We start from the raw sequence: 70,708 nt of genomic DNA, 5'->3' as shown, positions 1-70,708 counted from the left end.
GGTGTATGAGTATGAGTGAAAGCTATGGACTTTTATACCCGGGAGTTCGAACCCAGAGCGAGTTCTGAGCCTTCTTTGGACTTGAGTTCGCGCACCCGGACTCGCTGATCAATAAGGGCGGAGAAGAGATCGAAAATACAAGCTCAGACGTCGTCAGGATTTGAACCCAGAAACATCCAGCGCCAAGGACAGAGCTCTGACCTCTACCCCCCCCCCCCCCAACCCCATCGGCTTATTGATCAGTGTGTTCAGGCTGGTCAGAATGGAATCGCAAATCGCAGACGACCTACCCCTCACCATGACTGAATAGGAGCAAGAACACACCCCTGCGAAAAATGGTTATTAATCCTATTGATCCATCTAATCATCCAGGTGGGATTAATCATCCAGGCTGCACACTGGGGGGGGTGGAGGGGATCCCCCTGACCTGTAAAGCGCTTTGAGTGGGGTGTCCAGAAAAGCGCTCTATAAGTGTAAGCAGTTATTATTATTAATTAAAGAATCGAAAACACTTCAGACTGTTTCCGTTCTCGTTGACTCAATCTGAGCGTCCCCTCTACGGAAACAAATCCTCGCAAGTTGAATTTTTTCCATCACAAACATGATATAGCATTTCAAGCGATGTACAGTGCGCTTACAGGTGGTCACAGGTTCGAGGGGAGCGGCTGTGCTCTTTCTCCTAAGGCAGGAAAACCCTGTTTCAGTGAGAAACGAAGCCTGATCCCGCTCAGAACTATTCTCCATATATAATGTGCAATACATGATGTCCAACAGTGACTCTCAAGTCAATTCAAGGTGCTTTATTAGCATGACTGATGGGTACAATAGGTGTTGCCAAAGCCAATAAAAATAATAAAATTCACATGGAACAAAACAAAAAACAAAAGTAAAATAAAATCTACAGACTTATGACAGATATTTACAAGACTCTCTCTCAGCTCCACTGAGCCCTGGCTCTCTGCTGCCCCCTTGTGGGCAGGACAGCTCTGCCCTGAGACTTTCTAACTTCATGGGCCCAGATGGGGAATGTGCTTTGCAGGCAGGTGAAACAGACAACACTCCTTTCACACATGAACCCATTACTGAAGAACAGACATGCCTGTATAACGAGAATGCAAATATATATAAATCTAAAAATATATATCAATAAAATATGTAAATATTCATCCCTCTGCTCTCCCCCCCACTGAGAGCTGCTGTGTGTGAGAGGACTGGAGCATCATGCAGGTGGGGTACACACTGGGGGGGGGCTAGAGGGGATCCCCCTGACCTGGGAAGAGCCCGGAGTGGAGGGTCCAGAGAAGAGCTCTAGACGTGCGAGGAGTGATTATTATTTTTATAACAGAAAATAAATCTACAATCAGTTGTCAAATCAAGCAGGTTAACAGATATAAAATGATTTAGTTCTGGTGCTCGTAGAGTCCAGGCAGCCCCCACCAGCGCTCTGAGGGGACGAGCTGGAAGTCGCTGGTCCTGTTCCCGTCGGTGATGATACTGGTCTCCCGCTGTGTGTGTGTGTGTGTGTCTCCCCTGCTCACAGTCCTGCTCAGGCTGTCTTCAGCGTGCGTGCGTGTCTCCCCTGCTCACAGTCCTGCTCAGGCTGTCTTCAGCGTGCGTGCGTGCATGTCTCCCCTGCTCACAGTCCTGCTCAGGCTGTCTTCAGGGTGTGTGTGTGTGTGTCTCCCCTGCTCACAGTCCTGCTCAGGCTGTCTTCAGGGTGTGTGTGTCTCCCCTGCTCACAGTCCTGCTCAGGCTGTCTTCAGGGTGTGTGTGTGTGTCTCCCCTGCTCACAGTCCTGCTCAGGCTGTCTTCAGCGTGCGTGCGTGTCTCCCCTGCTCACAGTCACGCTCAGGCTGTCTTCAGGGTGTGTGTGTGTGTCTCCCCTGCTCACAGTCCTGCTCAGGCTGTCTTCAGGGTGTGTGTGTGTGTGTCTCCCCTGCTCACAGTCCTGCTCAGGCTGTCTTCAGGGTGTGTGTGTGTGTGTCTCCCCTGCTCACAGTCCTGCTCAGGCTGTCTTCAGGGTGTGTGTGTGTGTGTCTCCCCTGCTCCCAGTCCTGCTCAGGCTGTCTTCAGGGTGTGTGTGTGTGTCTCCCCTGCTCCCAGTCCTGCTCAGGCTGTCTTCAGTGTGTGTGTGTCTCCCCTGCTCACAGTCCTGCTCAGGCTGTCTTCAGGGTGTGTGTGTGTGTGTGTGTGTGTGTGTGGCTCCCCTGCTCACAGTCCTGCTCAGGCTGTCTTCAGGTGTGTGTGTGTGTGTGTGTGTGTGTGTGTGTGGCTCCCCTGCTCCCAGTCCTGCTCAGGATGTCTTCAGGGTGTGAATCCCGGCGCTCGTCATGCGGGGACAGACCCAGGGACCGTCCTGCAGAATCCAGTCATGAGCCGCTCCTTACAGAGGAGGAGAGCAGGGGGGGCCGGGCAGTTCAGCACCGGTAATCGCCACCAGAGGTCCCGCGCTCTCGGCTGCCGAATCTCCGCGGACACACCAGCGGCGCCCCCTGCTGTCGGCCTCTCTCCGCGTCCGCCTCCTCGCCACGGCCGCCGTAGCCACGACAACCAGAAGGACCCCCGCCGCCGCCGCTCCGGCCACGACAGCGATTCCACCACCAGGGGGCTCTGTCGAAGAGGGGCACACGCACAAACACTGTAATCCGTCGTGATGTCAGGGAGGAAACCGCTGTCGGGTCTGTGGCGACGACGGTGCACAGGGCGGACCCCCGAGACCTGCACTCACCCTCCACAGTGACGATCGCAGTGCTGATGGTGTTTCCCTGAAGGTCCCTCACTGTGTAGCTCCCCTGATCAGCTGGTGTGAGGGAGCGCAGTGTCAGAGAGCCGTCCTGCACCCACACTCTCTGCTCGTACCCGGGGCCAGGGAGCCCTGTGCTGTTCAGTAAGACTCTGGGAGACTGGGCAGATCCTGCAGGATCAAACAGCACCTCCACTGGAGCAGCAGTGTGGAGAGGGAGAGTCAGACTGTCTCCAGACTGCAGGGTGAGGACGTTTGAATGAGCTGAAAGATAAGGACAGAAGTCCCCCTGATAAAGACAGTAATGACCTACATGTGTGTGATCAAATGTTTTGTTACACAAACTTCCTGGGACTTTCTGTTTTGGTAGAAAAGAAATTCCCACCACTTACCCGTGATGACGAGATGGACACTTCCCAGAAATTTCAGCCGATCTTTCTCGTGTTCGTACAGACACTCGTAGACGTCTTCGTCAGAGAAGGAGGCGCGATGAAGAGTCAGGGAGAAGTTTCCTCGTCTGATCGTCTCTCTGGACACCTCAACTCTGTTCTCGAACCCGAGGCCAGTGTGGAGTCTCCCATTGTTGTACTCACACACATGTCTGTCCTCTATCTGCCACAGGAGGAAGAGCTGATCTTCTGGGGTCCCTCTGTAGGCTGATCCGTCACAGGGCAGAGAGACTGAACCCCCAAATCTCACCGACACCGAGACAGGGTCTGCAGAGACTGAGAGCAAACAACACAACTAGACACCCCCTAACAGACACACACTGCAAAGAGAGACACAGCAACACAACTAGACACCCCCTGACAGACACACACTGCAAAGAGAGACACAGCAACACAACTAGACACCCCCTCACAGACACACACTGCAAAGAGAGACACAGCAACACAACTAGACACCCCCTCACAGACACACTGGAGAGAGAGAGAGACACAGCGACACAACTAGACACCCCCTCACAGACACACACTGGACAGAGCGAGAGACACAGCAACACAACTAGACACCCCCTCACAGACACACCCTGGAGAGAGAGAGACACAGCAACACAACTAGACACCCCCTCACAGACACACACTGGAGAGAGAGAGACACAGCAACACAACTAGACACCCCCTCACAGACACACACTGGAGAGAGAGAGACACAGCAACACAACTAGACACCCCCTCACAGACACACACTGGAGAGAGACACAGCAACACAACTAGACACCCCCTCACAGACACACACTGGAGAGAGACACAGCAACACAACTAGACACCCCCTCACAGACACACACTCGTGAGACATGGTTGAAGGGGAACTGCAGAGCTATTTTTATATTTCGGGGTTAGAAAGAACCGGCAGGGATGTGCATTTCAAACCACAATGAAATTAAAATGTACACAGTGAATCTCCAATTTAAAAAAATATACAAACTTCCCAGGTCTGAGCAGAGCCCTGTTCTGCGATTCAGAACGAGGCCACAAAACTCCCGATGAGCTGAAACGGCCTTATGACTCTGTAAACGAGCAGGCTTGCGAAAACCCCTCTTTTCCGCCAATAGGAATATCGCTCTCGACTCTGGTATGGTGTTGCCGAGAAATACCACCTGCTTGACGACCCTGCCTGCGTCGCGCTGGAACATTCCTGCAGTGCAGTGTCTGTCGCACACCCTGAAACGAGTCCCTCCTACAGACAGGACAGTCCGTCAGTCAGCACGGTGACTAGTGAGCAGGAAGGGCAGCGTCATGTCGCAGTTGGGGGGGACTCTTGCTCTCAACCAGTGGGGGGGAGACCAGGGGTTTGCGACAACGGGGCGACGTGCAGTACTCTCACAAAACTTCCTCTGATTCTGTGCTTAATTCAAACCTTTTCAGTACGGCCCCTGAACTTTATTGAATTACTGCCATATAATCAGCGGCCCGAGAAACCGGGCCTGCAGGCTCCCCTTTGAGCCGGACAGCAGGAGCAGCGAGGGTGAACCGGGAGTCTGTACCTCCGAGCCGGGTCTGCCAAGTCACAGCGACCCAGAGCGCTGTCGCGACGCGGAGCCGGAGGTTCTGACCCGGACCGCAGCCGGCTGGCCTCCGGGCGGTGACCGCTCCCATCGGCAGCGTCTTCGCCTTTCCTGGAGGGAGACAGGCAGCTGACTGGGGTTCTCGCCCGACTGGGGGACACCCAGGTAAGAGCAGGAGACGGGTCACGAGCAGGAGGAGCTCGTCTGGTTCGCTTGGGTTGGTGGTAGTGAATTGATCTGAGGGTCTCGACCAGCTGTGTCTGCAGAGAAGCAGCCCAAGCTTGTTCCCCACCCCTGCCCCCCTCTGTGTACAGCAGAGCCTCCTGTCCTGACTGGAGGAGCTCACCCAGCTGTGTCTGGAGAGAAGCCAGGGTATCGGCTTCAACCACAAGACTGGGCAGCTTGTTCCCCACCCCCACCCCCCTCTGTGTACAGTAGAGCCCCCTGTCCTGACTGGAGGAGCTCACCCAGCTGTGTCTGGAGAGAAGCCAGGGTATCGGCTTCAACCACAGGGCTGGGCAGCTTGTTCCCCACCCCCACCCCCCTCTGTGTACAGAAGAGTCCCCTGTCCTGACTGGAGGAGCTCACCCAGCTGTGTCTGGGGAGAAGCCCCAGGGTATCGGCTTCAACCACTGGGCCGGGCAGCCTGTTCCCCACCCCCACCCGCCTCTGTGTACAGTAGAGCCTCCTGTCCTGACTGGAGGAGCTCACCCAGCTGTGTCTGGAGAGAAGCCAGGGTATCGGCTTCGACCACAGGGCTGGGTAGCTTGTTCTCACCGCACACACAAACACACACAACAGTTCTGTTTTAGTCTGTGTCCGTTTTAGTCCGTTCAAAACTCGCACCGGAACCCGATTGAAAGCCGTTCCCTACCAGCACAAGCGACAGCGCTAATCATGCACGTTCTCCCGAGCCGTCCGGTTGCTAACGCGTTTGTGTTGGTGGGGTGGGGGGGGGGGGTGCCTTCATAAAATAGCTTTTTTTTTTCCTAGCCCCGATGACGGCGTTTGCACGTCTTCTCGAACCCGTTGCAGGGCGGGACCCGTGCGATTAAAGCAGTTCTAGCAGGGCGGGCTGCGTCAGGAGGCACAGGAACGAGGGAAGGTGTTTATCCCTGTGCTGAAGAGAGGATGTGCAGCCTTATAATGTCATTGCAAGCTGAGCTCTCCGCCGAGAGGCACGCACGCACGCACGCTCGCTCTACCCACCTAGTGCGCTCCTCGTCAGCCCTGGACGCAGATCTCTGCGGGATCTTCCGCTCGGGAGAAAGAGCCGGGAAAAAGTGAGCAAGGTTCAGGAGCGCAAACATTTTCAAACCTTGGCGCCTTGAGCGTCTGTCCCCTCCTCCTACTCCGACGTCAGGCGTGACTGTCCTTTTACTTTCGGTTCAGAGCGGCAGTCTGCGGTCCCTGGGGTCTTGTTGGCCTCTTGTGACATGTGTGGCATCGGTGCGCCGCTCGTTTCTGTCGACGAAAACAAAGTCAAAGTTTTATTCTCCATCCCTCGTAGTTCGTGGAAAATAAAACTTTGACTTTGTTGAGGCGGTGTTCAAGAGACGCGAGTGCGTCTCTCTCTATTATTGAGAGACAGGCTCACTGTCTGCTCCTCAGGCTGGGACAGGAGATCACACACTGTATTATTATTATTGAGAGACAGGCTCACTGTTCCTCAGGCTGGGACAGGAGATCACACACTGTATTATTATTATTGAGAGACAGGCTCACTGTCTGTTCCTCAGGCTGGGACAGGAGATCACACACTGTATTATTATTATTGAGAGACAGGCTCACTGTCTGTTCCTCAGGCTGGGACAGGAGATCACACACTGTATTATTATTATTGAGAGACAGGCTCACTGTCTGTTCCTCAGGCTGGGACAGGAGGTCACACACTGTATTATTATTATTGAGAGACAGGCTCACTGTTCCTCAGGCTGGGACAGGAGATCACACACTGTATTATTATTATTGAGAGACAGGCTCACTGTCTGTTCCTCAGGCTGGGACAGGAGATCACACACTGTATTATTATTATTGAGAGACAGGCTCACTGTTCCTCAGGCTGGGACAGGAGATCACACACTGTATTATTATTATTGAGAGACAGGCTCACTGTCTGTTCCTCAGGCTGGGACAGGAGATCACACACTGTATTATTATTATTAAGAGACAGGCTCACTGTCTGTTCCTCAGGCTGGGACAGGAGATCACACACTGTATTATTATTATTGAGAGACAGGCTCACTGTCTGTTCCTCAGGCTGGGACAGGGGATCACACACTGTATTATTATTATTGGGAGACGGGCTCACTGTCTGTTCCTCAGGCTGGGACAGGAGATCACACACTGTATTATTATTATTGAGAGACAGGCTCACTGTCTGTTCCTCAGGCTGGGACAGGAGATCACACACTGTATTATTATTATTGAGAGACAGGCTCACTGTCTGTTCCTCAGGCTGGGACAGGAGATCACACACTGTATTATTATTATTGAGAGACAGGCTCACTGTCTGTTCCTCAGGCTGGGACAGGAGATCACACACTGTATTATTATTATTATTGAGAGACGGGCTCACTGTCTGTTCCTCAGGCTGGGACAGGAGATCACACACTGTATTATTATTATTGAGAGACAGGCTCACTGTCTGTTCCTCAGGCTGGGACAGGAGATCACACACTGTATTATTATTATTGAGAGACAGGCTCACTGTCTGTTCCTCAGGCTGGGACAGGGGATCACACACTGTATTATTATTATTGGGAGACGGGCTCACTGTCTGTTCCTCAGGCTGGGACAGAAGATCACACACTGTATTATTATTATTGAGAGACAGGCTCACTGTCTGTTCCTCAGGCTGGGACAGGAGATCACACACTGTATTATTATTATTGAGAGACAGGCTCACTGTCTGTTCCTCAGGCTGGGACAGGAGATCACACACTGTATTATTATTATTGAGAGACAGGCTCACTGTCTGTTCCTCAGGCTGGGACAGGAGATCACACACTGTATTATTATTATTGAGAGACAGGCTCACTGTCTGTTCCTCAGGCTGGGACAGGAGATCACACACTGTATTATTATTATTGAGAGACAGGCTCACTGTCTGTTCCTCAGGCTGGGACAGGAGGTCACACACTGTATTATTATTATTGAGAGACAGGCTCACTGTCTGTTCCTCAGGCTGGGACAGGAGATCACACACTGTATTATTATTATTGAGAGACAGGCTCACTGTCTCTTCCTCAGGCTGGGACAGGAGATCACACACTGTATTATTATTATTGAGAGACAGGCTCACTGTCTGTTCCTCAGGCTGGGACAGGAGGTCACACACTGTATTATTATTATTGAGAGACAGGCTCGCTGTCTGCTCCTCAGGCTGGGACAGGAGGTCACACGCTGTATTATTATTATTGAGAGACAGGCTCACTGTCTGTTCCTCAGGCTGGGACAGGAGATCACACACTGTATTATTATTACTGAGAGACGGGCTCACTGTCTGTTCCTCAGGCTGGGACAGGATATCACACACTGTATTATTATTACTGAGAGACAGGCTCACTGTTCCTCAGGCTGGGACAGGAGATCACACACTCTATTATTATTATTGAGAGACAGGCTCACTGTTCCTCAGGCTGGGACAGGAGATCACACTGTATTATTATTATTATTGAGAGACAGGCTCGCTGTCTGTTCCTCAGGCTGGGACAGGAGATCACACACTGTATTATTATTATTGAGAGACAGGCTCTCTGTCTGTTCCTCAGGCTGGGACAGGAGATCACACACTGTATTATTATTATTGAGAGACAGGCTCACTGTCTGTTCCTCAGGCTGGGACAGGAGATCACACACTGTATTATTATTATTGAGAGACAGGCTCACTGTTCCTCAGGCTGGGACAGGAGATCACACACTGTATTATTATTATTGAGAGACAGGCTCACTGTCTGTTCCTCAGGCTGGGACAGGAGATCACACACTGTATTATTATTATTGAGAGACAGGCTCACTGTCTGTTCCTCAGGCTGGGACAGGAGATCACACACTGTATTATTATTATTGAGAGACAGGCTCACTGTTCCTCAGGCTGGGACAGGAGATCACACACTGTATTATTATTATTGAGAGACAGGCTCACTGTCTGTTCCTCAGGCTGGGACAGGAGATCACACACTGTATTATTATTATTGAGAGACAGGCTCACTGTCTGTTCCTCAGGCTGGGACAGGAGATCACACACTGTATTATTATTACTGAGAGACAGGCTCACTGTCTGTCCCTCGGGCTGGGACAGGAGATCACACACTGTATTATTATTATTGAGAGACAGGCTCACTGTCTGTTCCTCAGGCTGGGACAGGAGATCACACACTGGGCTGCCAGTTCAGCTGAGTTCCCTCCTCCGTCTCCCAGTAGGATCGGGACCCGTTGTGATTCTGGCAGGTGTGGGAACTCTGGGACTAGATCTTTCTCTCTCGTCTCCCTTCTCTCCGGCCAGCCCGAAATGTATTTTTAAAAACCCCAACACATTCACCAGCGCGCTACTGTCAGCCAACCCCCCCACCCCCGGACGCGAGTGTATTGCAGGTTTCTGCGGAGGCAGACGACATGATCAATGGAATTACGCCTCTCCCCCCGAAACGAGCAGGTTCTCCTGCGTGCACAACCGCCGAAGTGTTCATGTTGCACAAAGAAACCGTGAAGAGTAGACGCCGGCGAGCCCTTAAAAGAAGGCGCTGAACGAGGCCGATAAACTTGTTGTAACATGAGCACAAGTGGTGTTTCTTAGCGGAGGAAAGACTCGTTTCGCCCCCAGGAGGCGTGCTGTCGCCAGGGGGACCGGTCGATCATTTTAAATAAAAACAACAAGGACATTTTATCTTTTAATCTCGGAGGCCGTTAAACCACACAACCATAACCACCCGCCAGGGCGGGAAGGGCGACACTTCATGAATCGCTATAGGAAGTGCGACCTCCCGTGTGTGTGTGTGTGCGTCTTTTGTTTATAGGGAATATGAACTCAATGCAAGAAAAATAAATAAAAGAAGTCGTTCTGATCCAATTGTCGAGAAACGGCGTTAATCGGAGTACACCTATCGTCACTCCCTCACGGTTTCAATAGTATCTACAGTTTATGTGCAAACAGCAGTGTTGTACAGTAAGACACTCGGTACTGCGGGTTACGCATGCAGTAGACAGTAGTGACAGGTCTGGGCTGAATCTGGTCCACAAGTAAGCAGGCTGCCTAATGTGCTTTCCCTAGAATGAGGTTTCCGATAACTCCTGCAGGCTTGTGTCCGTGCTGCAGAGGGTCTTGAGTCCAGTGGGTCTGCTGTACTCTCTTTATCGAGGAGGAATATCAAAGGAACACTCCACACTGACCAAATTCTTTTATTAGTTATCACAAAACAAGTCAAAGCCGTCATTTGCAGACAAAATCACACACGGTTGTAGTATAAAAACGGTGTATAAAAACATTGTCGTAGATAAAAAAAAACATACAGCAAACCACAGTGCCAAACAGTGCGTTTGGAAACCTCATCAAAACTGAAAATGAACCATAAAAAAGCTGCTACAGGTCAATTAGAAACGCGCTTAATGACCAAACTGTTCTGTCTCAGCTCCTGGAAATTAGTGATTCGAATCGTCCATCCTAGAAGCCGAAAACTAACACTTTAAGGTAACTCCTGGTCGATGATAGTGATCAGATACGAACAGCGGCGGTTTCATAGAAAAGTAGGTAAAAAAATCACTTCCAACTGAAATACAGAACCTAACGCCCAAGGAAATGTAAAACCCCCAATCATTTCCTTGACTCACTCGAGACAGAAATAAAATGATTTACCGTTCTGATTTTGCGATGCCCCACTCGCTCACACATACCGAGTAAAAAAAGTAAATTAGTCAACATTTCTGTACATCACTGTGCACTTGATTGAGTTTCAGTCCCTTTGGGACTGAAGACTGTGAGGCCCAGTGAATACTGGGAAGTGTAGTTCTTCAATTCTACTGACCTCTGCCCCTTTGGGACTGAAGACTTGTGAGGCCCAGTGAATGCTGGGAAGTGTAGTTCTTTAATTCTACTGACCTCTGCCCCTTTGGGACTGAAGACTTGTGAGCCCCAGTGAATACTGGGAAGTGTAGTTCTTTAATGTTATTGTCCTCTGCCCCTTTGGGACTGAAGACTGTGAGGCCCAGTGAATACTGGGAAGTGTAGTTCTTTAATTCTACTGATCTCTGCCCCTTTGCGACTGAAGACTTGTGAGGCCCAGTGAATACTGGGAAGTGTAGTTCTTTAATTCTACTGATCTCTGCCCCTTTGCGACTGAAGACTTGTGATGCCCAGTGTATGCTGGGAAGTGTAGTTCTTTAATGTTATTGTCCTCTGCCCCTTTGGGACTGAAGACTGTGAGGCCCAGTGAATACTGGGAAGTGTAGTTCTTTAATTCTACTGATCTCTGCCCCTTTGGGACTGAAGACTGTGAGGCCCAGTGAATACTGGGAAGTGTAGTTCTTTAATTCTACTGATCTCTGCCCCTTTGCGACTGAAGACTTGTGAGGCCCAGTGTATGCTGGGAAGTGTAGTTCTTTAATGTTATTGTCCTCTGCCCCTTTGGGACTGAAGACTGTGAGGCCCAGTGAATACTGGGAAGTGTAGTTCTTTAATTCTACTGATCTCTGCCCCTTTGGGACTGAAGACTTGAGGCCCAGTGTATGCTGGGAAGTGTAGTTCTTTAATGTTATTGTCCTCTGCCCCTTTGGGACTGAAGACTGTGAGGCCCAGTGAATGCTGGGAATTGTAGTTCTTTAATACTACTAACCTTTGCCCAAATGGGGCTGAAAACTTGATATAGTCGCATTGCTGGCACTGACACTGACAACGTGACGGAGGAATAAGAGCTGCCTGTCGTGGGTTTTTAGAGCTGCCCAGCAGCGCTACGGACCTCTACAATAAATAGTCTTGTATAAAAACATAGTGCACCTGTTTTTAAGAAAGGTAGCCAAAACTAAAATAAAAAAATCCCCAATACAAAACCCCAACCCCATGAGCAACACTCAGTCTCTAGTACGTTAGACATCTGTTCTGAGCAAGAGCACCTTGCGGCAGTTCAGAGCAATTAAACGGTCAAGGTTAAATCAGTTACAAACACAGTAAAAACACATTTCAGGCGGGCAGCTGCGTCAGCAGGCCTAGTCTGCAAAGGAACAAGTGAGAGGTTTCTTCCCTGCCGGAAAGAGGAGAGAGAAAAACCGCAACGTTTCGGCTCTGAAGCCTCCTTCGGGTGTGAAGATCACAGCCGAAACGTTGAGTTTTCTCTCTTCTTTTTCAAGCAGGGAAGAAACCTCTCACTTGTTCCTTTGTTAAAAAACAAACAAACATTTGTTCATTAAAAAAACTCAGTGCAGAACAATACAAAAAAAGAATAAAAAACGCACCTACAGTAGTCTCACCCGATATGTAAAGAGCTGACTACAGTGGTGTGACTACAGTTCCCCTTGAGAAGACCAGACAAGATCCTTGAGTCAGGATGTAGGATCACCGTGTAGAATGACTGGATCTTCACTGGGAACAGCAGGGTGTCCTCTGGGAATGGCTGGATCTTCACTGGGAACAGCAGGGTATCCGCTGGGAATGGATGGATCTTCACTGGGAACAGCAGGGTATCCGCTGGGAATGGCTGGATCTTCACTGGGAACAGCAGGGTATCCGCTGGGAATGGCTGGATCTTCACTGGGAACAGCAGGGTATCCGCTGGGAATGGCTGGATCTTCACTGGGAACAGCAGGGTGTCCGTCTGGAATGGCTGGATCTTCACTGGGAACAGCAGGGTATCCGCTGGGAATGGCTGGATCTTCACTGGGAACAGCAGGGAATGGCTGGATCTTCACTGGGAACAGCAGGGTGTCCGTTGGGAATGGCTGGATCTTCACTGGGAACAGCAGGGAATGGCTGGATCTTCACTGGGAACAGCAGGGTATCCGCTGGGAATGGCTGGATCTTCACTGGGAACAGCAGGGTGTCCATTGGGAATGGCTGGATCTTCACTGGGAACAGCAGGGTGTCCGTCGGGAATGGCTGGATCTCCCTGCACCCCCGCTCTCAGTGGGGCCCCCCGGTGGTCCTGCCAGGCTGTGGGACAGTGCTGGTGAGGAGGGCTGGTCAGCGTCTCGTCCTCCCTCTCCTCTCCAGGCGCCGTACTGCCCACTGCCCCCGAGTCTCCCCCTCTTACCCCAGATCACAGCCGCCAGGGCCAGGACACAGGCGCCAGCGAGGCCAGTGGCCACTGCACTGACCACACGGCTCCGGGTACGAGGGGCTGTTGGCGAGGGAGAGACAGACACAGCGTCACTGGGGCACGACACCTACAATCCTACAGACTGCACCCCGATACCCCTGGGGCCCAACACCTGGAATCCCACAGACCACACCCCAACACCCCTGGGGCACAACACCTGGAATCCTACAGACTGCACCCCAAATACTCCTAGGGCGCAACACCTGGAATCCTACAGACTGCACCCCAACACCCATGAGGTACAATATCTGGCATTCCGGACAGACTGAACCCTAACATCTCTTGGACTCAACATCTTCCACAGGCTGCATTAACACAACCCTGATCAGAGCTGATCAGAAGAACTGAAGATCCTCACCCTCCACAGTGATGATCACAGTGCTGATGGTGTTTCCCTGAAGGTCCCTCACTGTGTAGCTCCCCTGATCAGACGCCCTCAGCTCCTGCAGTCTGAGCTCCTGATTGTCCACTGACACTCTGTCTCTGTACTGGGGGACACAGCTGGCTGTGCTGCTCTGGACAGAACACACTGAGGTCCAGTCTCCTGAGCCTGCAGGGTCAAACAGCACCTCCACCGGCTCTCCAGTGAGCAGGGGGACAGACAGAGAGGCTCCAGCCTGCAGGGTGACATTGTCTCTGTGAGCTGGAAGACAATCAGGACAGAGAGCGACATAAGAACCCCCCTCTGTCAGGAGTGGAGACCCCTCTAGTCCCCCTGCTGTAGACCTGCTCACCCTCCACAGAGACGATCACAGTGCTGATGGTGTTTCCCTGAAGGTCCCTCACTGTGTAGCTCCCCTGATCAGCTGGTGTGAGGGAGCGCAGTGTCAGAGAGCCGTCCTGCACCCACACTCTCTGCTCGTACCCGGGGCCGGGGAGCCCTGTGCTGTTCAGTAAGACTCTGGGAGACTGGGCAGATCCTCCAGGGTCAAACAGCACCTCCACTGGAGCAGCAGTGTGGAGCAGGAGAGTCAGATTGTCTCCAGGCAGCAGGGTGAGGACTTCTGAATGAGCTGAGAGAGAAGGACACAAATCCCTTTGGTTAAAATTCTCTTTTGCTATGCCCTACCATTCAGTTGTCTGATCGTACGTAGCGTGTTCGAAATCTCTCATGACACAAGGAGCACTTCTCCAGATGTGACTCACTCTGGAGAGTTTGTCTGCACACGGATCTGCCCCATCGGCTCCAAGCTCTCTTGCTCTTCTGTCCTGTCTCTGTGTTCCTGAGGCAGACTATCTACAACTTACGGACAGTGAGTTCTCAGCTCTCCGTGCCCAGTGGATTAAACACCAGCCAGGAGAGCAGCCCGTCATAATGTAATTTCCTGTGCCTCTATGACCTTTGACCCCTGTGCATCCTGGGAGCTGAAGGCAGAGACGGTGTTCTTGAAATAACACAGAGGAAACACAGTCATTTGCGTTAGTGCTCTAGGACTGCATTGTTTCACATGACTTTCAATCTCAGTTTTAATCCAGTGCAGGGCCGCAGGTGAGCTGGAGTCTATCCCAGCAAGCAACAGGCAGGGTTCACCCTGGACAGGACACCAGTCCATCACAGGACACACACACACTCACACACCCTGGACAGGACACCAGTCCATCACAGGACACACACACACACACTCACACACCCTGGACAGGACACCAGTCCATCACAGGACACACACACACACACTCACACACTCTGGACAGGACACCAGTCCATCACAGGACACACTCACACACTCACACACCCTGGACAGGACACCAGTCCATCACAGGACACACACACACACACTCACACACTCTGGACAGGACACCAGTCCATCACAGGACACACTCACACACACACACACACTCTGGACAGGACACCAGTCCATCACAGGACACACTCACACACACACACACACACACACACACACACACACACCCTGGACAGGACACCAGTCCATCACAGGACACACACACACACTCACACACCCTGGACAGGACACCAGTCCATCACAGGACACACACACACACTCACACACCCTGGACAGGATGCCAGTCCATCACAGGACACACACACCCTGGACAGGACACCAGTCCGTCACAGGACACACACAGACACACCAGAGCCAGTTTTCCCAGAAGGAAAGTGACCCACCAGCATGTCTTTGGACTGTGGGAGGAAACCCACATGAACACTGGGAGAACATGCAGACTCCACACAGACAGCAGCCCAGTCCGGCACTGAACCCAGGGCCCCATGCTGTGCCACCTTCTGATTGAGCTGAGAGAGAAGGACAGAAGTCCCTCTGATAAAGACAATAATGACCTACATGTGTGTGATCAAATGACTCCCTTTCTTCCTGTTTTGTTTCACAAACTTCCTGGGACTTTCTGTTCTGGTAGAAAAGAAATTCCCACCACTTACCCGTGATGATGAGATGGACACTTCCCAGAAATTTCAGCCGATCTTCCTCGTGTTCGTACTGACACTCGTAGACGTCTTCGTCAGAGAAGGAGGCGCGATGAAGAGTCAGGGAGAAGTTTCCTCGTCTGATCGTCTCTCTGGACACCTCAGCTCTGTTCTCGAACCCGGGGCCGGTGTGGAGTCTCCCATTGTTGTACTCACACACACGTCTGTCCTCTGTCTGCCACAGGAGGAAGAGATGATCTTCTGGGGTCCCTCTGTAGGCTGATCCGTCACAGGGCAGAGAGACTGAACCCCCAAATCTCACCGACACCGAGACAGGATCTGAGCACACTGAGACAGACAGCAACACAACTAAATTACACCCTGGAGAGAGACACAGCAACACAACTGGACACCCCATCACAGACACGCACTGGAGAGAGAGACACAGTGACACAACTAGACACCCCCTCACAGACACACACTGGAGAGAGAGACACAACTAGACACCCCCTCACAGACACACACTGGAGAGAGAGAGACACAGCAACACAACTAGACACCCCCTCACAGACACACACTGGAGAGAGAGACACAACTAGACACCCCCTCACAGACACACACTGGAGAGAGAGAGACACAGCAACACAACTAGACACCCCCTCACAGACACACACTGGAGAGAGAGACACAGCAACACAACTAGACACCCCCTCACAGACATACACTGGAGAGAGAGACACAGCAACACAACTAGACACCCCCTCACAGACACACACTGGAGAGAGAGACACAGCAACACAACTAGACACCCCCTCACAGACACACACTGGAGAGAGAGAGACACAGCAACACAACTAGACACCCCCTCACAGACACCCCCTGGAGAGAGAGAGACACAGCAACACAACTAGACACCCCCTCACAGACACACACTGGAGAGAGAGAGACACAGCAACACAACTAGACACCCCCTCACAGACACACACTGGAGAGAGAGAGACACAGCAACACAACTAGACACCCCATCACAGACACACACTGGAGAGAGACACAGCAACACAACTAGACACCCCCTCACAGAAACACACTGGAGAGAGACAAAGCAACACAACTAGACACCCCCTCACAGACACACACTGGAGAGAGATACAGCAACACAACTAGACACCCCCTCACAGACACACATTGGAGAGAGAGACACAACTAGACACCCCCTCACAGACACACACTGGAGAGAGAGACACAGCAACACAACTAAATTACACCCTCATAAACACAATGGGGAGAGACACAGCAACACAAGAACACAGCTAGACATCACACTCATAAACAGACGATAGAGAGACAGAACACAAACAGACAACACCATCATAATCACACGAGAGAGAGAGGCAACACCACCACAAGACAACACACTTGCAAACAGCTATCAGAGGCAAGAGACAGCAACACAACTCTCATAAACACACAGTAGAGTGATAAACAGCAACAAAACTAGACAACAGGGTGTGTTGGTCAGTATTGGATGTCTGCAGGTTGAATATATAGTGCTTTTTAAATTTGCTCCCATATGAGGAAGGGAATAATTCGAATGAATGGCCTACTGTAGCTCTCACCCCCATTGAAGAAGATCCCAGTGAAGACAGCCCAGAGCATCATACTGGGACTCTGCAGAGAGACACAGCACAGCAAATACAGAAACAGTCGCTATAACAAGGAACACATGAAGAAGACCCACTGACTTTTAGAACAGGCTCAATCATAGATCAGGCATTTCAGAAACAGCAGGGCTGTCCAGTCCTGGTCCTGGAGGGGTCAGTGTGTGTGTGTGTCTGCAGAGTCTCCAGGGGTCTTTAAAGCAGGGCTGTCCAGTCCTGGTCCTGGAGGGGTCAGTGTGTGTGTGTCTGCAGAGTCTCCAGGGGTCTTTAAGGCAGGGTTGTCCAGTCCTGGTCCTGGAGGGGTCAGTGTGTGTGTGTCTGCAGAGTCTCCAGGGGTCTTTAAAGCAGGGCTGTCCAGTCCTGGTCCTGGAGGGGTCAGTGTGTGTGTGTGTCTGCAGAGTCTCCAGGGGTCTTTAAAGCAGGGCTGTCCAGTCCTGGTCCTGGAGGGGTCAGTGTGTGTGTCTGCAGAGCCTCCAGGGGTCTTTAAAGCAGGGCTGTCCAGTCCTGGTCCTGGAGGGGTCAGTGTCTGTGTGTCTGCAGAGTCTCCAGGGGTCTTTAAAGCAGGGCTGTCCAGTCCTGGTCCTGGAGGGGTCAGTGTGTGTGTGTCTGCAGAGTCTCCAGGGGTCTTTAAAGCAGGGCTGTCCAGTCCTGGTCCTGGAGGGGTCAGTGTGTGTGTGTGTCTGCAGAGTCTCCAGGGGTCTTTAAAGCAGGGCTGTCCAGTCCTGGTCCTGGAGGGGTCAGTGTGTGTGTGTCTGCAGAGTCTCCAGGGGTCTTTAAAGCAGGGCTGTCCAGTCCTGGTCCTGGAGGGGTCAGTGTGTGTGTGTGTCTGCAGAGTCTCCAGGGGTCTTTAAAGCAGGGCTGTCCAGTCCTGGTCCTGGAGGGGTCAGTGTGTGTGTGTCTGCAGAGTCTCCAGGGGTCTTTAAAGCAGGGCTGTCCAGTCCCAGTCCTGGAGGGGTCAGTGTGTGTGTGTCTGCAGAGTCTCCAGGGGTCTTTAAAGCAGGGCTGTCCAGTCCTGGTCCTGGAGGGGTCAGTGTGTGTGTCTGCAGAGCCTCCAGGGGTCTTTAAAGCAGGGCTGTCCAGTCCTGGTCCTGGAGGGGTCAGTGTGTGTGTGTCTGCAGAGTCTCCAGGGGTCTTTAAAGCAGGGCTGTCCAGTCCTGGTCCTGGAGGGGTCAGTGTGTGTGTGTCTGCAGAGTCTCCAGGGGTCTTTAAAGCAGGGCTGTCCAGTCCTGGTCCTGGAGGGGTCAGTGTGTGTGTGTCTACAGAGTCTCCAGGGGTCTTTAAACCTGCAGCACTAGAAGACCTGGGAGAAGCTGTGAAACTGTAACTAGAATCTGCCTGAACTCGTTACACCAGAAATCTAAATCCCGGATTTTGTAAACGAGACACCTGCCGCGGTCTCTGCCGGAGACGAAAACAAGCCGGTCTCGATGAAGGACGAGACCGCGGCAGCAACAACTGACGCTCCTGATATTTTCACATGTCAAACGTCAGAGAGAAAGACCTCTATAAGAACACGGAGGCCAGGCTCGCCAGCACGTGGTCTTTCACACGATGCCCCCCAGTGGCTGTAAATGTTATTACCATGTGAGTTTTGAATTTCAGATTTGGGTGGGTTGAAAAAGCTCTTTGTCTTTGTTCCGCAATGAAATCGCGTGGAATTGCAACCGGGGGTCGCCGCCGTGGGCACTGGGTGGCCGCAGCTTCAGGCGTGTCCCAGGGGCCCCGAGGAAACGCACCCACTTTCACGCGTGGCTCACGCGTGGCTCAGGCGGGGATCACTGGCGATCGGAACCGCGTGGCCGTTCAACGTGGTTCAGGCAGAAGGCCAAACGAAACAGCGCCAGCCTGCACAGGGTCTTATTTTCAATCCAATTCAAGGTGCTTTATGAACACATTTATTATACAACCCGTGTTGCCAAAGCAAATAAAAAATAAAATGAACATGAAACAAAACTAAAAACACAATAAAAGCTACAGACATATAACAGACATTTACAACAAAGACATATCATACAATATTTACCTATACTGTAGACAGATGGAGCATTACTGAGAGACAGACTCACTGCTCCTCAGGCTGGGACAGGAGATCACACACTGGGCTGCCAGTTCAGCTGAGTTCCCTCCCCCCTCTCCCAGTAGGATCGGGACCCGTTGGGATTCTGGCAGGTGTGGGAACTCTGGGACGAGATTTCTGAATTCGGGGCAGAATGTTTCTCTAATCCCAGAGTATCTCTCTAGCAGTCACAGTTTTCTCTCTGTCTCTCTCTACAGCTGCGGGTTCGTGAGACACGCACACACACACCCCCAAACACTCACCTGCCAGGATCACGCAGCTCCTTCTCCACCCCACCCGAGCGCCCACTCCCGCACAGATACCCCTCCAGCGGGCCGTGTGTGTCCGGCGCAGGAACAGAAACACGTTTCAGCGCGCCTCCTGCGGCCCACGAGGAACTAAGACTGAGGGAGTTTCCCTATGTCTGGCCGTTAAGATATTTATAGATCATCCGCACTCTCTCTCTCTCTCTCACTCTCTCTCTCTCTCTCACTCTCTCACTAGACTCTTTCGTTCTGACGAGGCGGGAGGGAAATGAAAATATGAGGAAATGAAATCCGGATCAGAAAGCGGGGAAAAAGCGCTGACGGAGCACCTGTGGGCGGAGGGGAGAGAGAGAGAGACACATCTCCCGGTCCCTGGATTCACTGGACTGCGGGAGGAAACCGGAGCACCCTCCCGGAAGGAGCCCACTCGAACATGCAGTGAGAACATGCAGACTCCACACAGAGAGCACCCCGTGTCTAGGGCCCCAGTAACCCAGCAACCCCTGCACTGCTACTGTTACTCCTGCTGCTGCAGTTCATTGATCTATTTCCATACTGCCTGTAGCAGAAGAGAGACACAGCCAGACTGCAGTCAGACTGCTGAACAGCCAGCCTGCGGCTCCTTCAGCTCATCCCCCGTCCTGGCTACACGGACACAGCGCTGTCACTGTACTGGGCACAACTGCACCACTGGGACACCATGGACTGCACACACCCCGGACACATCGCAGCTCTGTGTAGACTGACCCCTGTCTGAGCTTCTCTTGTTCCATTTCTACCGCACTGTTATCTGTTATTACAGTCTGTCACCTTATTTTTGTAACTTGGAGCTCGCAGAAAAGACATTTAGCTGCCAGCAACCACTGCGGCACGCTGTCTTGCTGTGCCTTTGATAAATAAACTTGATTGATTGACTGTTTTTCCACTATGAATATTATTCAGTATTTATACAGGTTTGAATACCGTGTGGTGGAGAAAATAAGCACGTATGTATTATTTTCTTGTTGTTTCTCACTACGGCTGCTCCTACAGAGGCTTATTTGAATGTTTACAGTTTGAAAAAGGGCGATTTGACACTTTTTTTTTACTTTTCTTGCACTTTTCCGTGTTTCCTCACAAGTTACTTGAGTTCTTACGAGAGAAGGGTTTCAAAACATGCGCGCTATAGGGGGGGCGGGTTTAAGGTTCTGATTGGTCAGAAGTCGCTGTTAATGACAGAGACCTCAACCTATCAGAGGAGCTGTTCCCACAGCCGGGCTATTTGAACCGGTGGGAGGGGTGAGTCGCCATCTTGGCTGCAACTTGTGTTCAAGCGGACAGGTGCTTCACCTGTACTGCAATCAAAGGCGTTTTCATGCAGCTCAGCAAACATTTGCTTTTGCCGGAAAGCCGATAGATTATCGACGTGCTTTGTCATCTTTTAAACTGTTCTAAACGAGAGGTGAATGTTTTTAATGGGAAAGAAATGTTCGTTTGCTGTGTGTTGATGTATCTGGTTACAGAGCACAGTTCTGAGGAGTTGGGCTCGTCTGGTGTTGTGTGATGTGTAGTCTCTGGTGTGGCGTTTTGTGGTTTTTGCGGGTAAAAATATTTAACTTTCCGTTGGGCAGTTTGTATCTGAAGTGTTTTGGCGAACGCTGCGCTGTTGACTCGTTTATTATACAATAGTTGCACTGCGGTGAGAACAAACATTATGTTCGTCTTTAGTAAGTTATTGGACCTCACCTGCGCTTGCCATATTTTGAAAAACAGTTAATTTATTTGGAAACTGAGAAGTGTAGCGTTGTCAGCAAATACACACGTGTTGTCGGATGTGTGTACTATGTGCTGTACAGTGTGTGTCTGTACTTCTTGACAAAGCGATGGGCACTTTCTGATGTTTGAGCTTGGGTCCGTGTTATAAACAACATCCATTTTTTTTTGGTTCAGTTTAAATTTGTATGTCTTGGATAGACTAGGGCTTTAATATTACCGGTCAAAGATAATTACATGCTACAAGTAAAGTATTTCTGTTATGTAAAATGACATTTTCAACCCTGGATATAACGACACCGACCCACAAAAACCACGCAATGCTTTTATAATAGAAAATATTTGTTTGCAGCATTAATTAGCAACAGATGCCCCCAGCTGCTCTTAAAGTCATCATTAATAAAGGCCCGAACTTGACCAGGTGCATCACGTTTACTGCAATAAAAAGCGTTTTTCTCCAAGGTAAGGGGAAAAAGTTATGTAACTTCACAAACATTTGCTTTTGTCATTGCGTTTTGCTGGAAAAACCATAAATTATCACCGTGCTTCATCGTCTTTTAAACTTCTCAACGCGAGGTGAATATTTGTAATGGGGAAAAAAAGGATCATTTGCTTTTTGCTGATTGGTTACAAAGCACAGTTCTGAGAAGTTGAGGTTGTCTCGTGTTTTGTGATGTATAGTCTGTGGTGTTGCTGTGGTTTAGCGGGTGTGTGTGTGTATATATATATTATTCACCCGTTGTGCAGTTTCTGTCTGACTTGCTTTTGTCAGCGTTGCACTGTTGACTCGTTTATTACAAAATAGTTTCACTGCTGGAAAAACAAACAAAACATTAAATAGCGGAAGATGCACACAGCTGCTCTTAAAGTCATCAATAAAACAGGGCTGTGACATTATTTCTTTCAAAGACCGTGTTGGTGTTATCCGTGCTGGCCTAATGTATATAGTTCATTATATAAAAACAACCGGAAGATGAAAGCAGTCGATTATTTTACTTGTGTTGTGTTTGTAAATCCTTTCATTGTTAAATAAAAAAACATGTATTCGGAGGCTGCTACATTACACCCTCTCTCAAAACAACAAACAGGTTCTTCTGATACACATTAACATGAGAGTGTAGCTGAGACAGAGGGACTGTTCTCAGTTCTGTTTCTGTCTTGAGTCATTTTCACTCCACAGCTTCTCCCTGAAAACTGAGTCCTGCTGGTTTGTTGTACAGGCTTGTCTTGTAAATCAACACCTAGGCTGTAGATGTGTGCTGTTTCTTATTACTTCATAGGAAAATCTCATCATTTGCAATATAGTGGAGTATGTTTGCTAGCAAGACATCAACAATTTTCAGTCAGAACCAGTGTTTTCTGTACACCTGGTGGAGTTTTGCACGAATGTCGGTTATTGTGCGAGACGTCGGTGTGAAATGGCGAGTGTGGAGTGACCAGGGCAGGTTGGGGTTCTAGTGATGGATGGGGGTGCACCTGCAGGCAGTGGGCTGGTGAGGACTGTGTCTGTGGGCTCATGTGGTCGTGTCTGTGGACGGGTGTCTCAGAGGGGCCTTCCAGCAGGTTCTCAGGAAGCTCTTCAGGAAGAGAGCCGGCAGAGGTCTGGAGTGGATCTCCTGGACTCGCCCCCTGACCGGTCTGCTCCCAGTCCTGGCCTGGACTCTGGGATTCGCTGTGGGAGGTGAGTCTTGGGTCAGGAGTCGATGCTCACTCACACACTGAGAGACAGACAGGCGCCACGCCAACCCTGCTCCACCTACACACAAACACACACAGAGTCCTACACAATTGCAAACTCTGTCTGGGAAGCTCCAGGACAGGTGGGGAGGGAATGGGAATGTGGGAGCTGCTCCCCCTGATGATAGGAAATGGGACCAGGCAGTCAGGACTGGAGAGGGTGCCCCCAGACCTGCAGTTAGAGGACAGGGGGACTGGGGACCCCCCCATCAGCCAGGCAGGTGAGTGCAGAGCAGGTGAGTCTCTCCTTCGCTGGGTTTCCCTCACAGGTGACGCTGGTCTTCATCGATCCTGCAGGGATCATCGGACCAGTCTGGGGTCTACACACTCTGAGGGGGCAGAGCAGGAGTCGTCTCAGGGAGACGGGCAGGATGTCCCGACTGCCTTCCTCCTCCTCTTCTCTGCCTGCTGGAGCCTGTGAGGAAGAGGAGGATGACGAAGAGCTACTGATGACCCTGGTCCAGGTGGAGAGGGGATCTCCATCCTTTTGTTGGGGTGTGGGAGGGTGACCTCAGGGTGGTGTCCAGACCTGCTGTCTCTCCCTCAAGATCCTGGTCAGACAGCTGCCTCTAGACTCATGAAACATCATAGTCACTGCACTGGGTATTTAATATAATAATCACTGCACTGTTTTCATGCCGAAGGACAGTCACTGTAATGTGTGTTCACTGTAATAATCACTGAACTCTGTTTTCATTGTGAGGGACAATCGCTGTACTCGGTTTTTACTGTAATAACCACTGTACTGGGTGTTCAGTATAATCATCACTACACTGGGTATTAATAATCACTGTACTGGGCGTTCAATATAATAACTACTGGGTGTTCACTTTAATAATCACTTCACTGAGTATTAATAATCACTGTACTGGGTGTTAAGTATAATAACTGTACTGGGTGTTCACTGTAATCATCACTGCACTGGGTATTAATAATCACTGTACTATGTGTTCACCATAAACATCACTGCGCTGAGTATTAATAATCACTGCACTGTTTATTTAATATAATGATCACTGAACTCTGTTTTCATAATGAGGGATACTCCCTATACTGTGTGTTCACTGTAATAATCACTGAACTCTGTTTTCATTGTGAGGGACAATCGCTGTACTGGGTTTTTACTGTAATAATCACCATACTGGGTATTCAGTATAATTGCTTTATTGGGCAATTGATGTTATAGTCACTACTCCATTTTCACTGACGGTCAGTTGCTGTACTGGGTATTTACTGTAAAATACTGTAAAAATCACTGTACCAGGTGTTCAGTATAATAAAAACTGTAGTGGGTGTTCACTATGACAGGCAATCACTGTGCTTGGTATTCACTGTAATCATCACTGCACTGGGTATTAATAGTCACTGTACTGGGTGTTCAGAGTCATCACTACATGGTGTATTCGGAGTGCTGTCTGTTTTTCACTGTACAGATAAATCCTGTTTCTCAGTTGTAGGTGGGCTCCTGAAAAGACTGCTGAGCCCAGAAGCAGGAGTGTGATTAGAGAGGAGGGACAGGTGAGGTGAGCTGTTTAAACCACCTGTGTGAGGCTGTCAGGGGCTGTGGGGCAGGGAGACACTGGGGGCTGTCGGGGACTGTGGGGCAGTGGGACACTGGGAGGAAGAGCTCAGTGTTGTCCCCATGCAGGTACTTGTCACTCATCACTGCTGCAGCTCTGTGTGTGATTCACAGGACAGAAGTGTAGAGCTCACAGAGCAGAGGAAGTCAGAAACTCCTGCTGGAGCACCTGACTCAATATTCTGTACAAACCAGGCAGAGAAATAACATGGAGCCGTTTTCTTGGATAGAAACTGCAATTCAGTCATCTGTTATTTCTTGATTAATAATTTTGTGTTGTTTATTTGGAGAAATTTTCTCTATCGGACTGTTTTTTGTGAATAGTTTTACTACAGATTCAACTTAATGGTCAGTCACTTCTACAGTCTCTTGAATATTTACTGGAAACTCACTGTAGTGGTTAGTCACTTTGACGGATTCACTAAGAAATAACCTCTGTACTGCACATTCACAAGCTAGTAAGTTTCTTACCTCAATAATTACTGACTTGCATTTTCACTGTTAATAGTTCAACAATAAACCAGTGTTTTTCCTGAATATTCACTCCACTGGTGGTCCCAGTCTGGCGAGAGCAGGAGGACTGGGGGTACCACTGGAATCCTGGGGAGAAAAAGTCAAGAGGGAGGACAGACGCCCCAACATCGGAGCTCTCTCCCAGTCGGACACCAGGAGCCCTGACACCCTCATCCTCCCCCATCGGCTCCATCTCTCCGGTCGTCTCGTCTGGATGTCGGGCTCCAGGATCTCAGGGAAGGTTCCCTCCTCCCAGCCCGGCTCAGGCCTGAGGAGTCTGGAAGATCTGGGAGAAGCCAACAGGAAGAAACTGTTCCTGGACCTCGACTCTGGGAGGAGCCCAGCGCCTGGAGACACAGGGGTTTCAGAAGGAGGAGGAGGAGCCCAGTGGTGCAACAGAAATGAAGGGGAGCCCAGGGGTGTCAGAACCTCCGAACGAGGTGAGAGAGCCTGTGGACAACACGCCTGTTTCTCCAGGACGGGTCTCCAGAACAGCAGCTCTGGACCGGAGCAGTCGGGACTCGGTGAAGCACAGGCTGCCTTCAGGCCTGTTTATTCCCACCAGGAGCCAGGTCAGACCCTGCACCAGGCAGGAGAGGGCACCCCCAGACCTGCACAGGACAAGGGGGTGTGTGACTGGTCGTACAAGATGGGACAGGGTACCCCCATCAGCACAGAAGGGTACAAGGTGCCAGACAGGTCGCTCCCTGCCCGCTGAAGCCTGTGAGGGTGACGACAACGATGATGATGATGATGATGAAGAGCTGCCCATGCCCCTGGTCCAGGTGGAGAGCTGGACTCCTCCTGTCGGGGTGCCAGGGGGTGACCCTCAGGGCTGTGTCCTGACCTCCTGCTGTCTCTCGACCCACAAGGACCTGGTCAGTGTGCTGTTGACACTACACTCTCGAACCCGAGTCCAGCTCGAGCACAAGGTCAGGTTAGTCCTGTCACTCCTGTGTCACACTCAGGACATGAATACACAGCCCTACTAGTGAGAGGAGTACAGTTATAAAGTTACTAGTATTGATATTGGTACATGATGAAATATTGTTAATTTTATTACCATTTATGTTAGTCAAATTAATTGATTAGCAGCACCAGCATTAGAATCTAATTATCGGTGCTAATTATGCACTACACCACCATCAGGAGCGGAAGAGAGTTCAGACGTCTCTGATTCATTAACTAGCTGGCTCCTCTGTGATTCTCAGGTGTAATATTATTGTACAGTTGTCATTATGGTCTGTTTCTCCTGCGAGCTCGTCTTGAGAGACGGGTGAAGGTTGGGCTCTGTCTGAGATGGCAGAGCCTTCAGACTCCTGAAACAGCTGCTCAGCCTACACCTGCGTCTCCTGCTCTCTGATGTCAACACCCACAAACCACGGGATCAGGGGTCAAGGGTCAGGAGCAACTCGGTACACAGCAGATTTCCTGTTTTCCTTAATTTTCCAGCGTGTCCAGAGGCTGACAGTTGGGAAGACAGGTAGGAGGGTGCTGTTCCCAACCGAGGGTGAGGGAGACGGAGCCTGAACACTGCAGCACAGGTTCTGAGCATAATGGCCTCTCTCCAGTTGGTAACGCCTGCCTGTGCTCTCCGGTCCGGTGTGCTGTTACTCAGCTGTCTCTCCAGTCAGGTCCTGGAGGGCTGAGGCTCTGTCTGCGAATCCTGGAATAATCCTGCGGTACCCACCCAGCAGTCCCAGGACTGAGCGGACTTGTCTGGGTGCGAGGCCGGGATCTCGTTGGCCCAGTGCTTGGACAGCCCAGTGGCCGGCGCCGTGCTCCAGGTGGACCGAACCGCTCCCTTCCCGCCCGGTCCTGCTCGGTGGGTCCCCCCCCTTGAGGGACATCTCGGTCGTTGCAGGTGCTCGGTCCAGGAGGGGGCGGTAGATGATGACATCATCACCATGCGCCCCTGGGAGGAGGTCTCCGCGGCCCCCTGGGGTCCAGAAGGCAGAGCGTTAACTGCAAGCAGACGTCCGGGCGTTTTGAGAGCAGCTGAGTGTTCAGAAGGTCAGTTCATGTCAGTGTTCTTGCCGGAGGTCTGGTGGGCCGATCTGTGTGACTGTTCCTCACCTCCCCAGTATGTCATCCACCCGGGGCGCCTGCAGGTGTCAGAGGTCAAGTCCCCCCAGAGTCTCGAACCTCCGTCTCGCCTTCGTCGGGACCAGAGCTCCGGGTTCTGCCCCGCTGGCTCACCGGTGGGGCTCGGTTCGGTCCAGTTTCAGCAGGGCGTCTCGTTCTTCTTTCAGCTGCCTGGTCTGGACGAGTCGGGTTTCGGGCCGGCCCCTTCTCCGTCGGCTCGGTAACGCTGTGGTCTCGCCGCCCTCCCTCCTGACCGGTCCCAGAACGGAGCAGGAGAGGAGACGCTGGTCAGGTCCGGTCGTTGGTCTGTCCTTGGCTACGTCCTTAGGAAGCTGGTCTGTCGGCATGTAACTCTTTTATATAGCGCCTTGCTGGACCATCCACTCAGAGCTCTTCCCAGGTCATGGGGATCCCCTCCACCCCCACCAGTCCTCTCCCCACACAGCAGCTCCCAGTGGGGAGGAGAGCAGAGGTATGAACCCAGTTCAGAGATGGGGCAGTGTGGCGGCTCTTTGGCTCAGGATCTTTGCCTGTGGCTGGGAGGTTCCCAGTTCGAATCCTACTCCGTTGGACCCCTGAGCAAGGCCCTTAACCCCAGCTGTTCCAGGGGCGCTGTGTAAATGGCTGACCCTGCGCTCTGACCCCCAGCTTCTCTCCCTGTCTGTCTCATGGAGAGCAGGCTGGGGTCTGTGAAAAGACACGTTCCTCATGCAGGAACCTGTATAGGATCGATAAAGTGATCTGATCTTACTAGGAGGCCATGAGGGGTAAAATTTAGGGACGGGGAATTCAGGGAGCAGGAGACCCCTCGGACCTCACTCCTGGGGAACGCAGCTCGGAAGGTTCTCCTTCCTCCCAGACGCGGCTCAGAGGAAGCGGCTCTCTGGGCTGCTGCTCCGACCACACTTCCCACAATTCCCCACGCCAAGCGTGGTCCCTCTCTTCCCCGTTCAGGGCTGGCAGAGGAAATCCGCAGGGAGGAGGAGGAGGCTGTCAGAGGGACCCCCTGTCCGGGAGTGAGGGTGCGCTGCTCGGACACGCCTCGTCCCTCGTCTTCAAGATGTCACTGGGGGACGCTCAGCTGTTCCTCCTCTCCTGCCTCTCTTCCCGATCGGATCCCCGTCTCGGACACGTGCTTCCGAAGCTGGCTCTTCGGAGTCCGACTGAAGCTTCCGACCAGGCCGCCGGTCTCCGGATGGGAAGGAGACAGACTCCCGGCGGGGTCTGTACTGGCCCCCGTGATCTGGGAGTGGAACCAGTTCCCTGGTCTGTTCCAGTGTCAGGTGGTACTGCGGCCGCTGGACAGTGTGTTCATGGTCAGACGGGTCTTTGTTTCTTCCAGGGGAAGACTTCAGGACCCTGAGTGGCATGTTCGCAGACGGGTCCCTGTCCTGCTCCTCTCCCTGTCCCCCTGCTGCTCGATGCCGCCGGTGAGCTGGCACACTGGACAGGACCTGCGGCTCTGACTGGTACCCCTGGAGCGGCCAGGCCAGTGACGGCGTCCGGCGGTTCGGGCCCTGGGTTAGTGTCCGGCCCAGGTTCTGGCTGGTCCAGTGTGTGTCCTGTCTTCACACACACACCTGGGTTAGAGGGGAGCTACAGCGCTGTTTTCGTTTCAGGGTGAGAGAATCAGCATTGATCAGTGCGTTTCAAACCACGACACGAGTCAAATGTCCACTTGGACTTGGGAAACCTCCTGTTGACGTCGCAGAATAGACCGAATTTCCAGGTACGTGCGGCGCTGTGTTCTGTAGTTCATGGCGAGGCAGAGGAGAAGTGACACTGTGAACAAGCAGGCCTGCTTTAGTTCAATAGAAAGATGACTCTCCATTTCAAGATGGGTTTTGCCCACAAATACTCCTTGTGAACTCTGCACGTAGATCACGTCTCTGCGGTGAAGTATCTGCTGTACAATCGGTGCTCATTCGCTCATCACTGTGACTAGTGAGCAGGAAGGGCAGCTCCACATCGCGATGCCTGGGAACTCTCGCTCTCGCCCGAGGCCAGAGCAGGGGTTTGAAACGAAGTGGCGACACTTCAGTCCTGTCAGAAAATTCACGATTGGGTGCTTAATTTGGAATTTGAAAAATCTTGCGTAATTGTCGATGAATTTTCGTTACAGAGATTTAACAACTGGGTTGAGAAATTGGGACTGCAGTTCATCTTGAAACAAGCTGTTGTGTTCGTTTTCTGTGTGATGAAGCCAGTCGCCCTTCACCACGGAGTCTTCCTCGGCCTCCACAGCCTGCTCCCAGCATGTCTCTGCGGATGAGCCGCTCCGGCTGGGAGGGACTGGTCTGTCTCCGCGGGCGAGGCGCTCCGCTCCCCTGGGCACAGGCACAGCGCCGGTCTCCTCCAGCCCAGTCGCTCCGCTCTCCTCTCTCTGCGCCTTGTCCTGTCTCCGGGGTCTCGATCGCCCGCAGCAGAGGGACGGAGTTCGCCTCGGACCGCTCTCTCGCTGCACCGGACCCCCAGCTGGGCGCGAGGCCTGGGGGTAACGTTGCTCGGTGTGGATATCGGGCTCCGGTCTGGGGGTCACTGACCTGGTCTCCTGACCTGGCCTGGGAGGGTTCTAAACTTGACCCCAGAGAAACAGCTGAGAGCCCTGGACATCATCAAGAACAGCCCCTGGGCCCCAAGCAGACTCTTCAGACCCCCTTCAGGATGAGAACATGGCTGGACTCGGGCGATATAAACCTCTGGAAAGCTGTTGCAGTTGTCCTGGAAATATACCTCTCAAGGAAGCCACGAGAGAGAGAGAGTTCTCACCTGAGTAGGTCTTTATTTCAATACTGCAACATTGACTCACTCTGCAGAGTGACAGCAGGGCTCCCAGAGTTTCAACTTGCTACAGGCGGCACAGGCTTCTTATAAAGATGTTGTAATGCAGTGGAAAATACAGCACTTTGTCCCTTTTGAATACTTCTCCTTTCCTTAGGACCAGACAGATTACATCATAGACACGAAAGGAAGCACCAATATATATTTTGCAAAGCTTAGCAGTTACCCTCGGCTAATTTAGTCATCTAGACAGTACGTACTGCGTTTACAAACTGTCTTCTGACAATCTTCCTCTCATCCCGACTCCTGGGAGCTCGTATCGGGATCTTGTGAGGAGTCCACCAGGATGGGTTCGGTGACTCCTCAGTACTACCCACGGCCAGCCTCGAGCTGGGTCCCTCGTCTCTGACGGTCCTGTCTGCTTCAGGCTCTTCCTCCTGATCTCCATGACCGCAGCGCAGGTCTTCCCAGTGGCTGTGTGCTGTCGGATCTTCCCGCAGTCGTCACTGGGAGGAGACCCTCCCTGGGGTTAGAGGATCGCTGGTGTCACCTGGGTGTGTCAGGTGTGGGACGTACAGTATCGGAGTACCTTTCTCTGGGGGGACGGGAGACACACTGGGGGACTTTCAGTGTCCCTTCTGTCCACATCCAGAGCACACAGGCGCTGTTTCCTTGCTTTCAGGGCCACTGTGGTCTGCAGAGAGCTGCCCTTCTCCTCTACACTCTACAGAGCGGGTTACCGAGCCCGGGAGCTGTCCAGGTCTGAGGTCAGTGGGCACATCGGTTCGCAACACGTATGGGTGGAGATCGGGTATAGGCTGGACTCTTTCTGCTGAATTTCCTTAATTCTCCAGGATGTCCAGAGGCAGACAGTGGGAAGATGGAGGTGAGATTCTCTCTCCTGTCCATCTTAATCCTAATTTTCCAGGATGTCCAGAGGCAGACAATGGAGAGACGGGTACAGTTGGGAGTTGGGATAGAAGTTGGATGCTTTCTCTGTGATCTTTTCCCTAATTTTCCAGGACGTACTCAAAATTGACAGTGGGAAGATGGGTATGTATGAAGATTGAACCTGTTCCCGTATTCTTTCCTAATTTTCCAGGATGTTCTGAGGAAGACAGTGGAGAGACAGGTATGGATGTGAAGATGGATTGGGGGTTGGGTGCTCTCTCCTCTTTTCCCTAGTTTTCCAGTGTGTCCAGAAAAGTCAGTGGGAACACCAGTGTGGATGAAGTGTTGGGATGGAGGCTGACGCTCTGTCCTGTGATCATTTCTGTAGTTTTCCAGAATGTCCTGAGGCAGACAGTGGGAAGGTGACGGGCTGTCCAGAGACAGACAGTGGGAAGACGGGTATGGATGAGGAGTTGGAATGGAGGTTGTGAAAATTAGGGAAAAGAAAGACTGGAGAGAGTATCCAGAGTCCAGAGGCTTCCACTGGGAAGATGGGTATGGATGAGGTGTTGGGATTGACATTGGACTGTATTTTTCCAGGTTGTCCAGAGGCCAGACAGTGGGAAGACGGGTATGGTTGGGAGTTGGAATGGAGGTGGGATATTCTTTCCTGCCCAACTTTCTCCTAATTTTCCAAGATGTCCAGAGGCAGACAGTGGAGAGACAGGTATGGTTGGGAGTTGGGATAGAAGTTGGATTCTTTCTCTGTAATCTTTTCCCCAGTTTTCCAGGATGTACTCAAAATTGAGTGGGAAGAACGGTATGGAGGAGGAGTTGGAATGGAGGTGGGATGCTCACTCCTGTCTCTTTTCTCTTATTTTCCAGGATGTCCAGAGGCTGACACTGGGGAGACAGGTATGGATGAAGATTGAACCCTCTCCTCTATTCTTTTCTAATTTTCCAGGATATCCAGAAGCAGACAGTAAAGAGACAGGAATGGATAAGAAGATAGAATGGAGATTGATGCTCACCCCTGTCTCTCTTTTCCCTAATTTTCCAGAGTCCAGAGACTGCCAGTGGGAAGATGGGTATGGATGAGGTGTTGGGATTGACATTGGACTGTATTTTCCTTACTTTTCCAGGCTGGCCAGAGGCTGACAGCGGGAAGACGGGTATGTATGAAGATTAAACCCTCTCCTGTCTCTCTTTTCCCTAATTTTCCAGGCTGGCCAGAGGCTGCTGGTGGAGAGACGGGTATGGATGGGAATATAGACTGGGGGTTGATGGTCTCTCCTGTCTTTTTCCAGGTTGTCCAGAGGTGGCCAGTGGGAAGACGGGTATGGCTGGTAGTTGGGATGGAGGTGAGAAGCTCTTTCCTGTCTTTCTCTTCCTCCTAGTGTCGGTCTCTCTGCCTGTCTCTTGAGCTGTGTCTCTCTCTCAGTCCAGCTGCTTGTGCTCTGTAAGACACTACACTTCTGCAGTATTAAACAGGGCTTTTTGACTGTGGATTGCAGGTTTGATTCCAGAGGGGACACAGTCTTGTACCCCAGAGTGAGGTACGTTGCTCAGATGGACTGTTCTGATCATGGTTATCAGTGGCTGTACTGTAGGGAGTGGAGGGTTGACTCCTCTATTCAAGAGTATTGTACCTTGATACACTGACACATCTGTGTGTTGATCTTTCACCTGAGCTGAACTTTGGTACTGAATGATACACCAGTGTGCTGAATTCTTTCCTATATTATAATTTAATACCCTCACCTGTGTATTATATTCATCTCCACTGAGTGTTAATACAAAATAATACTGGTGATACTCAATCATGTATACTAAACTCCTGTCCTGAGCTTTAATTCTCAATGACAGACCTGTGTGCTGAGCTGTCCTGTGGACTGTGCTGTAATACTGAAACCAGCGTGCTGAACTTGTACTTAATTTAATTCTCACATCAGCACTCATGTGTCAAACTCTCACCTTTACTGTGCTTTCATACTCAAATGTATACTGAACCTTCACGTGGACTGGACTATAATACTTAAACCAGTTTGCTGAACTCGAGCTTGAACTGAGCTTTAATATTCAGTGATACACCTGTGTGCTGAACTCACACCTGGACTGTACTGTAATACTCAAACCTGTATGCTGAACTCACACCTGGACTGTACTGTAATACTCGAACCTGTGTGCTGAGCTCACACCTGGACTGTACTGTAATACTCGAACCTGTGTGCTGAACTCTCACCTGGACTGTACTGTAATACTCGAACCTGTGTGCTGAACTCTCACCTGGACTGGTCTGTAATAGTCAAACCTGTGTGCTGAACTCTCACCTGGACTGTACTGTAATACTCGAACCTGTGTGCTGAACTCTCACCTGGACTGTACTGTAACACTCGAACCTGTGTGCTGAACTCACACCTGGACTGTACTGTAACACTCAAACCTGTGTGCTGAACTCTCATCTCCACTGTGGTCTAATACAAACTCCAGAGGGCTGCACTGCTGTCTGTGCACTGTGGTAATACTCCAAACTAGACACTAAACTCTCGCCTTCACTGTGTTTTAATTCTCAAACCTCTGTGCTGGGCTCTCAGCTGTACTATAGTAGTACTCAGCCCTATATCTACTGTACTGTATGTAATCCTCAGATAAGTGGACTCACGGGTCTGACTGGTACTATTTTACAGTACTCAGACCTGTGTTCTGGACTCTCACCAGTACTGAGCTTTCATACACAATGGTACCTAGCTGTTGAATTTTCACCAGTACTGTACTATAAAACTTAAACCAGTGTGCTGAACTCTCAATTGTACTGCGCTTCAATACTCAGTGACACACCAGTATGCTGAACTTCCACCTGCAGTGTTCTTTAATACGTGAATCAGTGTGCTAGACTCTTACCTGTTACTGAGTTGTAATACCTAATGACACACCTGTGTGCTTCACTCTCACCTTGACTGTTTAATACTCACACCTGTGTGGTCAGTTCTCACCCGGACTGTAGCTTGTACTGACCTTTAGTACTCAGTGACACATCAGTTTGCTGAGCCTTCACCTGCAGTGTATTGTAATACTCAGATGTGTGTGTGCTGGATTCTCAACTTTCTGTGCTTTAATCCTGAAACCTGTGTTCTGAACTCTCCTCTGCAGTGAGCTTTAATACAAAAACCTGTTTGCTTCTTTGTCTGTAATGAGTGGTGATACCCAGACTGGTGATCTTTACTCTGGTCTTTTCTGTGCTTTAATACTCTCATCTGTGTGGACGTCTCTCACCCTGACTGTACTAAACTACTTCACCCAGTGTGCTGAACTCTTGCTTGTACTGAGCTGTCATACTCAGTGACACAATCGTTTGTAGAACCCTCACCTGCAGTGTTTTATAATGCTCAGCCCTGCATGATGAACGGTAACCTGTACTGTTTTTGTGCAGTGCTCAGACGTGTGTCCTGAACAGTCTCCAGTACTGAGCTTTAATCCACAACAGCACCCCTGTGTGCTGGCTTCTCACCTGTACTGTACAATACAAGTTAAACCAGTGTGCTGCTCTCACTTGTGCTGAGCTTCAGTACTAGACCAGTCTGCTGCACCTTCACCTGTGGCGTGTTTTAATACTCAAATCTGTGTGCTGGTCTGTACTGTTATAATACTCAGCCCTGTGTCGTGTGCTGAACGCTCATCTGTACTGTTTTGTAACCCACAGACCTGTGTACTGTACTGTGTTGTAATATATAGACTGGTGTACTGAACTGTCACCTGAACTCTGGAAAACAAGAGTACTGGAGCATTCAGGCCCAGACTACCAGACTCGGAGACGGTTTTTACCCCCGCACTATCAAACTACTAAACTCCCAGCCTCTCTCACCTCTGATCTGAACCTCACAGCGCCTTCTCTCTAACCACAAACACACACACACATTGAAATCTACCCCTACCTCACATGTCAAAAAGCTCACTCCCCATCATTTCTATCCTTTTTATTTCATTGTGTTAATGTTGTGTTGCACACTGCCTGTTGTCTCTCTTTTATTATACAAGTGTATTGGTTTTTTTTGTACTACTTATCGTCTGAGAGCCAGCTAACTAGCATTTCGTTATCCTATATACCTGTAGGTGAGTATAATGACAATGAACTTGAACAGTGTTGTAACAGTCTGCCTCAGTCCTGTATTGCAGTGTTAAAACTCGGATTTCTGCCTGAAAGTGTCCCCTGTCTGTAGTAATCTGAACTATCGCCTATAAAACTATTGTTGTAAAACCCAGACCGATGTTGTGTTGCAGTCTAATAATTGGACCCGTGTTCCAAACTGTCCCCTGTCATACTCCTGCCTGTGTACTGTGCTCTGCTGTAATAATGTGCTGACATGTCACCTCGATCCTCTGGTATTACTCAACCCTCTGTCCCCTGATGTGAACTGTATTGTACCACTAGGAGCTGTCCATGGTCCTGTGCTGTAATCGTGTACTTCTGTATGCTGATCTGTCACCTGCACTGGGCTGTAATACTCAACCCTCTGTACTGTGAACTGTCACCTCTATGATGTTGTAATACCCTGACTTGTGGACTGTGCTTTAGTCTAATCACTTGACCAGTGTGCCAACTGGTTCTCTGTACTCTACTGTAATATTCAGGTCTCTGTATTGTACTGTGATATGAAGTGTCACTTGTACTTTATTGTAAGATTCAGATCTCTGTATTGTACTCTCACATGCACTGTCAGCTGTACTCAGTTGTCGTAATGAGATTGCTGTAGGGTACTGTCATCTGTACTCTGTTATATGCAGGACTATGTATTGTACTGTCATGGGAAGTGTCATCTGTACTCTATTGTCATATTCAGATCTCTATGGTATTGTGAAGTGAATTGTCCCCTGTACTCTTTTGTCATATTCAGGTCTTTGTATTGTCATGTACACTGTCACCTGTACACTACTGTAAGATTCAGGTCTCTGTATTGAACTGTCACCTGTAATTTGTTGTAAGATTCAGATCTGTATTGTACTGTGAAGTGAAATGTCCTCTGTACTCTATTGTCATATTCAGATTTTTGTATTATGTGTACTGTCATTTGTACTGTAGTTTCATATCTTTGTGTTGTACTGTATATTTAGTGTCACCTGTACTTTTTTGTAAGATGCAGATCTCTGTATTCTACTTTGTAATATTCAGATCTCTGTATTGTACTCTGCTGTGAACTGTCACCTGCACTCTAGTGTATTATTCAGGTTTTTATTGTACTGTCATGTTCACTGTCACCTGTGCTCTGTCAGATGCAGGACTCTGTATTAAACTGTCACCTGTACTTTATTGTAAGATTCAGAACTCTGTATTGTACTCTCACATGCACTGTCAGTTGTACTCAGTTGTCGTAATGAGATTGCTGTAGGGTACTGTCATCTGTACTCTGTTATATGCAGGACTATGTGTTGAACTGTCACCTGTACTCTATTGTCATATTCAGATCTCTATGGTATTGTGAAGTGAATTGTCCCCTGTACTCTTGTCATATTCAGGTCTTTATATTGTCATGTACACTGTCACCTGTACGCTACTGTAAGACTCAGGTCTCTGTATTGTACTGTCACCTGTAATTTGTTGTAAGATTCAGATCTGTATTGTACTGTGAAGTGAAATGTCCTCTGTACTCTATTGTCATATTCAGATTTTTGTATTATGTGTACTGTCATTTGTACTGTAGTTTCATATCTTTGTGTTGTACTGTATATTAAGTGTCACCTGTACTTTTTTATAAGATGCAGATCTCTGTATTCTACTTTGTAATATTCAGATCTCTGTATTGTACTCTGCTGTGAACTGTCACCTGCACTGTAGTGTATTATTCAGGTTTTTATTGTACTGTCATGTTCACTGTCACCTGTACTCTTGTAACAGTCAGATCTCTGTATTCTACTTTGTAATATTCAGATCTCTGTATTGTACTCTGCTGTGAACTGTCACCTGCACTCTAGTGTATTATTCAGGTTTTTATTGTACTGTCATGTTCACTGTCACCTGTACTCTGTCAGATGCAGGACTCTGTATTGAACTATCATCTGTACTTTATTGTAAGATTTGGATCGCTGTATTGTACTGTGATGTGAACTTTCACCTGTACTTTATTGTAAGATTCAGATCTGTTTTGTACTGTGAAGTGAAATGTCCTTTGTACTCTGTCATATTCAGATTTTTGTATTGTGTACTATCACTTGTACTCTACTGTAGTTCCAGAACTTTGTGTTGTACTGTATATTAAGTGTCGCCTGTACTTTATTGTAAGAATCGGATCTCTGTATTGTACTCTGATGTAATATTCAGATCTCTCTATTATACTCTGGTGTAGTAATGAGATTGCTGTAGGGTACTGTTATCTGTACTCTGTTATATGTAGGACTGTGTTGAACTGTCACCTGTACTCTACTGTCATATTCAGACCTCTATAGTATTGTGAATTGTCCCCTGTACTCTTGTCATATTCAGGTCTTTGTATTATAATGTACACGGTCACCTGTACACTACTGTAAGATTCAGGTCTCTGTAGTGAACTGTCACCTGTACTTTGTTGTAAATTTCAGATCTGTATTGTACTGTCCCTTCTTCACTATGGTAGTATTCAGCTATCTGTGCTCTAGTCTCTATTGTCAGATGCAGGTCTCTCTATTGTATGGTGATTTGAACTGTCTGTTGTATGCTATTGTAATATTTATCTTTGTATTGTACACTATCACCTCTACTCTGTTGTGGTATTCCACTCTCTGTACTGTAGTGGGAGGTGCATTGTCACCTGTCGTCTATTGTAAGACTCGTAGCTCAGCTCTGTTCTGAGAGTCAGACCTCTGTCCTAAACTCTTAGGAGAGGAAGTGTAAACCCTCCAAGCCTGCCCTCTTACCTGGTGCTGTCCTAGAACAACATGGCTACTGGTGTTTCACTGCTGTTGAGCAGCTGTTTACAGGCGGAGTTATTTTGCTGTTCAATAGTTTGCTATGTCCTGAATTCTCTTCCCCAGTAACCACACCAAGCCGGGGTTGTTGTGGACATGTGTGAATTGTCTGCGTTCAGTCTCTACTCCTCTGCTGTGCCCCATGCAGAAAGAGGTCTTGTTCTGTCAATGTAGCCTGTAGGGGATACCCCCCTCTCAGATGTGTAAGAGAGCTGATGGACCGCTCCCCTAAGTGACCGGGCAGGGTGAGTGAGTGAGTACTGATGCTCCTACTGCCTGTGACCACACGGTCTTCACTGCTCAAGGGAGAGGAACCCCACTCCCAGGAGTCAAACCCCAGGAGGAGAAAGGAGTGCGAGTCTGGGGGCAGTCCTGAGGGCAGGGCTGCTGTCTCTGTGCTCAGGGTGATCTCCTCCTGGCTCTGTTTCATAGTGCAGAAGTGTTACTCAAGGTGTGGGAGCTGAGGTGCAGTAACAGCCTTTGTCCACCAGCTGGTGTCTGACACTGTGGGCACAGACATGGTCTGGTTTCCTTTCAGTCTAATGCAGCTCCTTCCTCTCAGGTCCATGGTCCAGTCATCCGCTCCAGGCTGGACTGGTCTTACAGGGGGAGATACAGGTGGGACAGTGCTGGAGTGTGTGTACAATGGGCCAAGGGAGGGGTACAGTCTCAACCCTCTGTTATTCTCTCAGTGGGACTGTGCTGCTGCAGGACTTCATAAACTACATTTCCCAGCAGGCCATGAGGATGATTGTGGCCAATAGGCTGCCTCCCCTGGGTTGATAAGGTGCAGGTGTTGAGAATTCAAGCCTGCAGCCAGTGTATATAATGAGGAGCTCAGAAAAGAGGGAGCTCAGAGACCGGTTGAATTCCTGCAGAGGGCTGGAGCCTGGAGGTGCAAGTTCATACATTCTGTGGGTTTGTCACTGGGAAGGAAAAGGTTAAAGAGCAGGGAAACGCTGAAGCTGTGATGAAGAAATATATATTAATCAACAAACTAGGTTATTTTTGCTAAGATAGTTTTGTAACTCACTCTGCGCGCTGTGTCAGTTTTGCTGCATTCTGACACTCTAGCTCATAGTGTGACAAACTTCACTGTGACTCTACGATGGTCCTGGTCACAACTGCAGGACCCAGACTGCAGTCGAGCTCTGTCAGCTGACCAGCTGCAGAAACAGGATTGGTCAGGTGACAATTAAAAAGCAGGAAGTGGAGTCTCCCAGTGTTGCTGCAGCCAGAGCAGGGAGTGGAGGAAGGAGCTGCTGGAGAAGAAAGACCAGTTCACAGCTCTGTGTCCTTCCCAGCCCAACCCCCTGCTCTCCTGCAGTCAGGGCACGTGTTTCATCTCTCTCACTTCCACAGCAGGACTGGTTTGCTTTAGACATCGTTCACATATGATCTGGGACATGTTGCATGTACTCTACTACGTATTTCTCCTGTTTTTCCATTGATCGAGAGTGGAAGTCTGCTGGTGACCCTGTGACAATTCTCAGAGTCTCCCTTCGTGACGATCAACCTTCCTCACCAGCCCAGCAGTGGCCCTGACCGACCAGAAGATAAACCCAGTTGTTTTTCCAGCTCAGAGGGGACAGGAGACCTGTCCTGACCCAGTGTCCAGTTGACAGCCCCACTCCCCGTCCAAGTGAGACGCAGGCAGACGGCTTTCAGAACAAACACTTTCACAGCCAGGTAAGGAAGGTAAGGAAACGGTGCTCTTTATTCACAGTTTGGGATAAAGCAGTCCAGAAACCAGAAGACAAACCTCTAGTTCTTCTGCAAACTGTCGCTAGACATGCATCCAGACACAGCTCCCAGGCTCAGCAGTCAGACCTCCCCCTGACTCAGCTCTGCAGCTCTTCCCTCCTGCTCTGCTCAGCACAACTGCTCTCTGTCCCCAGCAGCACCAGACTGAAGGCCTCCCCTCCTGCCTTTTAACTGTCTCCCCACCAATCGTCTTCCACCAATTAGGCAGGTGATTATAGGCAGCAGGTTGTTCTCCTGGGCCTCGTTGGGGATGAAGGTCAGACCAGCGCCACTGTCTTGCCTGAACCCGCTGGGCTCTTACAGTGTGGAAATCGAGTGGTTTGGGAGAGGCCTGTGACGGGAAGGTGAAGTGGTTTTTGGGGTCTTTCTGATCCCATATTGTTGTTAAACCTTTGCTGAAGTTTGTTTTGGGTCTCGGGATTAATCTTGCTGGATGTCCTACAGGCTCACCCTCCTCATCCTCTGTTGGGGCTCAGTTGTTCCTGAAATTAATAAAAATAAATACAGTTAAACTAGAAAAAGTGTGATTAGTTTTCAGGGATGAGTAAAAGCATAAATATGTTAAAAAATGCAGAGAATTCAATGAAAATAAACAGGTTGTTTTTCAGAGGCTTTGATCCCACAGCCCCAGAGTTAGAAACCCAGAGCTCTTCCACTGAGCCACAGTCTCTCTGTGAGTCTGGGGCTCCTGTGTGCTCTTGATTTTCCCGGCTCAGGGTTTGAGACTAAGGGATAAAAGACAGACCGAATGAGTTCTCCTTCAGGACAGGAGCCAGTGGAGGAGTGGAGATGGTGCAGAGCTCCTGAGCCCAAGGTTGCAGGTTCAAGTCCTCGCTGAGAACTGAGGTGGGTTTGCAGTGTGGTTCTCCCCAGCAGTGACAGGGTGAGAAGTAAAAACCCACAGCCCTCATGTCTTTATTTATCAGTGTGTTACTGTCCACGAGAATTAAATTAACAAAAGCTCCAGGTTCTTCCAGGATTTGAACCCACAACCTTCAGGCAGAAGTCCAGAGCTCTTCCCCTGAGCCACAGTGTGTCTTTGTAGGTCTGGGGCTCCTGTGGGCTCTTGGTCTTCTTCCCAGTTCAGGGCTGAAACGGAGGGATAAGAGCCGGACCGAATCCCTCTCCCCTTGGGCCTTGGAGCAGGTGGAAGAGTGGAGACGGTGCTGCGCTCATGACGAGAAGGTTGTGGGTTCAAGACCTGGCTGATCCCTGGTAAGTAAACCAAGGTGAGTATGTGGGCAGGATGATGGGGAGGGGCTATTACTGGGGGGTAGTGGGGGGGTGGAGGAGGCAGAGCAGGGCCAGGGGGAGGGGCAGTTAGTGGGGGGTGGGCTAGGAAGGGTAGAGCAGGGTAGCTGCTAGGTTAGGCAGGGGGGTAGTGGGGGGGTGGAGGAGGCAGAGCAGGGCCAGGGGGAGGGGCAGTTAGTGGGGGGTGGGCTAGGAAGGGTAGAGCAGGGTAGCTGCTAGGTTAGGCAGGGGGGTAGTGGGTGGTTAGGGTAGAGTAGCAGTAGAGGGAGGGGTAGTGAGGGGGTAGAGTAGGGCAGGGCTAGGTTAGACAGGTGGACAGGTGGATAGGGGGGTAGAAGGTAGAGTAGCACTAGGGGGAGGGGTAGCTCCAGTGGGGTAGTGGGTGGTAGGATAGAGTAGGGCAGGGCTAGGGAGAGAGGTGGGGGGTTAGATGGGGTGAGTAGAGTAGAGTAGGGCAGGGCTAGGCTGGTGTAGGTGGAGAGGGGAGGAGGAGTGGCAGGTGGCCTGGGCCTGAGGGGGCAGGAGGAGGAGTTGGGAGGGGTGAGGGGCATGTAGAGGCAGGCAGGTGGAGGAGGAGTGGAAGGTGGCCTGGGCCTGAGGAGGAGTTGGGAGGGGGGCCCAGGGTAGGAGGGAGGGGTGACAGGAGGAGGCTGCCAGGGGCAGGTAGTGGAGGGGGCAGGCAGGCAAGAGAGAGGAGGGGGAGGGAGGCAGGGCCAGGGTAGGAGAGGGGGGTAGGTAGAGCAGGTGGGTGGAGTGAGGAGTGAAAATGTGGAGGGGCAGGGGGCAGGGGGCAGGAGCTGGAGAGGGGGTGACAGAGGTCCAGGTCAGTGGTGGCAGATGGCAAACAAAACTTCACTTCTTTTGTGATAAGCATGCATCCTCCTCCATGTGGGGAAATGGGGGTGAAAGTTTTGAGCAGTGTTTGAGCACTTATCCCATCCCCCACCTCCTCCACCTTCCACCTCCACTCTAGCTGCCCCTCACCCCTCCCCTCCTCTCCTCACTCACCTGGGCCCTTCTCCCCCTCACCTGCTCTACCTACCCACCCCCTACCCTGGCCTGGGCCTCCCTCCCAGCTCCTTACCTCCCACTGCCCCCTCAGGCCCAGGCCACCTGCCCCTCCTCCTCCCCTCTCCACCTACACCAGCCCTACTCTAATCACCCCTCCCCCTAGTGCTACTCTATCCACTACCCCCCTGTCTAACCCTACCCACCCCCCACCTCTCTCTCTAGCCCTACCCTATTCTATCCTACCACCCACTACCCCACTGGAGCTACCCCTCCCCCTAGTGCTACTCTACCTACTACCCACCTGTCTAACCTAGCTCTACCCTACTCTACCCACTCACTACCCCTCCCTCTACTGATACTCTACCCTAACCACCCACTACCCCCCTGCCTAACCTAGCAGCTACCCTGCTCTACCCTTCCTAGCCCACCCCCCACTAGCTGCCCCTCCCCCTGGCCCTGCTCTGCCTCCTCCACCCCCCCCACTACCCCCCAGTAATAGCCCCTCCCCATCATCCTGCCCACATACTCACCTTGGTTTACTTACCAGGGATCAGCCAGGACTTGAACCCACAACCTCCTGGTCATGAACGCAGCACCGTCTCCACTCTTCCACCTGCTCCAGGCCCAAGGGGAGAGGGATTCGGTCCGGCTCTTATCCCTCCGTTTCAGCCCTGAACTGGGAAGAAGACCAAGAGCCCACAGGAGCCCCACACCTACAAAGACACACTGTGGCTCAGGGGAAGAGCTCTGGACTTCTGCCTGAAGGTTGTGGGTTCAAATCCTGGAAGAACCTGGAGCTTTTGTTAATTTAATTCTTGTGAACAGTAACACACTGATAAATAAAGACATGAGGGCTGTGGGTTTTTACTTCTCACCCATGTCACTGCTGGGGAGAACCACACTGCAAACCCACCTCAGTTCTCAGCCAGGACTTGAACCTGCAACCTTGGGCTCAGGAGCTCTGCACCATCTCCACTCCTCCACTGGCTCCTGTCCTGATGGAGAGCTCATTCGGTCTGTCTTTTATCCCTCAGTCTCGAACCCTGAGCCGGGAAAACCAAGAGCACACAGGAGCCCCAGATTCCCACAGAGACTGTGGCTCAGTGGAAGAGCTCTGGGTTTCTAACTCTGGGGCTGTGGGATCAAAGCCTCTGAAAAATGACTTGTTTATTTTCATTGAATTCTCTGCATTTTTTAACATTTATGCTTTTACTCATCCTGGAAAACTAATCACACAGTTTTCCTAGTTGAATTGGGTTTATTTTTATTGATTTCAGGAACAACTGAGCCCCAACAGAGGATGAGGAGGGTGAGCCTGTAGGACATCCAGCAAGATTAATCCCGAGATCCAAAACAAACTTCAGCAAAGGTTTAACAACAATATGGGATCAGAAAGACCCAAAAAGCACTTCACCTTCCCGTCACAGGCCTCTCCCAAACCGCTCGATTTCCACACTGTAAGAGCCCAGCAGGTTCAGGCAAGACAGTGGCGCTGGTCTGACCTTCATCCCCAACGAGGCCCAGGAGAACAACCTGCTGCCTATAATCACCTGCCTAATTGGTGGAAGACGATTGGTGGGGAGACAGTTAAAAGGCAGGAGGGGAGGCCTTCAGTCTGGTGCTGCTGGGGACAGAGAGCAGTTGTGCTGAGCAGAGCAGGAGGGAAGAGCTGCAGAGCTGAGCTGTGTTGGGGGAGGAGGTCTGACTGCTGAGCCTGGGAGCTGGGAGTCTGCCTGTCTTCACAAAGACCTGCTGTGAAGCCGACTGCACGTCTACCTAGAGCTCAGAGAAGAACTAGAGGTTTGTCTTGTGGTTTCTGGACTACTTTATCCCAAACTTTGAATAAAGAGCAGTTTCCTTACCTTGTGGCTCTGAAAGTGTTTGTGCTGAGAGCTGTCCACCTGTCTCTCACCTGGAGGGGGAGTGGGGCTGTCAACTGGACACTGGGACAGGACAGGTCTCCTGTCCCCTCTGAGCTGAAAAACAACTGAGTTTCTTCTGGTCAGCCTGGGCCACTGCTGATCCTCCTGAGGGGAGAATCTGTGAGTTACCACAGGGTCACAAGCAAACTTCCACTGTCCATCAATGACAAACAGGAGCACTATGGAGTTGAGTACATGCACAATATCCCAGATCGTATGTGAACGATGTCTAAAGCAAACCAGTCCTGCTGAGCCCTGTGGAAGTGAGAGATGAAACACGTGCCCTGACTGCAGGAGAGCAGGGGGTTGTGCTGGGAAGGACACAGACAGAGCTGTGAACTGGTCTTTCTTCTCCAGCAGCTCCTTCCTCCACTTGCTGCTCTGGCTGCAGCAACACTGGGAGACTCCACTTCCTGCTTTTTAATTGTCACCTGACCAATCCTTTCTCTCCAGCTGGTCAGCTGACAGAGCTCGACTGCAGTCTGGGTCCTGCAGTTGTGACCAGGACCATTGTAGAGTCACAGTGAAGTTTGTCACACTATGAGCTAGAGTGTCAGAAAGCAGCAAAACTGACACAGCGGGCAGAGTGAGTTACAAAACTATCTTAGTAAAAATAACCCAGTTTGTTGATTAATATATATTTCTTCATCACAGCTTCAGCGTTTCCCTGCTCTTCAACCTTTTCCTTCCCAGTGACAAACCCACAGAATGTATGAACTTGCACCTCCAGGCTCCAGCCCTCTGCAGGAATTCAACCGGTCTCTGAGCTCTCTCTTGTGTGAGCTCCTCATTATATACACTGGCTGCAGGCTTGAATTGACAACACCTGCACCTTATCAACCCAGGGGAGGCAGCCTATTGGCCACAATCGTCCTCATGGCCTGCTGGGAACTGTAGTTCATGAAGTCCTGCAGCAGGACAGTCCCCGCGAGAGAGTAGCAGAGGGGTGAGACCGTACCCCTGCCTTGGCCCATTTTACACCCTAACCCTGCCCCACCTGTATCTCCCCCTGTAAGACAAGTCCAGCCTGGAGTGGATGACTGCACCAACAGCAAGGTGGTGCATTAGATTGAATAGAAAGCAGACTGATCATCGCTGTGGGAGGGGACTTTTTTTCCCATCTTGGCACTGGGTACAGCTGAGCAAGTAAGAATTCCACTAGGGTTGTGGTAGATGGCACAAAAAAAAAACCTGGACTCTTGAACCTCCTCTCCTGCCCACACTGCCATCTGCTGGAGCACAGCTGTTACTGCACCTCAGCTCCCCCACTGGGGTAACTCTTCTGCATGAGAGAAGTGCTGCAGCCCTTTAGACATGAATTAGTAACTGAGGAGTCTTCAATCTGAAACAGGTAGGATGTCATACTGACAGAAGACACAGCAGCCCCTGCCCTCAGGAAACCCCCAGACTCACCTCCTTACCCCTGGCTCAGTGCGGGTCCTGGCCCCGGGGTTTCTTCTCTTTATTCTTGAGCACTGAGGAGCTCCAGCTCTCCCCCTGTCTCTCGTGAGCACAGGCAGCAGCTGGATTAATATCCTCACTCACACCTGTACTTACTGACCGGTGGCACAGGGCAGGCAGCTTTCTTGACCTTCAGCTACAGGGGGAGCATGTTTGTGCACAACTCAGGATGACAGAGGCCACATTTCCCAAACCAGACCTACCTCCTGTGAAGCCTACAAACGCCAAGCACAGCGCAGGAGTAGAGCAGGACTACAGACACTGATGCGCACACACACACACACGTGTACAATAACCTCCCCTCAGCTTACCTCTGTTAATTCAGGATACGGCAGTTCTGAACTTGAGGGCGAGGTTCAGCCCAGTCTAACAGAACACAAGACAGTTCAGCACCAACTTGGGTCCATCTTCAAGAACTTGAGCTCACTAGAGGAAGAAGATCAACCCCCAACTTCGTCCATGACAGCACCATACTGGTGTGTGTGGTCACAGGGGGAGGTTACACCAACACTAGTAAGAGCTCAGGACACTGGTCAACTATTTTTAAAAGAGAACAGGTCAGAGACGGGAGTGTTACAATACAGTACAGGTGAGAGTCTACCTGCAGGTACACGACAGTGAGCTGAATAGGACAGTGGAGGACAGGGGAGCTGTTGGGCTCCTGGGTCAAGTACTACAGTCCACAACTTCCGCTCTTACAGCACAATAGAGACAACAGTTCACATGATAGACAAGGCTAAAGGTTACAGTAGTGTATTAGTAACACTTTGTATTAACTATGAGTATTACATTAGATTACTAGAGAGAGGGCCTAGGGTTCATACACAGTACAAGAGTCCACATTGACCAGTAGAGAGGTCAGGGTGTTATTGTGTAGTATAGTTCACATGGCAGTCTATTACAACACAATACAGGTGACAAGTCAGGGTAGTGCACTAGCTTACTGGTGAGTTTGGCACACTGCTCTAATTACACCATCATACAACAGAGCTGACTCTTACATCACTCAAGTGACAGTTCACATCCCCATACAATACAGAGGTCTGGGTATTACAAGACAAGTAACATTTAACAACAGCACCAAGGTCTGAGTATTACACTGGAGTACAGGTAACAGTTTGGTACACTGAACAGGTTATTACATTATAGTACAGTACACATGGCTGGTATTACAGCATCATACAGGTGACAGTTGACATTACAATACAAGAGAGATCAGGATCTCACACTAGATTACAGGCGACAGTTTGGCTTACTGCTCTCATTACACTATCGTACAACACAGAGGGCATTACAACAGTACAAGTGACAGTTCACATCACCATACACTACAGGTCTAGGTATTACTAGAATATAGGTAACAATTAACACACGAGTACAGCACACAGGACTGAGTATTACACTAGAGCACAGGGGACAGTTTGACACACTGCTGTGTTTATTACACTGTCATACAACAGAGACAGAGAGCTGGGTGTTATAACAGTACAGGTGACCATTCACATCTCCATACAACAATATAGGAAACATTTAACATGACAACAGCGGACAGATGTCTGACTATTAGCACAGGTGAGTGGTACACTGAACTGGTTATTACAGTATAGGACAGTACACATGGCTGGGTATTACAGCACCATACAGTTGACATCACAGTACAGTGGACAAGTCAGGGAATTACAATAGATTACAGGTGATAGTTTGGTATACCAAACCGCTTATTACATTGTAGATCAGTACACATGGCAGGATATTACAATACACTACAGGTGACAACAGTACAGTAGACAAGTCAGGGTATGACACTAGGGCACAGGTGACTGTTTCAGACTCAAGTCTGAATGTTACACTGAAATGCAGGACAGAGGAAGACTGTTACAACAGTGTACAATCACAGTTCAGTACAGCAGTCCATGTATTACAGCACAGTACAGTACACAGGGCTGAGTATTACAGAATACAGGTGACAATTTAACACACTCGGCTCAGTCTTACAACGGCACAGGACGGCTCATTCCACAGATCTGAGTATTAAAACACTGCAGGTGAGGGTTCAAACAGTTGTGGTACTGAGAATTAACATCCCCTACAAGTGAGAGTTCAGCACACTGGGGGAAGTAGTTCAGTCCAGGTAAGAGGGGAGCACACATTTGAGTAATTATAATTATAATCAAGTGAGAGTAAAGCACACAGGTGTGTCATTGAGTACTGAAACCGAGTAAAGGTGAGTGTAGCGCACAGACTCAACTATTAAAGTAACTTACAGATGAAGGTTCAGGCTACAGCCATGTCACTGTGCATTACAGCTCGGCTACAAGTGAGAGTCCAGCCACACTAGTAGAGTCCAGTCCACCTGTTTAAAAAGAAAAGATGATGAGAGTTCAGCACACAGACGTGAGTATTATAAAGATCACTGCAGGTCAATGGTCAGCCTACTGGTGTAACACGGAGGATTCAAGTCAAGTTCATTGTCATTATACTCATATACAGGTATATGGGATATATAAACGGTCTTTAGCTAGCTCGCAGACGATAAGTAGTACAAAAAAAACAATACAATTATATAATAAAAAACAGGCAATGTGCAAAAACATGCATCAACAGAGTGAAATAACTGATGGGGAGTGAGCTTTTTGACATGGAAGGTAGGGGTAGATTTCAATGTGTGTGTGTTTGTGGTTAGAGAGAAGGCACTGTGAGGTTCAGATCGTAGGCGAGAGAGGCTGGGAGTTTAGTAGTTTGATAGTGCGGGGGTAAAAACCGTCTCCCAGTCTGGTACTCTGGGCCTGAATGCTCTGGTACCATTTTCCAGATGGTAGAGGGTCATAGAAGCTGTAGCTGGGGTGTGTGGGGTCTTTGATGATGCCTAGAGCTTTCCTCAAGCCCCGTCTGTCAAAAGTGTCCAGTGGAGAAGGGAGGGCAACCCCAGTGATGGACTGGGCAGTTTTCACCATTGAAGCCCAGTACACAACTCTGAGCAGAGCAAACTAGTACCAGTCTGCTGTGAGTCCACATCTCTATTACAACACAGTACAGGTTACAGTTCATCACACAGGGCTGAGTACCCTAATAGGACAGCTGCCAGTTTAGCATAAACATCTGGGTATTACAACACTGCAGGTGAAGGGTCAACAGACAGTTGTGTCAGTGAGTATTAAATTTCAGTACAAGCAAGGGATCAGCACACTGCTTGAAGTAGTTTAGTACAGTCCAAGTGAGAGCTGAACACAGATTTGAGTATTAAAGCACAGTAAAGGCTAGAGTTTAGTGTACCTGTTTGAGTATTACCACACATTACAAATGACGATGAAGCACACAGGTTTTTATATTAAAGCTCACTGCAGAGGAGAGTTCAGAACACAGGTTTCAGGATTAAAACAGAAAAAAGTACAAGTTATTTTTAGTAGTGTCCAGGTGAGAGCCAACCACACAGATCTGGGTATTAAAACATTAAATTAAAAACAGTGAAAGCAAATTATACAGGTGCGTCATTGAGTATTACAACTCAGTAAAAGGTAAGAGTGTAGCACACAGATTCGAGTATTAAAGATCACTGCAGGTGAAAGTTCACCGTGCTGGTGTCACCGAGTATTGAAGCACACTACAATCGTGAGTTCACTACAGACGAAGGTTCATGTCAGTGAATATTGAAGTTCAGTACAGGTGAGAGTTCAGCACAAGTCTGAGCATTACAACACAGTACAGTTCAGCACACAGGGCTGGGTACTCTAATAGTACAGTTGACAGCTCAGCACACAGACTTGAGTACTCAAGTACACTGCAGGTGAAGGTTCGACAAACTGGTGCATCACTGAGTATTCCAGTTCAGTACAAGAGAGAGTTCAGCACACTGGTTTAAGTAGTTTAGTACAGTCCAGGTGAGGGTTTACTCACCAGATTTGAGTGTTAAAATTATAAAATGGTGAGATTAAAGCACACAGGTGTGTCAGTACATATTAACTCTCACAGGGTAGCACACCGATTTGAGTATTGAAGTACACTACAGATGAAGGTTCAGCATACACGTCGCTGAATATTAAAACTCACTTACAAGTTAGGGATCAGCACAGTGGATTAAAGTATTTTACAGCAGTTTGAGAATTAAAGCACAGTAAAGGTGAGTTTTGCATGGAGGTGTATCACAATGGTTTAAGTATCACAGTACACACTTTTGAGTATGAAAACACAGTAAAGGGGAGAGTTCAGCACTCGTGTGTCAATGTGAGAATTAAATCAAGTACAAGTCCAGCACCCTGGTTTCAGTATTACAGCACAGTCCACAGGATAGCTCAGCACACAGGTCTGTCATTGAGAATTAAAGCTCAGGACAGGAGAGAGTTACTTATACAAGTGTGAGGATTACCAGTATTAACACTCAGTGGAGATGGGAGTACAGTACACAGGATTGGGTGTTCAAGTATTATATAGGAAAGACTTCAGTACACTGGTCTACATCATTGAGTAACAAACCTCAGTACAGGTGACAGTTCAACACAGACATGTCAGTGTACTAAGGTACAATACTCTCGAGAATTGAGTACACCATTGTCAACACTCCACTCCCTACAGTACAGCCACTGATAACCATGATCAGAACAGTCCATCTGAGCAAAGTACCTCACTCTGGGGTACAAGACTGTGTCCCCCTCTGGAATCAAACCTGCAATCCACAGTCAAAAAGCCCTGTTTAATACTGCAGAAGTGTAGTGTCTTACAGAGGACAGGCAGCTGGACTGAGAGAGAGACACAGCTCAAGAGACGTCACAGGGACCGACAAGGAGGAAGAGACAGGAACCTCACCTCCATGCCAACTCCCAGCCATTCCCATCTTCCCACTGGCAGCCTCTGGATAACCTGGAAAAATAAGGAAAATACAGTCCAATGTCAATCCCAACACCTCATCCATACCTATCTTCCCACCTCTGGAAAATTAGACAGGATTGAGCATCCAAACTCCATTCCCACTGTCTGCCTCAGGACATTCTGGAAAGCTACAGAAATGATCACAGGACAGAACATCAGCCTCCATCCCAACACTTCATCCACACTGGTCTCCCTGCTGTCTGCCCCTGCATTGGAGTCCATCTTGACCTTTTACCCCTGGTATTTTGGCGTTTGAGCTCGGAGAGCAGGAGACGCTGCTGGAGACAGGAAAGACCATCAACCCCATTCTGTCTTCCTCATCCACACTGGTCTTCCCACAGTCAGCCAGTCTTCCACTGTCAGCCTCTGGACATTCTGGGAAAACTACAGAAATGAACACAGGACAGAGCGTCAACCTCCATCCACACTGGTGTTCCCACTGACTTTTCTGGACACCCTGGAAAATTAGGGAAAAGAGAGGAGAGAGCACCCAACCCCTAATCTATCTTCCCATCCATACCCGTCTCTCCACTGTCTTCCTCAGAACATCCTGGAAAATTAGGGAACAAGAACACAGGAGAGGGCTCAATCTTCATACATACACGTCTTCCCACTATCAGCCTCTGGCCAGCCTGGAAAATAAGAGAAAAGAGACAGGAGAGGAGAGACCATCAACCTCCATTCCAACTCCTCCTCCATACCCATTTTCCCAGTGCCAATTTTATGGGCATCCTAGAAAATCACGGAAAAGATTATAGGAGAGAACATCCAACCTCTATCCCAGCCATACTTGTCTCTCCACTGTCTGCCCCTGGACATCCTGGAAAATTAAGGAAAAGAAAACAGGAGAGGGTTTAATCTTCATATATACATACCTGTCTTCCCAGTGTCAGCATCTGGACTTGCTGGAAAACAAAGGAGAGGGTTTAAGTTTTCTGGACATCAAGATTAAAAGGAGAGAGCATCCAATCTCTATCCCAACCATACCCATCTTCCCACTGGCCGCCTCTGGTCAGCCTGGAAGATCATACAGGAGAGAGAGTTCAGCATCAATCCCAACACCACACCTGCCTCTCGACTGTCTGCTTGTGGACATCCTGGAAAATTAGGGGAAAAAAAAAAGGAAGATTCCCACCTCCATTCCGAATCCCCTTCCACCTCGGTCTTCCCACTGTTAGTTCTTTTGGACATCCTGGAAAATTAGGGAAAAGATTACAGGAGAGGGTAACCAACCTCAATCCCAACTCCCAGCCATACTGGTCTTCTCACTGTCAGCCACTGGACAACCCGTCTTCTGTCTGCCTCAGGACATTCTGGAAAACTACAGAAATGAACACGGGACAGAGCATCAACCTCCATTCCAACACTCGATCCACACTGGTCTTCCCACTGGCTGGGAAAAAAAAATATGATTCCCACCTCCATTCCAACTCCCCTTCCACTCCGTCTTCCCACTGTCAATTCTTTTGGACATCCTGGAAAATTAAGGAAAAGAAAACAGGAGAGGGTTTAATCCTCATACATACAGGTCTTCCCAGTGTCAGCCGCCAGACTTACTGGAAAATGTCAAAAGGGAAAAGAGCCAGGAGAGAGCATCCCACCTCCATCCCAGGACACGCTGCTGTAGGCTGCACAGCTGTGACAGCTGGTTCGTGTGTCTGAGGGCAGCAGTCTGGCTCTGCAGTCTCTCTGTGTCTGGTCATCTGTCTTCAGCCCAGCGTTCACCCGTCACTCAAGATGGAGAGAAAACCTGACCTTAACTATTACAGCTGTACAATAACTACACAACATCACTCAGCACAGAGGAGCTGTGTGGATCCTGTCACAACTACAGAGCAGAGGCATGTCTGAGCTCTCTGTGCCAGTCCTGATGGTGGTGTCATACATATTACATACAGGTGACAAGAACACTGCTTCTATCACCAGTGTTTCTGCTGAAAATAACAGTAGAACTGTTTCTCTTACTAGTGTCCTCTTGGGGAAAAAAAACAGCAACACTGCTTCTATTACAAGTACTGCTACTGAAAATGACAATAATACTGCTTCCGATAATAGTGCTGCTAATAAAATAAGTCTACTAATAGTATTACTATTAATTCAAGAATAACTACTTCACCAGGCTCCGATATCAATGCTAGTAACTTTATAAGTTAGTGCAGGTTCTCCTCTCTCACTAGTAGGGTGTTCATGCCCTGAGTGTGACACAGGAGTGACAGGACTAACCTGACCTTCTGGTCATGCTGGAGGGTGGTATTGGACTCGGGTTCGAGAGTGTAGTGTCAACAGCACACTGACCAGGTTCTTGTGGGCGAGAGACAGCAGGAGGTCAGGATACAGCCCTGAGGGTCACCCCCTGGAGCCCCGATAGGAGTCCACTGGCTCTCCACCTTGAGCTCGTCTCTAAGGAGCAGCCTGAATCGGGGTCACCTGCAGCTGTGCATCCCAGATTGGTCCGATCAGCCCCGATCCTGTAAGACCAGAGTCACCTGCAGGGTCTGACCTGGCTCCTGGTGGGAATAAACAGACCTGAAGGCAGCCTGTGCTCCACCGAGTCCCGACTGCTCTGGTCCAGAGCTGCTGTTCTGGTGACCCGTCCTGGAGAAACACGGGCGTGTTGTCCACAGGCTCTCTCCCCCTTCGGAGGTTCTGACACCCCTGGGCTCCTCCTGGTCAGCCCGAGTCTTCGGGGGGTCCAGGCGGAGTTTCTTCCTGTTGGCTTCTCCCAGATCTTCCAGACTCCTCAGGCCTGAGCCGGGCTGGGAGGAGGGAACCTTCCCCGAGATCCTGGAGCCCGACGTCCAGACGAGACGACCGGAGAGATGGAGCCGATGGGGGAGGATGAGGGCGTCGGGGCTCCTGGGAGAGAGCTCCGATGTTGGGGCGTCTGTCCTTCCTCTTGACTTTTCCTCCTTCAGGATTCCACAAAGATTTCAGTTGAGCATGTTCAGTGTCACACAGGAATGTTCCTTGGCTTCAAGTGTCTGGTACTCCCCACTCCTCTCACCATTACAGTGAATACAGAGAAGCTGACTGGTTTGGGGACTCACTGCGTTCCAGTGAATACCCAGTACAGAAGCTATGTAGTATAATAGTTACTCACGAAATAAACCAATGTTTTTTTGTACAGCCATTGCTGAACACCCAGCATAGTGAAGATGCAATAATTATTCGTAGAAGACAGTGACTGGTTTAGTGTCCAACCACTGCAGTGAAGATCCTGTACAGCAAATATTTAATGAAATGATAAATAAGCAAAGACAACAAGTGTAGTGACTTACCATTTCAGTGAATATCTTGTAAACCATTACTGTGAATTTCCAACACAGAAAATTATCTACGACAGTGAATACCCAGTACAGGGACTATTAGTCACCAACCACAATGAATATCAGTTAAAGTGAATAATTGTAAGTAATTATCTTTTACAACAAATACCAGTAATAGTGACTGGCCACTACAGTGATTAAGAGTGAGTATTCAGGACAAAGACTGTTGTGACTAACCATTACAATTACTACCCAGTAAACTGAATATCCAACACAAAACACTCAGGAAAAAAAACTGCCTGGATTAGTGACTAACCATTAGAGAGAAACTCCAGCACAGTGAAGACACAAAAAGATATTTAGGAAAGAAACTGGTTTAGTGACCTACCATCCCAGTGCATTCCCAGCATGGGAAATAGGCCAATGAACTAATTATTCAGGAAACAGACTGGAGAGACGGTCTGGTTTAGTGGTTAACAAGTACAGAGAATATCCAAGAAAAGGAGTCCTCGTTAATTCTGTCGGGTTTTCAGTTGTTTTGGTACAAAGCGGTCCCTTCATTAAGTGACTCCTGCAGACTTCCGCTGATCTGGTCTGAACTTCCGTCTGTGTTTTCCAGGGAATCTCGTGGGCTTGTGAGGAGGATCGGAGATGAACGACAATGATAAAAAGCTTTATTTACGTATTCATACCTGGTCAGATTAACATCATATGCTAAAAAACAGCTGGCGATACTCAAATCTACAGCCACACTAAACCCGACAGTGAAGTAGCCGTCTCTGCTCTGTACAGTATAAATACAGGACAGGTGCGTCCCTGGACTGTGTGCCTCTAGACTGTATAAATACAGGTCAGGTGCGTCCCTGGACCGTGTGCCTCTAGACTGTATAAATACAGGACAGGTGCGTCCCTGGACCGTGTGCCTCTAGACTGTATAAATACAGGACAGGTGCGTCCCTGGACCATGCGTCTCTAGACTGTATAAATACAGGACAGGTGTGTCTCTAGACTGTATAAATACAGGACAGGTGCGTCCCTGGACCATGCGTCTCTAGACTGTATAAATACAGGTCAGGTGTGCCTCTAGACTGTATAAATACAGGTCAGGTGCGTCTCTGGACTGTGTGCCTCTAGACTGTATAAATACAGGTCAGGTGCGTCTCTGGACTGTGTGCCTCTAGACTGTATAAATACAGGTCAGGTGCGTCTCTGGACTGTGTGCCTCTAGACTGTATAAATACAGGACAGGTGCGTCCCTGGACCATGCGTCTCTAGACTGTATAAATACAGGACAGGTGTGCCTCTAGACTGTATAAATACAGGACAGGTGCGTCCCTGGACCGTGTGCCTCTAGACTGTATAAATACAGGTCAGGTGCGTCCCTGGACCATGCGTCTCTAGACTGTATAAATACAGGTCAGGTGCGTCTCTAGACTGTATAAATACAGGACAGGTGTGTCTCTAGACTGTATAAATACAGGACAGGTGCGTCCCTGGACCATGCGTCTCTAGACTGTATAAATACAGGTCAGGTGCGTCTCTAGACTGTATAAATACAGGACAGGTGCGTCCCTGGACCGTGTGCCTCTAGACTGTATAAATACAGGTCAGGTGCGTCCCTGGACCGTGTGCCTCTAGACTGTATAAATACAGGTCAGGTGTGTCTCTAGACTGTATAAATACAGGACAGGTGCGTCTCTAGACTGTATAAATACAGGACAGGTGCGTCCCTGGACCATGCGTCTCTAGACTGTATAAATACAGGACAGGTGCGTCCCTGGACCATGCGTCTCTAGACTGTATAAATACAGGTCAGGTGTGTCTCTAGACTGTATAAAGGTGCGTACCTGGACCGTGTGTCTCTAGACTGTATAAATACAGGACAGGTGCGTCCCTGGACTGTGTGCCTCTAGACTGTATTAATACAGGACAGGTGCGTCCCTGGACCATGCGTCTCTAGGCTGTATAAATACAGGTCAGGTGTGTCCCTGCACCGTGCGTCTCTAGACTGTATACATACAGGACAGGTGCGCCTCACTCACCTCTCTCTCCTGCTCCGTGACTGAGCCAGTGGAGACACATGCAGAAGGAGAGCAGAGAACAGGGTGAAGATCAGACTCACTCGTGCTGCGATCTCCTGTCAGGCTGGGCAGGGCTCAGGGTTCAAGTCAGGGGTAGGCTCTTCCTTTCCTGTAAAACACAAGTAGGAAGATCAGACAGCCTGCAGCACCAGTCAAGTCCCTTCCTGTGGTCAGAGGGGTCATTCTGCTGCTGTATAGGGTTTTTATAAGCCATTACCCCTACAGACAGGGTCTGCTTTCTCAAGCAGGTGGTGTCGTCTCGGAGTCTGAGGTCACAGGGCAGGGTGACTGTGTCCCCAAGTCCGACTGCTCTGAGCTCGGCTCCTCCAGAGACGACAGCCCACACAGCAGCGCCTGCAGAGACAATATAAAGAAGACAGATAGAAAAATCACATCGCATGACCCCACACATCACCCTGAACCACACACAGTGAACAAACTCCATTCTCTACCTGGCTGATCCAGAACCCCAGCTGTGCCTGGTCGGGACAGAGGTGGGACTGTCTCTCAGTCAGCTGATCACCCTGATCTCACAGACTCCATCAGGGAGCAGGACTTCCAGACTGTGTCCCTGTATGAGCGAACCTGTGGGACACGTCCAGCATCTCTATTAAGAAACAGGACAGCTCAGAGTTTTAAACCAACACCTGGAGACTCCACTGAGTAACATGATACTCATTGTAAAAAATCCTTTGAGCAATCTTCTGTAGTGGCCTCAGGTTTAAGAATCAGAGAGTACAGTGTTGCCCTACAGTTTTCCCCCACTTCACCCCTGGCTGCCTGATCCGGTTTCCCAACACGGGGGGCAGCTCCCACATTCCCAGTCCCTCCCCACCTGTCCCACAGCCTCCCTGACCTCTCCCTGCCTGCGGGGCCGTGTTCCTCCTGCAGGAGCTGCGTCTGGTGGGAATAAACAGGCCTGAAGGCAGCCTGTGCTCCACCGAGTCCCGACTGCTCCGGTCCAGAGCTGCTGTTCTGGTGACCCGTCCTGGAGAAACACAGGTGTGTGGTCCACAGGCTCTCTCTCCCCCTTGTTCCGTAGTTCTGATGACAACCCTGGGCTCCTCCCAGTCAACCCAAGTCTCCAGGGGGTCCGGGCTCTTCCTGGTCAGCCCAAGTCTCCGGGGGGGTCCAGGCGCTGGGCTCCTCCTAGAGTCAAGGTCCAGGAGGAGTTTCTTCCTGTTGGCTTCTCCCAGATCTAGACTGCTCCGGATGGGAGGAAGACGCAGCCGGAACACCAGAGCAGGAGGTCAACATCTCAGCTCCAATTCCCAAGACTGAGGCGGGTTCACTCCTCCGGGCTCCTCTCCTTCATCAACCCCTCAGCACCTATTTCAGATAACTCACTACCCCAGTTACTTTACCCAAGGGGCACTTTGGGGTTTCAGTGAGAAGCCAACGAGCTCTGCTCCCTGGACCTGGGGGGACACACCTGCGTCACACAAACCGGGGACAAGGCTGAGAGAATCACACTGCACCTGCGCAGGGCTGGCGGAGCTCTCCTCGAGTAACTAAGAGCTGGGAGTGATACTCACAAGCACAGACAAGATGGCTTCTCCCTTTCGCAGCCTGAAACTGCAGAGTGTGCTGCACCAAACTTCAATGACCTCCAAGCTATAAGTGATTCAAGAGCCCAGAAGGGGACATCTGAATTTTACACTTGCATCTCTCACAAAGTTTTTTTTAAATACATAGTCAGTCAGAAAAGCTCCTCAGTAAAGTCACAGAGCTCTTAACTGGAAACAAAGGTCTTCAACGAACAGAGAACACCTATTAATTAAAAAAAGGATGTTTTATCATGAGCAGCACGCACAGTCACACCCCTGAAACGTGTACTAAGCTATTCCAGACGCTTTTTGGAAGCGGACGTGTCGGTGCTGCTCTAGAGAGGCTCGGTCAGCGTGTGTCCGGATACTCACCGCTCACGCCGGGTCAGCCGCCCGTCCGCCGGAAACTCGCCCATTTCAAAGCCCACAGCGAGGTCGAGTGACCCGGTATATCGGCCGAGCATGAGACTCTGATTATTATCTTCGCCTGTCTTAGAAAAGGGCAGCAGAGAAGAGCCAGAACAAATTCCGCCGCTACCGCAAAACAGCAAACGCACCTGCTACATTCCCAACAAGGGAACAACATCCGGCGCTCTTTTATGACGTCAGGAAGCCTCATCGCTAACAAGGGGGCGGGTCCAGGTGATATTCCTGGGCCTGATTGGACAGATGTGGTTTACGTACCTAAGGCGACGCCAGCGCATGTGATTCTCATTAAAACAATACTGGCTTGTATCTCTTGTAATGGACTTACACTGGCACGTTGTCGTATACACAAAGTGAAACGATCTGGGAAGAGTCCTGTGTTTGAACAGTTCGAAGTAGCTGCAAAGGCGTGTTTACAGACGATTTCGAAATGTAAAAACATGAAAGCTGAGCGGACCTTATCTTTATTTGCTGTTTGAACTTTTTTATAGTGTGTATTTGCATTGTAATATGTACCCCTGACGATGTAACTGATATGTTATATGCGCTCTTGTTTGTATTGTTTTTCCTCTTGTTTTTCAAATAAAAAAAATTAAAAAAATCGAAAAAAGAATAAATCGTACTGGCTAACTTTACTCTCCGGTAACCCCGTTTATAAATGTAACAATACCATGGCACAATAATTACCTGGCCTTTCTAACCTCTATACCTAAAGGTGCTGTCCCAAGACTACTTAATAACTCGGACTTCATTTATTTTATTTAATAAATGTTTTAATTATCCCGGGCTAATGTGATCTTTCATCACACGCTGACAACACCTGTGAGACGCGAATGATTTAGTGCCGCAATGAACAAGAGTTAATTGTTAATTGTTAATTAATAAGAGTCTGTACGGGAGTGTGTGTGTGTGTCTATGTCTATACAGTATGTCCAATAAGAGTCTGTACAGGAGTGTGTGTGTGTCTATACAGTGTGTCCAATAAGAGTCTGTACAGGAGAGTGTGTGTCTATACGGTGTGTCCAATAAGAGTCTGTACAGGAGTGTGTGTGTGTGTGTCTATACAGTGTGTCCAATAAGAGTCTGTACAGGAGTGTGTGTGTGTCTATACAGTGTGTCCAATAAGAGTCTGTACAGGAGTGTGTGTGTGTCTAAACAGTGTGTCCAATAAGAGTCTGTACAGGACTGTGTGTGTATCTATACGGTGTGTCCAGTAAGAGTCTGTACAGGAGTGTGTTTGTGTCTATACGGTGTGTCCAATAAGAGTCTGTACAGGAGTGTGTGTGTGTCTATACAGTGTGTCCAATAAGAGTCTGTACAGGAGTGTGTGTGTCTATACAGTGTGTCAATAAGAGTCTGTACAGGACTGTGTGTGTATCTATACAGTGTGTCCAATAAGAGTCTGTACAGGAGTGTGTTTGTGTCTATACGGTGTGTCCAATAAGAGTCTGTACAGGAGTGTGTGTGTGTCTATACAGTGTGTCCAATAAGAGTCTGTACAGGAGTGTGTGTGTCTATACAGTGTGTCAATAAGAGTCTGTACAGGAGTGTGTGTGTGTCTATACAGTGTGTCCAATAAGAGTCTGTACAGGAGTGTGTGTATGTCTATACAGTGTGTCCAATAAGAGTCTGTACAGGAGTGTGTGTGTCTATACAGTGTGTCCAATAAGAGTCTGTACAGGAGTGTGTGTGTGTCTATACAGTGTGTCCAATAAGAGTCTGTACAGGAGTGTGTGTGTGTGTCTATACAGTGTGTCCAATAAGAGTCTGTACAGGTGTGTCTGTGTGTCTATACAGTGTGTCCAATAAGAGTGTAATATAAACTTAATATTTAATTACAAATCTAAATATTCAAACTGAGTTCTAAAGGTATTGTTACAGTACATTGTAACGGAGAACTCAAAAGAAAAAACTGATAAGCTGATTGCATCAGTAAAGGGCTATTTATTGCATCAGAGTTCAGTTTCTGAGAGACTGTCTACCAGGTCTGCACGCAGCCTGGGTGCAGTTCAGTTTGCGCACAGAGCCGGGGGTCACTCGCTCCTGAGCCAGGAGAGTAACGGCGTTGCTCATACTGCTGGTGAAGAGCTCACAAGCCAGAAACCCGGTCAAGTAACAAACAAGTTCATAACCGAGAGACGCACAGGACAGAACACAAGCAATCTGTTCAGAGTGGGTCAGAAATCCAAAAGCAAACCACAGCAGGGAACAGAGTGATACAAAGGCTGATCTGAAAACCCCAGGCTCCCAGTGAGACCTCTGAGGTGATATATCACTCACAGGTGGAACAGATCTCCCACCAGACCGCATAGTCACAGCAATCTGGTGATCGACAGGTGATTCTTCTGTGCTCTGGCAGGAGCGAGTGTGACAGTGAGTGGGAATGAAAGCTGTATAAATACAGGACAGGTGTGTCTCTGTACCGCGCGTCTCTAGACTGTATAAATACAGGACAGGTGTGACTCTGTACCATGCGTCTCTAGACTGTATAAATACAGGACAGGTGTGTCTCTAGACTGTATAAATACAGGTCAGGTGTGTCTCTGTACCGTGCGTCTCTAGACTGTATAAATACAGGTCAGGTGTGACTCTGTACCGTGTGTCTCTAGACTGTTTAAATACAGGACAGATGTGACTCTGTACTGTGTGTCTCTAGACTGTATAAATACAGGACAGGTGTGTCCCTGTACTGTATAAATACAGGTCAGGTGTGTCTCTGTACCGTGCGTCTCTAGACTGTATAAATACAGGACAGGTGTGACTCTGTACCGTGCGTCTCTAGACTGTATAAATACAGGACAGGTGCGTCTCTAGACTGTATAAATACAGGACAGGTGTGTCTTTGTACTGTGTGTCTCTAGACTGTATAAATACAGGACAGGTGCGTCTCTAGACTGTATAAATACAGGACAGGTGTGTCTTTGTACTGTGTGTCTCTAGACTGTATAAATACAGGACAGGTGCGTCTTTGTACTGTGCGTCTCTAGACTGTATAAATACAGGACAGGTGTGACTCTGTACCGTGCGTCTCTAGACTGTATAAATACAGGACAGGTGTGACTCTGTACCGTGCGTCTCTAGACTGTATAAATACAGGACAGGTGTGACTCTGTACCATGCGTCTCTAGACTGTATAAATACAGGACAGGTGTGTCTCACTTGTTTCTCACTCTTCTTCTGTAACTGATCCAGTCAAGACACATGGAGAAGAAGAGAGCAGAGAACAGGGCAAAGACCAGAGAGAAGCTCAGAGACACTTGTGCTGGGATCTCGTGTCCAGCTGGGCAGGGCTCAGGGTTCGAGTGGGGGGTGGGCTCTTCTTCTTTAGCTGTAATATACAAGTAGGAAGAACAGAAGTTCTTCATGACCGGCAGTGAGTTCATATAACTACAATAACAGCAACAACTCTCCTGTCTGGAGAGAAGCCAGGGTATCGGCTTCAACCACAGGGCTGGGCAGCTTGTTCCCCACCCCCACCCCCCTCTGTGTACAGAAGAGCCCCCTGTCCTGACTGGAGGAGCTCACCCAGCTGTGTCTGGAGAGAAGACAGGGTATCGGCTTCAACCACAGGGCTGGGCAGCTTGTTCCCCACCCCCACCCCCCTCTGTGTAAAGAAGAGCCCTTCATTTTACTTTTCATTGACCTGTGTGTTCATTACGCAAAGTGTCTGTTCCTCTGATCCCCCTGTTACCAGTTTTAAACTGGAGCAGAAACGGACAGCCCTGCTGTTAGGAAAACCAGTTTCCTGTTGCAGTGGTGTTGTTGGGCCAGTAGGTGGCTCTCTACGCCAAGCAACAGCGATGGACTGACGAGCTGGGTTGTCCCGTCAGTAAGAGTGCTCATGACTTGAGAGATTTGTGAGTGGCAACAGTAGACGCCAGTATCTTGCTTTTATTTTTGAGACAAGTGCCTAAAATATAAATAAATTACAATGTAGAAAATAAGGCAGATGGGACAAATACAGGCAGCCCAGAGTTCAGGTGTCATTTGCTAACTCAATTCACAGTACTGTACTCGCAGCTCTTACAGGCGATGCTCTGTTTTACTGCCAACTGGTGTGTGTGAGTGTATGAGTGTGTGTGAATGTGTGTGTGCATTTGTGAGTCTGTGTGCGTTGTGCGTATGTGAATGTGCGTGTATGTTCATTTGTGTGTGTGTGAGTATATGAGTCTGTGCATTAGTGTGTGCAAGTGTTCGAGTGTGTGTGTGTGCACGCGCCTGTGTGTGTTAAGTGTGTGAGTGATTGTATGAGTGTGTGTGAATGTGTGTATAAGTGTACTGTATAAGTATTGTATGTGTGTTTGTGAGTGGTGTAAGTGTATGAGTGTGTGTGAATGTGTAAGTGCATTTGTGAATCTGTGTGCATTGTGCGTATGTAAATGTGTGTGTTTGTTCATTTGTGTGTGTGCGTTTATGAGTGTGTGTGTGAGTATATGAGTCTGTGCATTAGTGTGTGCAAGTGTTCGTGTGTGTGTGTGTGTGCACTTGCGAGTGTATGCGAGTGTGTGTATGTGTGGCCTCTATCTGCGTCACCTGCAGGGCTGACAGAGCTGAGCTACTGCACAGGATACAGGCTGTGGCTTCCTGTCAGTGCAGAAGTACATCACGCAGGGGGTCTGCAAAGCACCTCCATGTGCTGTGTTGAATTCGCTTCTCATTTGGGTGTGCTGGCGAATGTAGACAGTCCACACATCAACAGCGTGTTCCAGCTTCCAAACTACTGCATTCTGTATAAACTGTAATGGTACAGACGGAATTATACCACAAGACTCAGCAAGTTCAGTTCTTAACTACTCTTACTCTTATTCTGTGATGCAGACTGTTCGCCTTTTTTCAGTCCAGATTTTCAGTTTTATTTGGCTAATTAAGTTTGTTCTCCTCTCTTACGCCATTTTGCTCGTGTCTCTTTTGGGCGGACGGGTCTCTAAGTCTCTAATCCCGCAGAGCTCCACTCACGCCCACCCCCAAATCAATCACCTCTTATTTAAAGTCTGCGAAAACACGAATCAATCGAAGAGGTCTAATAGGCTAAGAGGGTTGTGTGGTTCTACAGCACAGGAACTCTGGGACTCTGGTCCATCAGGGCTGAAGCATATTCAGATTTTTCTTCTGCATGATTGTTAAAGGAACGAGCTCTCGTTAATGTATAATAATAATAATAATAATAATAATAATAATAATAACAACAGATAAATGAATAATCAATCAATCAATCCTTCAGGTATACAGCACTTTTCTGGACCCTCCACTCCAAGCTCTTTCCAGGTCATGGGGATCCCCTCCACCCCCACCAGTGTGTACCCCCACCTGGATGATGCTCCAGTCCGCTCAGCACACAGCAGCTCTCAGTGGGGAGGAGAGCAGAGGGATGGAGCCAGTTCAGAGAGGGGGGTGATTAGGAGGCCATGATGGGTAAAGACCAGGGGGGTATTTGACCAGGACACTGGGGTAACACCCCTACTCTTCTCCAGAGACACCCCGGGATTGTTAATGAGCACAGAGAGTCAGGACCTCGGTTTGACGTCTCATCCGAAGGACAGCGCCTGTTTACAGTCCAGTGTCTCCCGTCACTATACTGGGGCATCAGGACCCACACAGACCGCAGGGTGAGAGCGCCCCCTGCTGGCCCCACTAACACCTCCTCCAGCAGCAGCCTCAGCTCTCCCAGGAGTCTCCCCTCCAGGTACTGGCCAGGCTCACACCTGCTGAGCTTCAGTGGGGCTGCCAGCTGTGAGTTGCAGGGTGATATATATATATAAACTATAAACAAGAACCTACTGCATGAGCTGAGAGAAGGCTGTTTAGCCCATGTGAGTTCATTCAACTTCTCTGCAGGCCCACAACAAGAACTACTGTCCCCAGCCAGAGCCCCACTCAGGTATGAAAACCCCTTAAAACAGGTGATTGAGAAGAGCCAAATCGAGCCCAATCGTCATGTCTCTGGGACATGGGAGTAAACCACAGTGCACGGACACATATACAGACACCCCAGACCCTAGATAGTGCTGAACACTCACTACTGCATGGCCTGAAATGTGCAATGGTTCCTGCCTCCTTAGCAAATAGGTAGAAAGGGTCTGTTCTCACCTCTGTCTCTATCACCCACGCGTATCCTGGTGCCTTTTCCTATCTGTACCTCTCCTCTGTCTCTGGTGGTGCAGTAGTACAGCCCCTGGTCTGTCTCTGTGACCCCCTCAATCCTCAGACTGGAGGAGTTAGTGGAGGAGTTCAGCACCAGGCTGAAGCGAGAGTCCGGTCTCCTCACGTAGGTGAAGGGGTCCGTCTGCCCGCTCGCTGTGTTGGCGTTGCCCAGGACGCTCAGAGCCAGCGTCCCGTCCGAGCGCTGGACGAACCACATGACCTCGTACTGCTGCCCGACGACGCAGGGCAGGGTGACGGTCTCCCCGCAGATCGCCGCTCTCACCTCTGGCCCGCCGGAGACGCTCTCCTGGACAGCAGCGCCTGCAGCCGCGGGGACAGTGAGTGAACACGGGTGATCAGTGAGTGAGTGAACACGGGTGATCAGTGAATGAGTGAACACGGGTGATCTGTGAGTGAGTGAACACGGGTGATCAGTGAGTGAGTGAACACGGGTGATCAGTGAGTGAGTGAACACGGGTGATCTGTGAGTGAGTGAACACGGGTGATCAGTGAGTGAGTGAACACGGGTGATCTGTGAGTGAGTGAACACGGGTGATCAGTGAGTGAGTGAACACGGGTGATCAGTGAGTGAGTGAACACGGGTGATCAGTGAGTGAGCACGGGTGATCAGTGAGTGAGTGAGCACGGGTGATCAGTGAGTGAGTGAGCACGGGTGATCAGTGAGTGAGTGAACACGGGTGATCTGTGAGTGAGTGAACACGGGTGATCAGTGAGTGAGTGAACACGGGTGATCAGTGAGTGAGTGAACACGGGTGATCAGTGAGTGAGTGAACACGGGTGATCTGTGAGTGAGTGAACACGGGTGATCAGTGAGCGAACACGGGTGATCAGTGAGTGAGTGAACACGGGTGATCAGTGAGTGAGTGAACACGGGTGATCTGTGAGTGAGTGAACACGGGTGATCTGTGAGTGAGTGAACACGGGTGATCAGTGAGTGAGTGAGCACGAGTGATCTGTGAGTGAGTGAGCACGAGTGATCTGTGAGTGAGTGAGCACGGGTGATCTGTGAGTGAGTGAGCACGGGTGATCTGTGAGTGAGTGAGCACGGGTGATCTGTGAGTGAGTGAACACGGGTGATCAGTGAGCGAACACGGGTGATCAGTGAGTGAGTGAACACGGGTGATCTGTGAGTGAACACGGGTGTTCAGTGAGTGAGTGAACACGGGTGATCAGTGAGTGAGTGAACACGGGTGATCAGTGAGTGAGTGAACACGGGTGATCAGTGAGCGAACACGGGTGATCAGTGAGTGAGTGAACACGGGTGATCAGTGAGCGAACACGGGTGATCTGTGAGTGAGTGAACACGGGTGATCAGTGAGTGAGTGAACACGGGTGATCAGTGAGTGAGTGAACACGGGTGATCAGTGAGTGAGTGAGCACGAGTGATCAGTGAGTGAGTGAGCACGAGTGATCTGTGAGTGAGTGAGCACGAGTGATCTGTGAGTGAGTGAGCACGGGTGATCTGTGAGTGAGTGAGCACGGGTGATCTGTGAGTGAGTGAGCACGGGTGATCTGTGAGTGAGTGAGCACGGGTGATCTGTGAGTGAGTGAGCACGGGTGATCAGTGAGTGAGTGAACACGGGTGATCAGTGAGTGAGTGAACACGGGTGATCAGTGAGTGAGTGAACACGGGTGGGTATAGGTACTGCCTCTCTTCACACTGACTGACTGGAGGAGCTCACCCAGCTGTGTCTGGAGAGAAGCCCCAGGATATCGGCTTCAACCACAGGGCTGGGCAGCTTGTTCCCCACCCCCACCACCCTCTGCGTACAGTAGAGCCTCCTGTCCTGACTGGAGGAGCTCATCCAGCTGTGTCTGGAGAGAAGCCAGGGTATCGGCTTCAACCACAGGGCTGGGCAGCTTGTTCCCCACCCCCACCCCCACCCCCCTCTGTGTACAGAAGAGCCTCCTGTCCTGACTGGAGGAGCTCATCCAGCTGTGTCTGGAGAGAAGCCAGGGTATCGGCTTCAACCACACGACTGGGCAGCTTGTTCCCCACCCCCACCCCCCTCTGTGTACAGTAGAGCCTCCTGTCCTGACTGGAGGAGCTCACCCAGCTGTGTCTGGAGAGAAGCCAGGGTATCGGCTTCAACCACACGACTGGGCAGCTTGTTCCCCACCCCCACCCTCCTCTGTGTACAGTAGAGCCTCCTGTCCTGACTGGAGGAGCTCACCCAGCTGTGTCTGGAGAGAAGCCAGGGTATCGGCTTCAACCACACGACTGGGCAGCATGTTCCTCCAAGTTCAGTTCTTTACTCTTCAAAATAATTCACTTCCACGAATGCAGCTACCAAAGTACCACACGCCACTTGCCCAGAGCCATGGACCAGTCACAATCAGTACCAGAACAACAAAAAGCAACTTCCTTCATTTTTTGTTTTGTTTTGTTCTGCCAGTAAAAGGAGGGGAACTTCAGCTGGGGAAGCTGTGAGCTTGAAGGGATCCCAGGTCAGGGTTTTCAAACAAATCGAACCAAAAAGAAAAGCCCCCAACCACTTCTGTCCCACTTCACAAGGCGAAAGCAAAATCTCCGTCTGGCAAAGCACAGCATTTAACATCTGGAAGATCACAACAGAAGCCGAAGCTATGGGTACTCACAGCTGAGGAAGAAGAGAGAGGCGTTTATGTAAAGCGTCGCCATTTCAGCCGCTGTCGAGCAGGGTGGGGAAAACGCAAACTGAAAGCTGGCGACGCTGCTGAGCTAAGAGAGCTGTTTTTTTTTTTTTTTTGGTCTGGGGCTGAGGCACTGGTTAGGACTGTCCGATAGGCTGTCGTGCTCTTCATGGTTTCCCAGCTGACGGGGGCGGGCGGTTCAACTGTCACTGTGGTCACCGCTTCTCAGATTCTGAAAGGGGGAAGACTGAGGCTGAGGCCAGTTCAGCCCCCACTGACTGGACTGGTCTCTCAGTGTCCACTGAGGCTGAGGCCAGATCAGCCCCCACTGACTGGACTGGTCTCTCAGTGTCCACTGAGGCTGAGGCCAGTTCAGCCCCCACTGACTGGACTGGTCTCTCAGTGTCCACTGAGGCTGAGGCCAGATCAGCCCCCACTGACTGGACTGGTCTCTCAGTGTCCACTGAGGCTGAGGCCAGTTCAGCCCCCACTGACTGGACTGGTCTCTCAGTGTCCACTGAGGCTGAGGCCAGTTCAGCCCCCACTGACTGGACTGGTCTCTCAGTGTCCACTGAGGCTGAGGCCAGTTCAGCCCCCACTGACTGGACTGGTCTCTCAGTGTCCACTGAGGCTGAGGCCAGTTCAGCCCCCACTGACTGGACTGGTCTCTCAGTGTCCACTGAGGCTAAGGCCAGTTCAGCCCCCACTGACTGGACTGGTCTCTCAGTGTCCACTGTGTCCAGGTCTGTAACCCCACTGACTGGACTGGTCTCTCAGTGTCCACTGAGTCCAGGTCTGTACAGCGACTGGACTGGTCTCTCAGTGTCCACTGTGTCCAGGCCTGTAACCCCACTGACTGGACTGGTCTCTCAGTGTCCACCGAGGCTGAGGCAAGTTCAGCCCCCACTGACTGGACTGGTCTCTCAGTGTCCACTGAGGCTGAGGCCAGTTCAGCCCCCACTGACTGGACTGGTCTCTCAGTGTCCACTGAGGCTGAGGCCAGTTCAGCCCCCACTGACTGGACTGGTCTCTCAGTGTCCACTGAGGCTGAGGCCAGTTCAGCCCCCACTGACTTGACTGGTCTCTCAGTGTCCACTGTGTCCAGGCCTGTAACCCCACTGACTGGACTGGTCTCTCAGTGTCCACTGTGTCCAGGTCTGTAACCCCACTGACTGGACTGGTCTCTCAGTGTCCACTGTGTCCAGGTCTGTAACCTCACTGACTGGACTGGTCTCTCAGTGTCCACTGAGGCTGAGGCCAGTTCAGCCCCCAACTGACTGGACTGGTCTCAGTGTCCACTGAGTCCAGGCCTGTAGGACCTGAGACACAGTGGATACTGTCTCTGTCACTGAGACCAGTTCAGTCACTGAACAGACCTGGACATAGGACACACACACACACACCCTGGACAGGACACCAGTCCATCACAAGACACACTCACACACCCTGGACAGGACACCAGTCCATCACAGGACACACACACTCACACTCACACACCCTGGACAGGACACCAGTCCATCAGAGGACACACACACACCCTGGACAGGACACCAGCCCATCACAGGAGACACACACACTCACACCCTGGACAGGACACCAGTCCATCACAGGACACACACACACACACCCTGGACAGGACACCAGTCCCTCACAGGACACACACACACACACACACACACACACACCTGGACAGGACACCAGTCCATCACAGGACACACACACTCACACTCACACACCCTGGACAGGACACCAGTCCATCAGAGGACACACACACACCCTGGACAGGACACCAGCCCATCACAGGACACACACACACTCACACACCCTGGACAGGACACCAGTCCCTCACAGGACACACACACACACACCCTGGACAGGACACCAGTCCCTCACAGGACACTGACCAGGGAGGAACATGCAGACTCCTGCACCACCAGCTTGTCCAACCCTTGGACAGCACTTTAAACAACATGTTTTCCTTCAGATCTTTCGCTCCATTTCCCTCCACTGCCCAGCACAAACAAGATACGGATTAGGAAACACAAATGAGCCGAAACAAGACAAGCCAGTGAAGCTGGGACCTACAAGCGCGCTGGGCTGCATTTCCCCTCAGATCTGCAGGTGTGCCTGGTCCACCCGCGGTGGAGCATCAAGAGCAGAGCAGTGAGGTCGGGCAGGGCGCGACCACTCTTCTATTCACATCCCCCGAAGCCCAGCCTCAGAGAGCTTCCTGTGAAACAGCACGGCGGTCACGCCGCACATCGTCAGCGCGGGCAGGCAGAGAGGCAGGAGGAGAGGGGGAAGAGAAGCGCCGCTTCACCCCGACAGGTTCTGGGCTGGCGATCGGGGGAGACGATCGCTCTGCGCGCTTCCGGACTCTCGGTCCCCGGCCGGCCTCATGATCTCGTACACGTCCTGCTGCCGTCCCTTCCCCTGGGGACACACAGAGGCTGGGCTCAGGTTACAGCCAGACTGGAGACAAACGAGGAAGACGCGGCGTGTCCCATCTTGTGCCTCTGCAGAACATTAATACTGGGATTCTCATAATCCTCCTGCCGGCGTCCCTGCCGCTGAAAACGGACAGAGGCTTGCGATGTCCGGGTCACAGTATCCCACTGCGAACTGTGAGCTGTAACTGCCGGACAATTCTAGGACCTCCGAGACAGAATGAGCGGAAGCACAAGGACTGATCCAGGAGACACTGTACGAGGATGCGGTTTCTGTGTGCTGCTGACAGCTGTCATCAGTTATTACTGTGAAACAGGCCTCTCTCTGTGCTCACTGTGACACACCTGGGGTCTGAAGAAGGAGCACACTATTTATTCCAGAAGACCAGTACTGCGACATGTGCTTGAACTGCTTTGGTATCACTTAACATCCAAATGCCGAAACAGATGCGCAAGATATTCTAATTTTGCATTCTGCCACTTATGAAGGAAAACTCAAAAACAAAATACCTGCACGAGGCCTCTGTCTCCTTTTCTGTCCTGTGGCCGGCCTGGAAATTAAAACAAAACCTCATAAGACTGGACATAATTCCTCCATTCCTCTCTCTGCAACGAACACACAGTTACCTGTCTGTCTCAGCTGTGTGTGAAATACTGCTCCCACTGTCAGTGTTTCACCCCGCTGTCAGATCAGGAGCCCTTGGAGGCTAATAATCAATTAAGCAATAAAATTAATTGCTTTTGCATAACAGGTCTCATGGCAAAGAATCCCAAAGAATTCACCTAGTTTCAATATTACAACTGCAGCAATAGGTTCTAAAATGATTTTATAAACATAATTTCTGCATACCATATCATAAAATTAATTTTTAAAGATTCCAACATACTGTATAGGAAGGGATCCACTTGAATCCCTTACAACCCCACCTGGGAGACACACAGTAATCATTCTGCACCAGTAACCCCACCTGGGAGACACACAGTAATCATTCTGCACCAGTAACCCCACCTGGGAGACGCACAGCGATCATTGTGCACCAGTAACCCCACCTGGGAGACACACAGCGGTCGTTCTGCACCAGTAACCCCACCTGGGAGACGCACAGCGATCAATCTGCACCAGTAACCCCACCTGGGAGAGCTTGTCTATTAAACTAGTTTGTTTATTAAAAGCAGCAGCGAAAAGGCTACTTTCTTATTTTATTTTTTTATCACTCCAAAGACAAAAAAAGGTGTGTACAAAAGTACTTCTTGAAGGTTTGCAGCTATCAGCATCCAAGCTGCTTTGCAGTCTCAGCTCTCACAGAGCTGTGGTGTGCTTAGAGTTCAAACGTCACACACGTACCGAACAAGAGCACCAACTCATACAGAGAGAACTGCATTCTGGAAATGACCAGCAGCTGTGACCTGTCACCGGCCCTGGTCACCTTACTGAAGCACTCAACTGGAAATTCTTGTCAAGAGCGCCACCTACTGGTCGACCAACAGCATATAATTATATTTTTCTGAAATCACTGTTAGCATTGCGCACGGACAGTGTGCAGAGTGAACGCATACCTGGTCTGTAAAAGAGACAGAAGACGAAGCACGATGTCATCAGGGTGGAGAGAGGAGGAGCAACGATCAGGATGATCAGGCATGACCAGCCGATTCCAGAGGGATGTTCGCCATTTTCCTTCGATAATAATTCTAAAAAGAATTTTTGACTGTTTTTCATATTTTTATTTTATAAGCAAATTATTTTCTTAATTTACATATTGTTTTATTTTTTTTTTACATTGATATCAGACTGGTTAGGTCAGTAAGTAGGTTGTTCTCTCCTACACTGATCCTCAGTCTGGTTCTGTTTCCGATGTGAATCTCTCTCTCTGCAGTACAGATCATCCCTCTTCACAAATAAACTGTTCTCACCTTCTCCATGGAGCCTCAGCCTGGTGCCTTTTCCTATCTGTACCTCTCCCCTCTCTCTGGTGGTGCAGTAGTACAGCCCCTGGTCTGTCACTGTGACCCCCTCAATCCTCAGACTGGAGGAGTTAGTGGAGGGGTTCAGCACCAGGCTGAAGCGAGAGTCCGGTCTTATCACATAGTAAAAAGGCTCAGTCTGCTGCTCCACTTGGTTCTTACTGGCTAAAATCCTCAGAGCCAGGGTCTCGTTACGCTGCAGAAACCAGGTGGTCTCGTGTCGGAGCTCGAGGTCACAGGG

The 70,708-nt window shown here is 49.9% G+C and overlaps 3 protein-coding genes across 19 annotated transcripts in view; all 3 read right to left on the bottom strand.

Moving 5' to 3' along the window:
* Nucleotides 1–10,136: 10,136 nt before the first annotated feature.
* Nucleotides 10,137–19,514, bottom strand: LOC148813517 (uncharacterized; the record flags this gene model as incomplete). The annotated part of the gene is made up of 5 exons (XM_088908044.1): nt 10,137–13,078; nt 13,416–13,700; nt 13,792–14,070; nt 15,453–15,785; nt 19,415–19,514. Coding segments are annotated over 5 exons (1,272 nt in total), but the record flags the coding sequence as incomplete, so codon positions are not given.
* Nucleotides 19,515–42,955: 23,441 nt separating this feature from the next.
* Nucleotides 42,956–58,774, bottom strand: LOC148813516 (uncharacterized). 13 transcript variants are annotated; one of them, XM_088908102.1, is made up of 14 exons: nt 56,167–58,752; nt 55,763–55,917; nt 55,528–55,664; nt 55,272–55,419; nt 53,618–53,861; nt 52,259–53,180; nt 51,565–51,694; nt 51,383–51,438; nt 51,197–51,284; nt 50,839–50,868; nt 50,484–50,595; nt 50,199–50,347; nt 49,901–49,954; nt 45,838–47,453 (listed from the first exon to the last, which is right to left on the bottom strand). In XM_088908102.1, exons 10-14 carry the CDS (start codon nt 50,857–50,859, stop codon nt 47,412–47,414), a joined length of 378 nt encoding a protein of 125 aa, XP_088764228.1. In that variant the 5' UTR covers nt 50,860–50,868; nt 51,197–51,284; nt 51,383–51,438; nt 51,565–51,694; nt 52,259–53,180; nt 53,618–53,861; nt 55,272–55,419; nt 55,528–55,664; nt 55,763–55,917; nt 56,167–58,752; the 3' UTR covers nt 45,838–47,411. The 13 variants fall into 13 exon arrangements, 12 of the variants coding, with proteins under 12 accessions (XP_088764228.1, XP_088764230.1, XP_088764220.1 ...); XR_016086206.1 differs by adding an exon at nt 42,956–43,493 and having other exon boundaries at nt 43,580–47,453; nt 50,484–50,513; nt 50,839–51,284; ... (1 more) ...; nt 55,763–55,895; nt 57,230–58,774; XM_088908104.1 differs by lacking the exon at nt 50,839–50,868 and adding an exon at nt 50,737–50,783 and having other exon boundaries at nt 51,565–53,861; nt 55,763–55,895; nt 57,230–58,753.
* Nucleotides 58,775–59,204: 430 nt separating this feature from the next.
* LOC148813515 (uncharacterized) overlaps nt 59,205–70,708 on the bottom strand; it is a 17,166-nt gene continuing 5,662 nt past the window's right edge. For 2 of the 5 annotated variants that reach the window (XM_088908091.1, XM_088908087.1), the window contains exons 2-7: nt 70,417–70,708; nt 70,063–70,194; nt 69,016–69,056; nt 68,144–68,491; nt 63,371–63,745; nt 59,205–60,611 (exon numbers count right to left, since the gene is read on the bottom strand). The exon at nt 70,417–70,708 is cut by the window's right edge and continues 59 nt beyond it. In XM_088908091.1, the coding sequence (XP_088764217.1) occupies nt 68,375–68,491; nt 69,016–69,056; nt 70,063–70,194; nt 70,417–70,708 (582 nt within the window). In that variant the 3' untranslated portion in view covers nt 59,205–60,611; nt 63,371–63,745; nt 68,144–68,374. Of the gene's footprint in view, nt 60,612–61,158; nt 62,020–63,370; nt 63,746–68,143; nt 68,492–69,015; nt 69,057–70,062; nt 70,195–70,416 lie in introns of those variants that run through there. The other 3 variants (XM_088908089.1, XM_088908092.1, XM_088908088.1) reach the window with 3 other exon arrangements.

Source organism: Atractosteus spatula (assembly GCF_055471065.1).
Source record: "Atractosteus spatula isolate fAtrSpa1 chromosome 10 unlocalized genomic scaffold, fAtrSpa1.hap1 SUPER_10_unloc_1, whole genome shotgun sequence".
NCBI classification, from domain to species: domain Eukaryota; kingdom Metazoa; phylum Chordata; class Actinopteri; order Semionotiformes; family Lepisosteidae; genus Atractosteus; species Atractosteus spatula.
This window is presented reverse-complemented; position numbering and strand designations above follow the sequence as displayed.

Excerpts from the sequence above, each read along its gene's own strand:
- LOC148813516 (XM_088908097.1), bottom strand. The coding sequence starts at position 50,859 with ATGCTGACACTGGGAAGACAG. Across the intron at positions 50,348-50,483 it reads GGAAGACAGTGGAGAGACGG|TTTTCCCAGAATGTCCAGAG; the intron begins GTATGGATGGGA and ends TCATTTCTGTAG. Across the intron at positions 49,955-50,198 it reads CAAACGCCAAAATACCAGGG|GTTATCCAGAGGCTGCCAGT; the intron begins GTAAAAGGTCAA and ends TTATTTTTCCAG.